General features: G+C 44.9%; 3 protein-coding genes across 5 annotated transcripts; 2 read left to right on the top strand and 1 right to left on the bottom strand.

Moving 5' to 3' along the window:
• The first annotated feature begins 17,565 nt into the window (after positions 1–17,565).
• Positions 17,566–24,079, top strand: npas4a (neuronal PAS domain protein 4a). The gene is made up of 8 exons (XM_018736988.2): positions 17,566–17,792; positions 18,339–18,499; positions 19,043–19,145; positions 19,296–19,596; positions 19,730–19,839; positions 20,108–20,243; positions 20,353–22,142; positions 22,272–24,079. The coding sequence occupies exons 1-8, from the start codon at positions 17,618–17,620 to the stop codon at positions 22,298–22,300; spliced, it is 2,805 nt and encodes a 934-aa protein (XP_018592504.2). The 5' UTR covers positions 17,566–17,617; the 3' UTR covers positions 22,301–24,079.
• A 3,705-nt stretch (positions 24,080–27,784) lies between these two features.
• On the bottom strand, positions 27,785–56,210 carry mrpl11 (mitochondrial ribosomal protein L11). 3 transcript variants are annotated; one of them, XM_018737425.2, is made up of 7 exons: positions 56,116–56,210; positions 55,944–56,011; positions 49,067–49,222; positions 35,931–36,026; positions 31,369–31,462; positions 29,991–30,150; positions 27,788–29,261 (listed from the first exon to the last, which is right to left on the bottom strand). In XM_018737425.2, exons 3-7 carry the CDS (start codon positions 49,187–49,189, stop codon positions 29,156–29,158), a joined length of 579 nt encoding a protein of 192 aa, XP_018592941.1. In that variant the 5' UTR covers positions 49,190–49,222; positions 55,944–56,011; positions 56,116–56,210; the 3' UTR covers positions 27,788–29,155. The 3 variants fall into 3 exon arrangements, with proteins under 3 accessions (XP_018592943.1, XP_018592941.1, XP_018592942.1); XM_018737426.2 differs by having other exon boundaries at positions 55,948–56,011; XM_018737427.2 differs by lacking the exon at positions 35,931–36,026 and having other exon boundaries at positions 27,785–29,261.
• Positions 41,398–48,154, top strand: tmem265 (transmembrane protein 265). Its single transcript, XM_018737424.2, has 2 exons — positions 41,398–43,000; positions 46,134–48,154. Exon 2 carries the CDS (start codon positions 46,136–46,138, stop codon positions 47,174–47,176), a length of 1,041 nt encoding a protein of 346 aa, XP_018592940.1. The 5' UTR covers positions 41,398–43,000; positions 46,134–46,135; the 3' UTR covers positions 47,177–48,154.
• Positions 56,211–65,616: the final 9,406 nt, after the last annotated feature.

Genomic DNA, 65,616 nt, shown 5'->3' with positions numbered 1-65,616 from the left:
AGGAGGACGAGCGCTGCTATTACAGCACCGACACATCTCGCACAACACATGTCGTGTAGGACAACAAATCGCCGAACGCCAGAAATAGAATTTCTGGCAGGGAAGATGCTCCAGCACAAAGTCGTACTGTACGTGCGACAGCGTTCCGCTTCTGTCACTGTTTGTCCCAAACGGTCACTGAGTCACGCTATCCTTGGACACACGAGGTTCTTGAACCGGTCGCTTCTGTCCTTGACGCGCAGCCTCCGGATCACACCGTCCGGGTCTATAGCAGGAGGCTCCGGTGGAGAAAAGTCAGCTAGGTGGCCCACGGTGTGAGAGCTGGAGGAGAGATGTGGGGGTGGGACAGGCAGGAACACGGTGGGGTAAAAGCGCGGGCATTTCCCGCTTCCGGCCACATGAGGTATGACCTCATCACGTGGCTAGTGGGACCAGGACATGCCATGTGGACACAGCAGGTAGGTTGCAGTCAATATGCTGCGTGTTTGTTCGTGTGTGGGTGTGGGGGATGAAAGCAAAGGTGGGGCCGGCAACCTGAACCCTGAGCATCTCTCTGGCTCTGATGGCCAGAAATGGGTGCGCTGGTGAGCAAGTGCTGTTTGTGGGGGGGTCCTGCTTCACAGAGCTCACAAGTACTGTGTGGTGGGCAGCGAAGGTCTGCGAAGTGCAAACGCAGACGGGGACTTGGGCGGCGACTGAAAATACCAAAGGGGCTGGAAAAAGAACGTGGTAGAAACACTCCGGTCATCGATACCGCGTTCGCGTTCTCACCGAAAGGTGCCGTCCGGCACAAGTCACACCTGGTATTTTAAGCACCGCTCAGTTTGACAGCAGATCTGCGGCTCATCGGCCCCTTCCGATCAGAAGAACACTTACTCACCACTCTACCACGCTGTCGCTAAGCATAACATGGTACAGGAGGTATACGCTACCAAGACCTTTCGAGCGTTCTTCTTGATGAGCCCGTCCGAGATTTCCTGGAGGGCATCTCGACAATTCGTCTTCTGCGGTTTTTCGCAACGGCAAAGTGGTCCATTCAGAAGGAACTTATGTATTTGATGAACTTCTCCGCTACGACCGGGACTACAAACCCGAACGCCACAGTAAGGTGCTCTCAGTAACATCCCTGCCCTATGATCAGGTTTGCACAACCATCCATACACCCCTTCGCACACTCAGCTCCTATCCAAAGTCTCAAGCTCGTGACACCTCAGTCATACGGCTCCCGTTTAGCCGATAACCGTTTCGAAACAATCACTGCGTTTACCTTAATCGCCATGGGTATTTTTATACGCCCTGGAGGAGAGGATGTGAAGTCCATTGATACAGGTGAAGTGCTGTTTCTCTCCACCCCCTCTTTTGCCTGTTGAATTGAGTCCATTCATAAAAAAGTAATGGAATGAATGAACAATATCAGTAACGTGACACAAATAGGGGGAGTGGGAAACATTTAAACTTTCTATATTCGGACGGGGGGTCCTCGGCCCTAGGCATCCGCGACAACCTCGTTAGCAAACGACGAAAACGAACCATGTCGTCACAAAATCGAGACGTGACGCTCGGCCGCTAAAATTAAAAGCAATTCGCTGAACTGGATAGTAAAGGAACTCGAGCAAAAGACACGCAAAGCGAATTTGCGCGATATTTTAAAAGCATACTAAAGACACGCGAGAAGTTATTTTTTTTTGACATTATTTTCAAGCTCTAATATGCAGAGGTGCGTCAGGCCAAGCAGAACTCTCTGAAGCGCGTTCGTTCTTACTGCCGATCTCCTGGATTCGTCCTTCTCGCTGAGACTGCGTCTCATTCAAGGGGCGATGTCCTTCAAAAGCCGTTTTACTCGGCCCCTTGAGCCAGGACTGTTGTCTCATGTCGGGATACTCTTAAAATGCAGCCCAGAAAGAGGTTCGCCTTTCGAGGCAATGCAAAGGAGTCGTCAGGCGTATCCCCTCCTTTCCTAATTGTCCCGCGCCTCTTTGTATTTATACTGCCTGGAGAAAAAAAAAACGGAGGAAATGACAAGGGTCCCCAGGACAGGTGAAGGAGGAATTTAATTTAGTTAGTTTAGTTCAGTTTAGTTTTTAATTTTAGCCCCTGAAGGGGGTCTAGAAAATGTAATTTGTGTGATGTCCTTCCAATGCATGTTTTTATTAATCAGAACAGTAGACAGTGATGGTTTTTAGTGTAAATAGTTGCCTACACGGGTCCTGCTCTCTGGTGGGTCTGGGGTTCGAGTCCCGTTTGGGGTGCCTTGTGATGGACTGGCGTCCCGCCCTGGGTGTGTCCCCTCCCCTTCCAGCCTTACACCCTGTGTTGCCGGGTTAAGCTCCAGCTCGCTGTGTCCCCGCTTGGGAGAAGCGGCTTTAGCAAATGTGTGTGTGAGATGTGTCTAGTTGCCTACAAAAGGTCATCTGATCAATTTTAGCAATGTTATTGTGTCAACAATACTACTGCGGATTTGAAAGACAAAGGCTGTAAAGCTCTTAGAAATCATGCTAAATGTAATACCTTTGCAGACCATTTCTGATGATCTCTCTGGAAATTTGCTCCTTTTTGAGGTGCAAACAGAAAAAAAAAATAATTACAATGTCTTTATATAGCACACACACAGTCCAAAACCGCTCGTCCCAAGAGGGGGTTGCGGCAAACCAGAGCCTAACCCAGCAACACAGGGCGCAAGGGGACACACCCAGGATGGGACGTCGGTCCATCACAAGGCAACTCAAGCAGGACTTGAACCCCAGACCCACCAGAGAGCAGGACCTGGTCAAACCCGCTGCACCCCCGCACCCCCTCTTTATGTAGCACCTTTCATACAACTTTAACAGCTTAAAGTGCTTTACAGAAAGAGCGAATGAACTATAAGGAAAAACTAAAAAAACGAGTAAATACAACTGGAAGTAGCACTGAGATAAATAAACAAATAACATGAAAATGTTACTTTAAAAATATATCTTCGGCAACTTTCATTTTGAGCAGGTATCCACAGATCCCCCTTCTCTCATACGCACCAGGGTTTTGCTCCATCATTTCGGCACAAAGCAGCAAGAAACTACCTCTCCGCCCATCTTATGTGTAACTTTTAGGATATGCGATAGGTTTGCTCCTGCAGATCCGGGAGGACGGCTTGGCGTACACTCCGAAAGGTATTTATGGTGCACTCTGGTGCCGATCTATTGAGGGCTTTGTAAATGAACAGAAGAACCTTTAGATGAATTCCAAAGCTCATAGGGAACCAATGCAATGTAGTCAGCAGAGGTGTTGAGCCTTTTTTAGTCAACGCTCTGTCTGTGGCACGTACCCCAACGGTGCTGTATTCGTTAGCCTTTTCGGCAGCCCGCGGTGAAGGGTGTTACAGCAATCAACATTGCTAGTGACAAATGCGTGGCTCAACATCTCAGCATCGCGCAGCGACAAGGAAAAAAGGTCTCGCGTACCAGTGGCTCCTTAAAATAAGACATGGCCTCACACTCTACTTGTCATCTCACACCTCTGAGTCTCTGACTGGTGGACGTTCGAACCCTGCTACCGTTCCTCATAAATCGCCCTTGGCGTTGACCGTTGGGCCGAGGGCGTCCTGCAGCCGTGAGCGTAGAAGACGGATTTCAAGACGGACGTAAAAAGTCACGTAACCAACGGAAATTCTGAACCAAACGCCCGTTTTGCGAAACGTAGGGAGACCAGCCGCGATTTTACCTTCGTTTGCCGAGCCTTGCGGTTATGCAAATCCGTACGCATGCTGGCATTTGCAATAAATCTCGAACACAACTCGCAACGCTGCTTCGAGTGTCACAGAGCTACAGTGTCATAGCAACGGCATGATAATGAGCTTGCGGCTACTTTCAGTGGTCAAGGTGCTGCTTTTCAGCACTTTCCCGCTCCAGCCAGTGCTCTCGCCCTCCTCCCCGTCGCTTAGATTAAAAGGTTTCATAACTGATTCTCGCGGCCCCCTCCGCTTAATGAAAAGAACGCCGCTAATATTTTGGCTCCCTTTTCTTGTTGAATGGCAGCCCCCCGCTTCCCGCCCATTCCTCCCTCTGTGCGTAAATATGGTTACTAGGATACGGCGATGTTGTTGCTATGGACGCGTGGGTGGAGTGAAGCGGGGCCTATTCTGAAAGAATGTTCGCGCCACGGAGGGAAGAGAAAGAAAGAGTGTTTTTTGAAATAGAAGGGGTGCGAGAGGCACGCGCCGAAGGTTATGCGAGCCTTGTTTATGCGCCGCCCCACGGACGATGCCTCGCAGGGGGGTTAAAACGCGAGCCGCCCGTCATCGCTTCCAAGGCAGGACTCACTTTCACCTGGCGACGGGGGACACGTTTCAATTTTTTGGCTAAGTATGGTAAAGATGTGCCTGATTATCGTTTACACGCGCAGGCATTTCCATATCTTATGACCAATCCCTTCGCGAATTCTCTAACGTTCACCGAAAGCCCCGCTGAGCATATGGAGGAGCAATATGTGCTTACGGGAGACAGCACTGCCGTGAAATATCTGCGCTTTTAATCGGGTGACAGCGTCTTCATTTATTCAGCTGCTGTCCAGCAAATGAAGGCTAAGGCGACGTTATCTGTTGCACAAAATGGTTAATGGAACAGCTTCTTCAGCAACATTAAGCTGTTGCTCAGAGTACATACCGCTCATCGGTCCTGCATAGAGCACGTGGTTCAACGTTTATTCGATGCTTTTCTCCAAAGCAACCATTATTTACCCATTTATAGAGTTGGGTAATTTTACTGGAGCAATTTAGGGTAAGTACCTTGCTCAAGGGTACTGCAGCTGGAAGTGGAGTTTGAACCTGCAACCTTGGGGGGAGAAGGCAGCGCCTCTACGCACTAGAGTACCCGCTCTTCCGATGAAGGCGCATGTGGTTAAACGCTCACGTGAACTCATCCTACAGACCTACATGGAGCTGGATCTTCAAGTGTGCCCTGTGGATGTTCAGGTGTTGGGAGCAGAAGCCTGATCTTTGCAGGGGCAATCTCAGATCACTGGTTGAGCACAGATGGTTAAAGGCAAGATCGTTTGAGTCGTGTGACGTGTCTACACGTACTGGCAGATGGGTACTGAGCTGGGGCCTTTGGGGATGGTCACCCTTGCTCGAGACAGATCTTGCATCACTCCTGGCATTCAGCAAGGTGACAAAGTGCTGCGATTCCAAAGCGGCATCGCAGCATCGCCGCCCTGCTATCAACGCCCCCAAAACCTCACCAGACGGCGACATCACCTGAATCCAGAAGGCCGTTGAAGCAGGAGCTCCTGTGAAGTCTTGAGACCTCACGGGTTGGCACCTGCACCGCGTGGGAAGTCTCCTGTGTTGCTTAACACTCAGGGGAACAACATTTTCATTACTATTTATTGCAGTTTTAGATTCCATCACTAGAGAAAATACACACATACACCGTCTCTTTCGATGTTCATGAATATGCGAAAAGGTTGAAACCTCGCCACAGAATGATGCTGGCTGAATGCACTGTATGTGCCATTATTTTGCTGAAGTCATGTTAAAAACAGAAAAAATATTAAAAAAATCAAAGAAAAAAATCGCCACTATTACACTGTCATAAAAAATGTGAACACACATGCAGCACTTTATATAACCTACCGGCACCGTTTGTTTATTTCCCATAAGACACATGTATGTTTTTAATGAAATGTCCAAAGTTTAAAGTCATTTTTAAAAATTATGTTTCAAAACAGACAATTTTTCCAATAAAAACAAAAAAAGCTAGTGACTGGAAAGAGGCCCTAAGAGAAAATGACTAACAACTGCAGAAGCCACGTAATTTTATTCTTGGTGAAAACACACACACACGCACACACAACCATCTGAACCGCTTGTCCCATAGGGGGTCGCGGGGAACCAGAGCCTAACCCGACAACACAGGGCATAAGGCTGGAGGGGGAGGAGACACACCCAGGACGGGACGCCAGTCCATCGCAAGGCACCCCAAGCGGGACTCGAACCCCAGACCCACCAGAAAGCAGGACAAGATCCAACCCACTGTGTCACTGCATCACTGCGCCCCCTTTGGTGAAAACAATGACTGCAATTAATCATCTGCTGGGACACGAAGAAAACCCGTAGACGGCTCGACTGCCCAACCCATGTTCGCTGATGATATCTGTGCGTCTGTGGACGAGAGAAAATAAATAATAAATAAATACAATGTGTGAGGTTTTGTTTACGTGAAAAACAACGTAACTGCAGTTTGCTGCATCTGTGACATCCTGTAACAACAGTTAATCAACAGAGCAAGAAGAAACCTGCAAATCACATTTAGGCCCAGCTTTACCAGAGCTTAAAGGAATCAGTGACATTTGATTGGAGACAAGTTTATATGATGCACGACGACTTGGAACCGAATGGGTGGTGCGAGAGAACGTGGGTTCGATCCCTGCTCGGTTTGTGCGGAGTTTGCATGTTCTCCCCGTGTCTGCGTGGGTTTCCTCCAGGTGCTCTGGTTTCCTCCCACAGTCTAAAGACCTACTGTTCAGGTTCACCCATAGTGTGTGTGACACAGAGTGTGTTCCACTGATGTATGGATGAGTGACCCAGTGTAAGTAGTGTATCTAACAGTGTAAGTCACTGCGATGAATAAGGTGTGTGGTCTGATGGTAACACTACATAGAGTTCAGTGGAAGTTGCTTTGGAGAAAAGCATCTGCTAAGTGAATGAATGTAAATGACTTGATGATTACTGTTAAAAGAGGGCCCCCGTGTAGGATCGTTCACAATGTATGTGTAACCCCTGCCAGCGATGGGCTTCACTTTTGGTCATTTGTATTGTCGCTTCGGAAGTGATGCTTTACCTGGTACAGTTACTGAAGAGCACTGCTTATTACCCATAATTGTGGTGCGCTTATTATTCATGATGAATTTTACAGGAGGTGAATCTGGGTTAGGGTTAGGAGGTGTGGCCTACTCATTGACTTCAGCATCAGATGTGGCCCCTGCAAGATCGCTGTAGGTCGACCTTCAGAGCTCAAGGACACACGAAAGCAGTGTGTGATGATTTTTGTGCTCTGCCTCTTAGACTAGTTGAAAACACTCAGACTCTGCTCTAAATAAAATGGTATTTCACAGAATTTCTCCCTTTCTGTTATTTTGCCTATTATGTTGTTTATTTATCATTTGTGAGGGTCTGATATGTAGCTCTGGTTTATGTATTTTCTCCGAAACTTGACATTTTCATTGCATTCATTTAAAACCCAAAACTGTAAAAAAAAGTTGGTGCCCAGAAAACACAATTTTTATTTTCCTTATCCATCACATTGCCACCCATCCAGAGTGTACCCTGCCTCTTGATTCTGGCACAGGCTCCAGACCACTGTAATCTTAAACTGGACCAATGAAATGAATGGATGGATGGATGGATGGATGGATGGATGGATGGATGGATATGTTTGTGATACACCTTAATATTTTGACATTTCTTTTGAAATGAATCATTTCCTCCCAAGACCCATTACCATTATAACCTTTCTCAGTGGATTATGACTGTGACTCATAAAATTACATATGAGAAGGATATTGTTTACCTGAATGCTCTTTGGTCAGTGCACAGCCATGTCCAAACCAAGAGGGGCTGACGGAGAATGTGTTGAGCAGCGCTCTGCTAAGTGTGGATATCAAATTTCTGATGTTTTTGACATTCTTAGGGTATATTTCTGTTACAGCATAAAACACTGTCGGTTGCCTCTCGGTTTCCATTTTGAAAAAGCACTTCAGATAAATCACAATCTTGATAAATCTGTCTGTTTCACTTGTAAATAGTTTAGGGGGAGACAAGAAGTCCTATCCAACGAGACCCCAGAGGCTGCCTCCAGCCAGAGCGTACCGAGGCTATAGGCAGCGTGAAGGCAACATACTGTAGAGGCTACCTCCAGCCAAACAGCTCACTGACTTATCCAAGGAGACACCTTACAGGACACATCCACGTATACACAGCGCGTTTACATCCTGTCGATTGCTACATCTCTACACACTTCACTCGCCCTTCTTGGAGTGGCCTTGAAATTCCCGCCGGGCTCGGCTGAGCAATGTCCTCCAACAGTTTTCCCCACTTTGACACTAAGAGACTGTCCCCTTTCCTCTCAGCAGCTCCCGAGGGAACAGTTAATCGCTGGCTCAGTGGTGACGGCAGGAATGGACCATTTCTCCCTTGCTACGTCTTGTTCTCGTTCCCTCTCTCTATCCTCCTCTGTTGACTTTCGCTCGCCCTCTGCCCATTGCACAACATTCCATGGAGCGTCTGCCTGGCCCTGCTCTGTCCCGTTCGCTTAGTTCGCCAGTCTCACTCCCATTATCTCAGAACTCCTTTCGCTGGCAGGAGAGGTGCGAGCATTGACGCTCACACAAAAGGCTGAAACGTGTTGCCATGATAACTGCAACAGTGTCCTGCTTGAGACAATGAATATGATTATAGTTGCAAGTAATAGTCATAATTACAGTGAGATATATGCAAATAGTGTACATGCAGTTTCACTCTCACTCACTCACTATTCTTAACTGCTTGTCCAAGTCAGGATAGCGGCAGTCTGGAGCTTATCCTGGAAGCACAGGGCATCACATTAAGGAGGGTAAACCCTGGATGGGACTCCACTGAGCATATGAACAAGAACTTTATGTATTTTGCGTATCCAGGGAAACTGATCAACAGTTTCACAAGCAGCTGGTAGTGTAGAGGTTAGAACGACTGCTGTTGGACCCAAAGGTCACAGGTTCCAATTCCTCCAGCAGCTCTAGTACCCCCAAGCAATGCACTTACCTTCATTTCCTCCTGTAAAATTATTCAGCTATATGAATGCGGCAAGGGTGCAGGGGCGTGGTAGTGCAGCCAGTTTGCCTGGGGCCCGCTGTGTGATGGGTCTGGGGTTCGAGTCCTGGTTGGGGTGCCTTGCGGCGGACTGGTGTCCCGTCTGGGGTGTGTCCCCTTCCCCTCCAGCCTTGTGCCCTGTGTTGCTGGGTTAGGTTATGGTTTGCTGAGACCTGCTTGGGACAAGTGGTTGTAGACCTTGTGTGTGTGTGTGTGTGTGTGTGTGTGTGTGTGTGTGTGTGTGTGTGTGTGTGTGTGTATGAATGGGTAAATAATTGTAAGTTGCTTTGGAGAAAAGAGTCAGCTGATTTCATTCATTCACTAAATGCCAGCCAGACTGCTATGCTCTTCCTCATCTGCCTGCTTGGTGGTCCCATGTACAGAGGTTCTTGGTTCTGGCTCTGCTGTGGTGGAACGACCTCCCCCTCTCACTCAGAACTGCTGAATCTTTGTCCACATTAAAAAAGGGTCTTAAAACTCATCTCTTCCAGACTCACTTCGCCCATGATCTCTTAAGTTCACATAAGGTATAAATGATCACGATCATGCTCAGATCAGTTGTTTACAGAGCCACTCCTGCAATGCAACATAAAAAAAGCATAAAACTCTAGGAAGGTGATTAGGAATCAGTAATATTCGGGTGAAGTTTTATGCAGCTACTTGTGTGATGAGCGTCAGTGCATATGGTGAAGGAAACAAACTAACTGCACTTAAGAGTCATACATCTGCAGCTATATCTCTTTCTCCTAACGTGATGTACACATTGTATTTCCTATAAGGTGTATGTCGCTTTGGAGAAAAGCATCTGCTAAATGAATAAATATAAATGTACAAAGACACCAAGACCCAGTATTGTAACCACAAGGGATGTACAGACATGTCTAAACTTCAGAAACTGGTGACTGAGATTTATTATAGTTATATAAATATTATTAATGTGGGAAAAGAAGAACTGGGTCAAAGAAGGTACCATGTATATTAGGCATTTCCTCTGATGCTTTCCTCCAAAGTGACTTACAATGTTGAACTACTTACAATTATTTACCTATTTATACAGCTGGGTTATTTTGCTGGAGCAATTTAGGATAAAGTACCTTGCTCGAGGCTACTAGAGCCAAAGGTAAGGATTAAACCCGCGATCTTTAGATCCGCAGGCAGTAGCTCTAACCACTACACTACCAGCTGTCCTCATCTATGTACATATATGTATATGATCAGAAGGTGGTTTTATACAATAAAGAGGGAAAAATGAAGCTTGTGGAAATGCACCATTCAGTCACTGTGAAAATTTGAGATCTCCTGCAGTACTGTGCTTCTGGCCATGAAGATAACAGAGTAAAAAGACTGAGAGAGGAAAAAAAAAATGCTGCTAGGAGTTCTGTAATGATGTCACACAACCACATCATATCACCATAGCAACCCTGCATCAGCACCAACTTACAACTGGGTAAGAGAAAGAAATTGAAGTGAGGAGAAACGGAGTGAAATTGAGATGGAAAGAAGAGTGAGAATGTTCTGGTTGTGCGGTTACATGGAGTACTAGAATGAAGTTGAAGATCCATTAAGATATCGTGGTAAATGTAACATATTTCATTTTCAACATGTCGTACTTTTACATATAGCACAATAACCTGATGTCACGACACATCTTAAAATGCCAAAAAGGGAACTTGCCAAAAACATTTATGTTGCGGCGAGACCAAACGTTCTTAATCGCAACGTAATGAACCATGACCGTCATTGTGTGTTTTGCGTACCCCGAACCGTGTGTCTGTTTGCACAGAAGGAAATGGAAAGAAAAGGAAATGTAAAACATATTTGCATATCATAGACAGCTACGCTCGTAGATTAAACTCCGGATCCTCAACTTTTACAGCGACGCAACGGGCAGAGAACCGTGATCTCCGAGTAGGAAGACAGTCAGAAAGTGTGGGGATACCAGCACCTATTACTCCCCATCTCCAGCCCCAAGTTCTAAAAATAAACTGCAGGGAAAAAAAGAAACAAAAAAAGGTACAAGGCCACAAGCTTTGGAAGCGTCACTCACAGAAGGAGGGAGGGGATGAGGGAGGGGAGGAGAGGAGAGGAGAGGGCTGGGTTCGGGTGGTGTGCGTGGGCGTTTGTTCCGTTCTCTCGGAAACACTGGCCCTGTTTATGCACCGGGCTGAACGCAGAACGCTCGGGCACGGACACACGCTCACAAACTCCTGCACGCACGCGTGTGTCAATTTGCTGCATTTACCTATTGGCGCACAAATAGATTACCTGACTGATGAGCGCTGAAAAGCGTGCTCCATCTATGGGCGCAACTCAACAGCCACATACTCGTTTCTGATTTACCGCATTTCTGCCCGCTGGCCCTCGGTTTTACTCGGCTCAAACACCTTGCTTTATGTGTGCGGGTCTCCGTTTTATTCCCGTCGCGGATCTTCCGCTCCATACCTCCCGTTTTGTACCAGTCCATCACTAATACCTCTGCGGTTCTCCTCCATCTTCCCTCTCTCCTGGTCTTCTCTCCCATTCTCTGGTGCAGGAGTAGGAGGTGTTGCTAGGCAACAGATTAGATCCTTTCTTTCAAGAAGCTGAGTGAAGACCTTGATTCTTTCAGTGTAAAAATAAACACCAGCAGAAAGAAAGGGAGACTTGAGAAAAAGGACGAGCATCCTTGAACTGATACAGAAGGAGACGCGGTGGTTTTGTTTAAAAAAAAAATAAATAAGGGAAAAAATTGTTTCGCAACTCTCTCGCTCCCATTCTCCCGGTGTTCCCATTTGCCTCCTTCTGTCCGTTCCTTTTCTCCTCTCTCGTTTAGAGAGAGCTATTTATGAGCAGAAATGTTCTGAGACACACGGAGCAAACAAGAGCGCACAAATTGTTCCAACTCAGTTCAGGGCTGTTACTGCTTATTAAATGTACCAGAACTCTAATGAGAACGTGGTGCACGTTTCTTTATGTTTCAGGTTACGAAAAGAGTTTACGGTCTGTCTGCGTCCGCATGCACTGATCGCTGTTCGAACTGTGGGAACAGAAGAGCCAGAAAAGTCATTTGCTCGAGAAATGAGACTTGATTGCGGTAATACAGGCAGGTTTGGAAGGGGAGATGCTAAATGTGCACTTTAGAATCTCTTCCAACACTTGATGCATTGTCACATTTCGGCAAAGAAAGGATGATAACTAATGTCGGAATTACAAAGCAGCGACCTGACACTTGGCATTAATATTAAAAACGAATGCGCTTCGTCCAGCTCCAGGAAGCTGATAAATCTCAGCTCTGACACTAATCAAGTGCAACTTTTGCTTCTACGTGAACAAACTGCGTTTTGGACATGTAACTATTCACCCACAAAAGTCAACGCACGCTTCATTTTCAGCCGTAACCCTAACCCAACCCGTACTCTCTTTCACAATTTACTGCTGTGAGCTTCACGTACACTGCAATTCACGCGCAGTTTAAGCACGGAGTCCATCCAGTGCCGTGGCTGAGGGGTGATCGTGAACATCCCGCTTCCTAAATGGATCTTTGCGGAAACAGCGAGGAGCAGAAACCACACGAAAAAAAGAGACAAGATCCGCAAGAACATTCGGTTTAAGGCTGATTGAAGGCATTGCTCATCCTTCATCCTCTCACTTGCACCCGCCTCCTTAACTGTATCCACATTTTCGACAAAATGCCTACACAGTGATCATAACAACAATGGCTACATCCTTTTATTTCATGGGAGGGTAAAGATATAATATAATGTGTGTGACACATACACAAATACTGTTGCACACATATAGGGAGGAAAAAAAAAACTACTTGAAGTTCCACGCTTGCTTATCTACGAGAACTTTTCCCCCGCTGGCGAAAATGGCGACCAAACAAGGTATTCTTATTGCAATATATTCAAGATTGGACACGAAAAGGTGTTTAACAAATGGGGAATTGAGCGGTGTTACATTTACCCGGGGAGAAGAAATGGTGAGCTGTGGAGGACTTCATCACAACCCTGGAGAGTGAAGGTGAATGCAAACATCACAAACCAATCAATCCATCCACCCACCCATCCATGCATCCGTTCATTTTCAGTAGCTGCTTGTCCTGAGCAGGGTTGGGGTGAATTGGAGCCTACCCCAGAAGCACTGGGTGAAAGGCGGAAGAGGGGCACCCCTGGATGGGACACCAGTCCATCGCAGGACCAGATGCGTTTAATGGCAGCATATGTTTAAAGACAAGTGTAGACTAAGTGTAAATCAAACTGTTGTGGTCAATTCCGCATGGATTAATGGACGCTGAGCAGAAAACCTGCGTACTGTACATCTACCACCTCTCATGGCTGTAGAAGATGAACTTCTCATACTTCTCCACACAGGCATTGATTAAAGCTAGTAAATTTGTATTTGGATATCATCATGATGTTCTGGAGCTGATACCAGGAATCACAGCTCCCAAAGCGGAGTGCAACATGTAACTGACTTCACTCACGTTTCATCGCTGTGGGACATTCAGATTTTGAGTTTCAGCAGTTGCGATGTAAACTGGTTTTCAACAGATGTGTTTTGGGGTGAGACCTAAGGGAAAAACTCACCCAAGAGGCCTTAATCCAGTGCAAAACAGTGTGGTTACCGACCTAAAGCAATATTACTGACTATTATTTAGCTGGATCCTTTTGTCCAAGATCACTTACAATGTTAGATAATCAATTTTACAATGATCTGCCCATTTAAACAGCAGGGTATTCTTACTGTATGAGTTCAGAGCACTCATCTTCATGAAGGTACTTCAGTGTACTGTGGGCAAAAGGTAGGACTCAGATTCAACTTTGACCTCGTGCTCTAGTCTCCATGAGCAAAGATCCTTGAAGGAATTGCTTCAAGAGAAACTAACCAGATATATAAATGGGTAAACCACTGTAAATAGATTAATGCTGGAAGTCCCTACCGCGGTGCCAGGGACAGTCATAATCACTACGCCACCTACAGTCCAACGGTCATTTATAGTTTGACTTTTCATCCCGCGCAGGCTGCGTGTCTTTACTCCTGTGTATAACGGAAGTTCTGAGTTAAGTGACATCCTGTCTCTTTGGAATCTTAAAAATACAATCATAAATCAATTTTCTGCACATTATTACTGTCTCTCGCCACCCTTAAGACTCCACCGGAGCTGCGACTTTCCCCACCACTAGTTTATTTCTATATTACAAAGTTTATTTAAAATTTTATTTGATTATACATGGGGGGCGTAGTGATGGAGCGGGTTTGGCTGGGTCCTGCTCTCTGGTGGGTCTGGGGTTTGAGTCCCGCTTGGGGTGCCTTGTGATGGACTGGCGTCCCGTCCTGGGTGTGTCCCTTATGCCCTGTGTTGCTGGATTAAGCTCCACTTTGCAGCGACCCTACTTGGGACGAGCGGCTTCAGCCAGTGTGTGTGTGTGTGTGTGTGTGTGTGTGTGTGTGTGTGTGTGTGTTTTGATTATACATAATGCATAGTAAGTACTACTGTTGCTTCTCCGAAACCAATAACAAACGCATAAGGCACATTTCAGAAAGTCTCTTCATAAGATTAGTCTAATCAGGAATGTCTTTGCTTCATTCGTTCACATCGGCAGATATGTTAAGAAAAGAAAATGTTTCCTAAGAAATTTCTTTGATACATTACAAGAAAATTGATGACATTTTAGTGCCAGACATTCCTAAAAGGACAGATGAAAGGAGCCAAATGGCTAAATGTACAGTATGCGATGCGTATCACCGAGACTGAACTTACCTGTCCCCTCCCAAAAGACCAGCTTGCGTCTAATGGAGACAGCACTGTTGTCGCATTCTAAACACAAACGCCTTCTAAAAATAGGAGTTGTGAGCGAGGGTGGGATTGTGTCATTGTCACAGGTGAACGCAGGCATTTATGAAAGCAGTGCTAAAACACCCTTTTCTGGACATATTAGTACTCGACCCCCCCCCCAAGAACCTTAATGGACTAAGATTGTTCAACCCAGCAAGCAGAATGTGTTTAGAACAAATGAAGTCCGATCAGATCATCAGTATTCACATTTATTCGTCAAACAGCTCTGCCGCTTACACACAACGTCAGACAATGAACTTTACAAGCTCTTTCTCATTTATGCAGCAGCCTATTTTTACTGTATCAATTTGGGGAAGAAGCCCTGAAGAAGGGGGGGCCATGGGGGTACGATGGTGTGGTGGCGCAGTGGGTTGGACCAGGTCCTGCTTACCGTAGGTCTGGGGTTCAAGCCCTGCTTGGGGTGCCTTGTGACAGACTGGCATCCTGTCCTGGGTGTGTCCCCTTACACCCTGAGCTGCCAAGTTAGGCTCCGCCTCCCCATGACCCCGTATGGGACAGGCAGTTCAGGAAGGGTGTGTGTGCCTTGAAGAAGGGTACTACAGGAAGGTGGACTCAAACCAAGGACCTTCCGATGGCGGAACAGCAGCTGTAACCACTTCGCCCCCTGCTGTCCTTTTGCGTGTCAGCGCCCGCGGTTCTGGACAACTTCCAGCAACTATTGAAAACTGTGAAAGGCTTACAAGCACGTGATAAAAAATATTTTCCAAGATAGTACAGTATGATGATGGATGCGTGTGACTGAAAACATACTGAATACATCACACAGGGATAAAAATAGCATCTGTCGCTAAGTATGAGTTTGCTGCCCTTGTGATTCCAGTTAAGTGACAGGATGCCTTTGCCCTGGGGCATTCGCTACACAGCTGACAGCGAGAGACTGTCCGAGCACCGCTTCTACACCGCGTTACTGCGCCAAGGGAACGGGGAGACGCGAACCGTTTGCTTCCCTCCTCTGTCTCGGATGATGATTCCTGTTGAGGATGATTCCTCTTCTGATCGGTGACTTACTGTCAATGAGAGCCTGTCTGAGGGTTACCTCCAACTACCATATCGGTCGCTCCACAAGCCCTGCTAGATCGATCGATCTGCCTCTGAGCTCTGTGGTTGCTAAGAATTGATTGAAGAGGGCAGTTATGTTTACATTCACCACTCATAATACAGTACTTAGCTGGTACATTTTACATTAAGTCACTGAGACGGACTTCACAGTCTAAAGGTCCCTGGTGCAAAACCCCCCTGTCCAACCCTTGCTCAAAGTACTCTCCCTCATGGATTCAGTGGAAGACCTCGTATAAATCACTGCAATGCTGACTACCTAAAACTGTACGTCTCCTGGTTCCAGGTGTATAAGGGTTAGTGGATAAAAAGGTGTGACTGCAGCAACTGCACCAGGCTGAGGGTAATATGGTGCGATGAGAGTGAGGACGGACCCCCCGCCATGCACTCGCAGTCTTTCATAGTCACTAGTGTCTACCTGCTTTTCCTTATATGGATATCGCGGGTTATGTAAAGAGGAGACGCGCGTAAATAGTTGTCGCTTTAGGATTTAAAGAGCCCCCCCATCGACCCACCCACCGCTCCGTGTGCCGCCGAGCCCCGGGGCTTTGGGAGACAGAACTCAATTAAATAAGACGCAGAGATCGAGGGAGCGAAGCCGGTGTGGCGGTGTGGCGCTGTGACGCTCCCCTAACCCAGGCTGCCTCGTCGCATCCACCTGTGCCCACGGACAGGTTCGAACCCCTGGCGATGTGAACGCGAGCGAGCGAGCGCTCCAAGAGAGGAGGGCTGCTGCTGCTGCTGCTGCTGCCCCGCACCGCTGTCTCCGCACCAGCGATTCCTTTTCGTCTCATCGCTTGGCTACAGTGTTAGCAAAGCGGTGCGTTTCGCTGGAAAAGTGCACTGAGGTGACAAGGACGATATGTAAAGAGAGAGCAAAAGAGCGAGTGCGATGAGCAGACGAATCTATTACAGTTACTACAATTTTATATGCTATATATATAATATAAGAGAGCCCCTCTCTCTCTTTCTCTCTCTCTCTCCCTATATCGAACACATATATAATGAGTATATATATCATATATGTATATATATATATATCTCATTAACTGGTTTCTTAATTCTGGCTGTAATGAGCCCGAGGATTTTTGCAGAGAAATGAGGGAAATGATGCGAACGGGAGAGGTGTCTATTTCGTATGCGTCTCAGTTTCAGCTCGGTGATGCTGAGCCACCCCTCCTCCGCCTGATCACATCGGGGGGGGGGGGGGGGGGGACCGGTGACTCCGGCTCCCTTTGACTCCGCCCCTCTCTCAGTTTTGTCCAAATCGGGCTTTTTGCGTCGTCGGAGCTCCCGACATTCAGCCGACGTCATCGCCTGGGAGAGCTAGCGGCTGACGTCACGGAGAGAGAGGGAGGGGGCGCATAGAGAGAGTGAGAGAGATTCAGCATTTACTAGCGTTGATGCGAGACATACCCCCCCCCTCCCCCTCCCCCTCCCCCTCCCTCTCCCTCTTACGTTGGTGGGAGCGTGTCGGGGGCCCCCCTATGCCGGCGAACTCCCAGCCTATATAAGTTGCCGGCGTGCAGAGGCGCTCCACCAGATACACGGGTTCCCGGCATCTGGGCGAGAGACTGAGGAGCGACACGCCGAGCGGGGAGAGACACAGCGACCACACAGCGCGCCGGGCGACCCAGCCGGGCGCGGGGCGGAACCGAACAGAGAGCCGAGAAGCCGAAGCGAGGAGTCCGAGCAACGCACACCTCGAGAAAGAGCGCTTCAGATCGCCACTCGTCCGAACTTCAGTCGCTCGCTGACCGCTCGTCTGTGACACTTTAACTCCAGCAAGAGTTAGGAGAGAGAGAGAGAGAGAGAGAGAGAGACAGAGAGACAGGCACACAGATCCGATCGCGGTGCAGAGAAGAGCTCCGACGCCACTCGTTCTCCAGGCCACCCCGGCTGCAATGTATCGGTCCACAAAAGGAGCGTCCAAGGCCAGGAGGGACCAGATCAATGCCGAGATTCGGAACCTCAAGGAGCTGCTGCCCATCTCGGAGGCGGACAAAGCCAGACTCTCCTACCTGCACATCATGTCCCTGGCCTGCATGTACACCAGGAAGTCCGTCTTCTTCTCTCAAGGTAACGGGGACAATGCAGTCCAACTTCACATGCACTTTTCTTGTCTTTCTTTGTCCTTCGTCGTCCGCTGTATCCAGCACGGTGGGTTGCGGGAAGCCCGTTAGCAGTGCGCTGCGAGTGGGGCTCTGGGGGAAGGTGTCGGGTACGGGGTTCCATCAACAGGTGGATGCTCTCACAGTTCCGCCGAGGGGCTCGAAGACCTCGTGATAATCCAGGGAACATGTAAACGCACGCGTGTACGAGTCGCGGGGTCCCTGTCGCTGTCCAGGGTGCTGAAGGGCAGCCGCTGTCCGAGGTCCTGAAGCGCTCGCCGACAGGACGGAAGGGCATCAACTAGAGTTCTTAGTTAATGTCGGAAAAAATGGAACAGCCTGATGTAATGAGAATATCTGAGAGCCACAGCTGTTCAACAGGTTAGCTGGGGGAGGAGGGGTACAAGCGACTGCAAGTGAACTACAGCTTCGCGGAAATGCATCTTACCGTGGCGTCGACTCGGTCGCCCGTCGGTGTTAATGTTAACGTTAATGTACCTTCGTCACTCTCCAGAACCCGGACCAACTTGCGACGAGGAGAGCGCGACGTTTCTGTCCTTCCGCGAGCTGCTGGAAATGCTGGATGCCGTACCAGGTTTCTTACTCCTCCTCACCGGGGAGGGGAAGCTACTCTACCTGTCGGACGGCGTTGCCGAGCATCTCGGACACTCCATGGTGAGTCTTAGATAAAATAACAAATATTCGAGCTTGCATCCATGTGCTCCGTGTTGTCGGCGTGACTGTTTGTTACAGTAGAGTAGTTTTACCAGTGGGCTGCTCATTTTACCAGTGTTGTGATAGGGTGCTCCTGGTGGAGAAGCTCTCCTCTCTGCCTGTGTAGTTTGGGTGACTCACTGCCATCAGCACTAATCATGAAGCAGCAGGCACTTCAGAGCTCAGTGGTGCGAGGCGAGTAGGAAGGGGAGGGTGCGAGGCCCGTGCCTCATGCAAGCACGATCATTTGTTTCGGATTGGACTATAATTACCGGAACTGGAACACGCACTGGAGAGAGTGCAGCGCTGGGCACGCAAGTGGGATTCATGACTCACTCGCACTGGGGGATGAGTGGAGCCGCTTCACCAGACACAGATAGCGAGAGAGACGCCTTCCAGAAAGGGCGCTGATAACACAGCCTAGCTCGGTTGTTGCGGTGACGCGAACCCGAAGCGCCCGCGCGCAAGGTTGGTAACCGAAAGGGTTGTGTTCATATCTTCCAGGTGGACCTGGTTGCCCAGGGTGACAGTGTGTACGACATCATCGATCCTGCTGACCACTTCATAATGAGGAGCAACCTTGTGTCTAGCACTTTACCTGACACAGGTAAGGTTGTTCCGTTCGTCCCAGCGTCCGTTGCTAACGCTGTATACCGGTGTATTCAAAGTAGAGTGAACCCTTAAAGGGTCTGAAACACACTCAAGTCTTCGTTTGACTTCGCCGGTAAAAATAAGCCACTCCTTCCTCCTTTTCCAGACCGCCTGTTCCGCTGCCGCTTCAATACTTCAAAGTCTGTCCGCAGACAGAGCGCCGGGAATAAGCTGGTGCTGGTCCGGGCTCGCTGTTTATCATTCCCGAGCCCTGGATCCTTGCCCAGCTCCTACTGGACCACTAACCCGGTGTGGGTGTGCTTTTGCGCTCCGCTGGAGCCCCGCCCACCGTGCGCCGCTCCTGCCAGGGAACCTGCGCCGAGCCCGTCGGCCGACCACACCTTCTTTCTGGCCTGTTTCCAGTCCCAGCACAACCGGGATATGAGACTGCAGGATGCACAGGACAGGTGAGGGACACCTGGATCCTCTTTATGGTCTCATCTGCTTTCTTCTGCCTTCATTTTCACACTGAATGCGATTGTGACAGTGCAGGGTGGACGAATGTCGTTTAACCCGTTTCATCTCAAATTCTCCCTTTAGTGTGAATGTCTATCTGGGATTTGACGTGGCAACACTACGCTCCCGCTCTTGGTACAGCCTTCTGCACCCGGAGGACCTCTCACACGCCTCTGCGCAGCACTGCCACCTGTGTGAGTATCCCAGCTGCGCAACCGCACTGCCACACAGGTGCTGGACCAGCTATGTGACAGAGCGCTGCAAGCGAGCGAGCACACAACACCCACACACCCCACGCAGAGCAAGAAAAATATCCTCACGACAACCCATGCCTAGCAGTCACTGACTTTGGGATTCAGCACCACACACCTGTGACTCACCGGCTCTTCAACTCTCTGCTGTTTCCACAGTATCAAAGTGCTCCTGCTCACGCTCTCCCTCCTTGCCGTTCTCTTTGTGCAGTGAGCGAGGGAGGTGAAGGGCGGGTGGAGATGGTGGTCCGGGTCGAGGCGGCTGATCGGTCGTGGGTCTGGCTTTACATGGTGCTGCAGCTCGAAGCCGGAGAGAATCTCATCAGCTCCTACAACTACATCATCAGGTAATCTTGCCTTTGGTACATTCCCAGCCGTCGTCAGTGGCCAAAGGTAACTCGGTGTTGGTAACGTTGGTGAGTGAACGCTACTAACTTGCACTGTTTTTCTTGGCAGCGAGTCGGAGGCGTGGTCAGTGCGACAACAGCTGTCCACAGAGCAGAGCCAACTCAGCCTCGTGCTGAGCTCCAGCACCTCCTACCAAGACAGCCTGAGCCTGCAGTCCCCCGACACGCTGTCCAGCCCAGACCAGGTCTTCACGCCCGGCAGCAGTGGCCTCTCTGTCCAATCCTTCGACTTCAGTGCCACTGTGTGCGGCACGGGTTCTTCGGAAGAGTTAGGGGGCGCTGCTGCTGCCACCGTGGAGCCCATGCAGCTTGAGAGTGGTCCACGCTCAAGCATTTCTTCGCTCGAGGAGGAGAGCTTCTTTCAACAGCAGCAGCAGCACCAATCCGCTGCCCCAGCTGCCAGCCCTGCCTCGACATCTTCTCCCACTCCAGTGACTGTTGCCACGGTGTCCGACTTGGACTTTCTCACCCAGAACATCTTCCTGCCCCCGTCCTTCCCCCTTGAACCTCCGCTGCCTGCCCTTCCCCTGCCTCTTCCTCCTGTCCCGCAGGCCCAGTCCCAACAAGGGAAGGAGTTTGTGTGCACGCCCCCGTACACCCCACAGCTTGCGGGGGGCAGCTTCCTGTTCGGAGAGTCTCTCCTGAGTTTCGATCCAACTGGGCCCGCCACCCCTTCACCACCAGCCCCCATGACCACCCCCCCTTCTTCCGCTGCTCCAGCCCTCTCCCCTTCAGCTCCTGCCACTACGGCCAGCAGCCCCTCTGCTCCCACACCTCAGCCGCCCCTTGTCCCCCTGGCCCTGCCACCCCCCTCCTCTGAGCTACTCTTCCCTTCGGAGCCCTGTAGCGGGTCCCTCTATGAGAAACTCCCCCCCACCCCGGACAGCCCCGGAGATGGCGACTGCACCATTATGACCCTGCCGGAGGTGCACGGGCCCCTTTACGTTGATGTGCCGCTCGGGCCTCTCCACTACCTACCCGATGGCCTCCTCACGCCAGAGGCGTCTCCAGGAAAGCAGCCCTGTCTGTCCTTTTTCTCCACAGACAGAGAGAAGGACAAGGAGAGAACCGAGATATCGCTGTTAGCCCAGCACATTAGCTCTATAGCGGAAGGGTTCTACCCTGACCCCACTATCTCAAAACACACACCCTCATCCTGCTCTTCTTCCCCTTCCTCCCCCTCTCTTTCCCCAACTCATTCGCAGAGCCCCTCTACTCCCTTTCCTGATGAGCTCAACCCCATCAAGTCCTGGAAAAGCCTTGATTTTCCTCTCTTTCCAGACGACATCTCTCTGTTTGAAGAGAGTGTCTTAGACACCTTGCTCCAGGATCTCTCCTCCTCTTCCTCCCCCTGTCCTTCCTCCCCTGCTTCCTCTCGCGCCCCATCTTCTCCCCCTACCCCAGTGTGCTGGCGCCCATCCCCTCACGTTGAAGGGGGCTCTGCTGTGGGTGTTGGCCCCGTCTGTAGCGTCCAATCGGCGCACTGTAACTGCCTGGCCGGGAGTGGGGTGACGGGCTCTGCCGATGCAGGGGTGGCAGGAGACGGGGAGCTGCAGGCAGGAGACAGGATGGACATAGAGGTCACACCGTCACCGCTCTCATCCTCCTCTCCTGTCCCAGCATCCCCACCCTCGCGATTAACCGCCTCCCCTGCCTCCGCCCCCGGCACACCTGTTGCCCCCACCACCCCCGGCCTGCCTTGCGCCCAGTCCCTCCTGGAGGAGCTGGCCGCCCTGGAACCCATGTTTGGGGCAGGTGCCTCGATCGCCCCTGGCCCGGGGCAACAACCTGAGTTGTATCAACTCCAGTGTCGCCCGCCGCTGCAGCGCTTCCCAGAAGGTGAGGGTCCTTTAACCACCGACACATAACCGAACTAAGCGAGACTCTGACACAAGACGCATGAATGTGTAACTCTGCGAAAGGGTGAAACACTAACTCTTCTTTTCCTTTCTCTGCTTTCCTCTCCAGATGGAAGTGGAAGTGATCCTCAGTTCTAAATAAGTCTGTGACTTACTTCATTAAGTATGGCATATTGTCATATTTTGTGGAGCTACCACTTTTGGTGAAAAAGTTAATATTTGCTGTATAAATATATAGATAATGTATATAAACTGACATTTACGTTTGTGTCTGAGAGGAACAAATTTCATCGACTCGTTAATTTATTTATCAATGTATTTTTATTGCAACGACGGTGCGACAACGTGTTGGTGAGGTGATCCCATCTTGGGCCGGTCATCGGCTCGGTTTGCGTCACGCTCCTTTCCTGGACTCGATGAGACAGAGACTTGGCCTTGTAAGGGCAATTCAACTTACAGATGTATTTGTATTCACTCGTAGTGAGGAACTTTTATTGTGGACTTTTTAGGGAAAAAAAAAAAGATTGTCCTTGCTGCCCTTGCAAATAAGAAAACAGTCGCCTTGTTTCCCGATAAGGCCTGTAACGCAGCGACACAAACACAAAAGACAATCGAAAATATGACACAGACGTCAATGTAGGCCTGACCGAGAGCAGCTAAACTCAGTTTTTTTCGGGACTCCGTGACGGCAATGTCGGATCGCACAAGAACCACATTTAACTGAATTTCCAAAATGCAAAACCAAAGTTAGTTTTACGGTTTCGGGCACATTGAGCTTTGTGTTTGTGGCTGCGGTCGTTCGGCATCTCAGTTATTTATTGATTTAATACTTGTGTCTCAATGTGGTGTACAAATGTTTCTGAAAATACCAGTGTGTATTCCGGGAAGGGGGAGGTGCACCATGTTTTTCCTTTAACATGTCATTAATATGCCAAGTGTAAACTGATGGGCACCTCCCTCTTTTTTTCATCTGCATTTCTCGTGCCATATATGAAACGATGCTTCCTGGTGAGCGTGATGTTGTTCGACACACGCGGTGCCGGGCTAACATGTTGTACAGTCGTTTCTGCCGGGCGGCGTTTGAAAGGCCAGGTTCACGGCCTCTCGGGCGCTGCCTTCCACAGGACTAGGTCCCAGTGGCCATCACAGGTTATTGCTGCATCAGTATTTGCAATGCTGGCAACGTCCAGCGCTTGCGATTCGCACCTGTGACCCACTGAACTCTGGTCACCAGCAGTAGAGCCATCTGTGAAACAAGCAGCCGTGTGACTCCGTGCTGGTGAGCGAAAGCCTTAGCTACACTGAGGGAGTCTCACTCTGGTTGGAGTCATGGTCTGATGACAGGTGTTTGTATGAATGGGCAATTCTTCTATTTTGAGGGGAACAATTGAAAGTTACTTGAAGTTTTTTGTTCTAAAAAATGAACTGGAAAATAGGGATGGGTACTATTTCTATTTAGTTATTAAACGACACGGGTGGAGAATGGTTCTATTCCCATGGTGTCGACTCGCTAACGTAGAGTTGTCTACGGTAAAGTAAAGGATTGATTCCTACGTTCTAACTATTTAAGTGCTAAGTTTAAAAAAAAAAAAAAAACAATCTCTAAGTATAATCTTGTATGCGTGAAGACTAAAAAATGAATGTTGTTCAACCTACATGCATATTTCTATGGACATATGTACAGCATATCCTGTATAGAGATTTACAGGTAGTGGTGCGAAAAAGGCTGTAAAAATTTGTACATTTCTATAAATATATATGCATATATCAGAATTTTTTATTACATGAAGAAAATATACTAGAAGCATATCTATGAAGAATGGACATTGTGGATCAGTGTTCTTTTTGTGTTGCTAATAAGTGTATTTGGCTGTCAAACAAATGCATTTATATTAAAGTGCACTTAAAGCAGCATGACGCTGGTGTCCTCTTGGCCTCTTTTAGCTTCCACCGCTGCGAGCGTCCCCTCTGTTTCTCCTTCCGCCGTCTCCCAGATGCCCCGCTCTGAGCGCTTGGCGATAGCGCTGACGCACGCACGCCATGAGACGCGCTGTGACACTATCTGACTCAGACTGACGCACACACTCGACACAGAGGCACTCACATAGACACAATCGGCTTCCCACTTATTGGCCCCGGCGGATGCGCGCGCGCATGCCGAGCTGCACGCCGACAAATCCGAGCTCTCCGTCTCTGTCTCTCTCTCCGCCTCCCTACAGCCCACGTTTACTCAATGTACCTGCTACGATGACAGCGATGAAGTGTTGAAGACCATATATGGGCTTTCCTGCTCCAGATCATCAGTCCCCCTCCTTCTCCCACTCTTCCGGATAGGCAGGAAGGAGCGGACAGAAGTAGCGCTGTGTTGCTGTGCAGATGAGCTCTCCAGTGAAGCAACCTCTCCTATCCTCTCTCACCATTCATCAGAACGACAGCCTCCCATTCGCTACGACCATCCTTTCATTCAGCAACGCAAAGCCCAAACCGGCAAATCTGGTTCAACATCATATTCCTCACCCCACCCCCGACACACTTATCCCCCACAAGATCTTCCCAATCCCCCACGTCCTATAAAAATAACACCTACCCTCATCGTACAAATATCCAGACAAAAATAACATCTGAATCCCTCTTTTTTGTTGGCTTCTCTGAAATACTCAACCCCCCCCACCCCCCGCTCTCTCCCCCTCCTCCCAGAAGTGACGCAAAAATATTCAACAGCAAAAGAATGAGAGCAGTGAGAGACACAGAATACGCAACGGCAGGGAGGGTGCCGGATGAGGCAGGTTGTTCTCTCCTGCGCTTCTCCGCAAGCCGACACGTTCTCTCCACATCCCTTCCCACCTCTGACAGCCACCCCTCTTTGCATCTCTGTCCTCAGTGCCCTCGGTCTCACCTTCTCGAATCCACTCTCCCATAGCCTTCTTGTTTGGGTCTGGTTGAAAAAGACACGTTACACCGCTTCATAAAACTATCTTGTTCATGAAACTGTACTGAACAGCTGAGACCTCCTGCGTTTTCCACCTCAGATCATTCATTCCTGAAAAGAAAGACAGAACCAAAGTGTGAAAAATTTCTTATAATTTTCTGTCTTCTTTAGGTGCTGTAAAGCTGCACAATGCTGCCCCAAGAGGACACTATGGAAATTGCACTCTGCTCAGAAGAAACGACTGATGCATCGCAGTGCCTCAGAGTGGTCAAACACAGGCACTACATCTCCGGCTCTGGTCATTAATTGTTTCCAACACCAATAAACGCATCCTCACTTTGGGGGAAACAGGTGAAATGATGAAACTTGAAACTGCATTGTGCATTAATTTCAATGCCAGATTTCATTAATTATTCCAATGCATCAAAGAGGAAAATATAGTACTTCAGTAATAATTCCTGGTGGGAGTCGTGGTAAGAAATAAAAACTGCTGTGTATGTCTCATGAAAAAGTCAAGCTATGTTTTGCACAATATAAATATAAAATCAGGAGAAGTTTTTTCACCCCTCAGAGCATGTAATCTAAAATGACAGTTTAAACCAACACTGAAAAAAAAATCCTTAATGTTCAGCTATTGCAATATGATTTATTATCAGTGTAGCTTAAAAATCCAGATATTAATGTATAGTCATTCATTCTGTCACTTAATTTAATATTTTGACAATTTACTTAAAGCAGCTTCATGTTTTTCATTGACTAGAAGAAATGCTACTGCTGTTTGACAGGTCAGAATAGAACTCATGCATTTCAGATGCAGTCATCTTTACTGAGTATGGATGGCGTTCAGATAATTTAGAATATAAAAGCCATGGGGCACTTCGAATTTTAACCTGAATCACCTTCTGTTGTTTAGTGTATCAGCAGTTATGAGGTAATAAAATTAAGTTGTGACTAGCAGGTTGTAGATTTCTGTTCCAAGAGGACCCCTGATGCTTTAATCAGAAACATGTTTTAATTTTTTAAACCATTGGCTATGGATGCTACTTTGGAGAAAACTACTTAGTAAAAATAATGTTTAGTATTATCTAGTTCATGGTGTGAAATGACCCCATTATTGTGAAGGAAGGTGTGAAAGGCACCAATTTCAGGGTAACAGTAACAGGGTTACTTATTCCATAAAATCACACCGAAATCACACCAAATTCCTACTGTTAGACTGTCAAATTGTAATTATTTCCTATGAATATATAGATGTTCTATTCTTATTTTATGGTAAAGTGTATTGTGTACTTTCTGTATTTCACATCAAGGACAAAGGAAAGAAATCTTTACACACTGTAAAGAAATATTGTGTCACGTTGGGTTTTGGGAGTGACCAGCTGTGAGGTGGTATGGAGTGGACTTATGGAGTATATTATTTTAACGAAAGAAACCTAATTCAGTTGAAAAACAAACATATGAATGAAAGAAACAATATTATCCCAGAAGGAAATTGCCCAATAATCGTGTGGTGAGCAGACAAATTTCTTGCAACATTCTGGCGCCTAACCCTAAAGTTAACTGGGCAATGACTGTGCTTCTTGTGGAAATTCAACGATTGTGCAACTTGCCAAACATATTGTTGTAATAGGCCTGTTGTGTAAAAAGGAATGTATCTTCATAAACCATTGTAGCATTTTTTGTTGTACAGGACCTTGTTAGATGAGGGCCGAGTGTACAATTTCAGATTTACAACTGCAAATTCATTATTAATAACCACTTGTCCTAAAGGAGGGTCGCAGTGGTCTGGAGCCTATCCCAGAATCACAGGATTTGAGACAGGGTACAACCTGGATGGGATGCCTGTCCAACACAGGGCAGATTTCTACTGATACCCAATCTTTAAGACTTTTATTGGATGTCTTATTTAAAGTAAATGAGCTGGACCTTGACATTGTACAATTACATGTGTTAAGGCTGGAAGGTTGCTTTAACTATGTTATTACTTTCTCCTTTCCAATTAAGGATGAACGAGGGTCATATGTACAAAGAAAATGTTTCTAACCGGCCCTGGCACATTCTCACATTTTTCTCCCAAAAAGAATCAGTGTTAGAAATCAACTTCACTTTCTAGCATTATCATGTGTTTTTATTTAATAACAGCAAACTAAGAACTAAAGCATGGTATTAGTAGTACCAAATACATTTATGTGATGCTTTTCTCCAAAGCAACTTACAATGTTAGTTATTTACCCATTTATACAGTTGGAAAATTTTACTGGAGCAATGCAAGCATAAACACCTTGCTCAAGGGTACTACAGCAGGAGGGGGGGATCAAACCTCCAATGTCTGGGTCCAAAGCCAGGAGCACTAACCATTACACTACCAGCTGTCCCGTAGACCCTGAACACCAACATAGAAAACTGCATTATTGCAAAAAACGTGATCAACTACCACTGCCTAGAAGTCCAGTATCAACAGGGATCTCCAACATTCATGTGAATTATCATACAGATGAATTAATCTTCCTAGCAAAATAAAATTCATCCATTGGGTCAACCGCATACTGTTTAAACAATCCAGTATAGAAAACAACAAAGCAAAACTCTTTCATTTAGCTTTTTTAACTCATTAAAGATAATGACCCAATAAGTTTAAGATGCATCATTTAGCTGCCAGAACTTCGATTTACTTGGAGTATTTAAACAAATTGAATTCCTCCTACTTTTTGATTTTGAAAACCCAGATAGTTGTATTTCCATTTAAAATCACTAATTTGACCATGAAACATTAAAGCGAGAATGAAACCTTTTTAGTACAGCCTTGTCATATTATTAAAAGATTTAAAACACGTGACTCAATGAAGAAGCAGAAAAAGAGAAAAGATAAGAGAGGCTAGAGAAATATCCGTGTCAGAGAGTCCATCAACCACCGCTTTATTTACGGGAGCCAGGCAGGGAACGCAGCTCCTTAACTTCTGACTGACTACACCTCCCCCCACCCCAGAGCTCACCATAGATTATGACTAAACCACCTCCCAGTGTTTTCTTCCAAACCAGAAAAATCACACTAGAACAGCAGACACCAGAAAGGAAACATGACAGAAATATAGCAGAAAGAAACCCTACTAGCGTGAACCAGTCTCAGCCTTGTAGTTTCCAGAATCGCCGTGGCGAACCTTCAGGTCATTGAACTGAAGGATCTTCCCTTTGTGCAGACATCTGAGTCGAACTTGGACAGACGGACCACGGTAGATCTTCTGCTGCAGAAAAACCGGCGATGTCATCAAATTTTTGTCTTCTCCACGTCAGTCGGCAGATGCAGACGAGTATGTTTAAAGATCATACCGTGCTTTTTGAGTGCGACTTGTTCGGGGAAACCAGGTTAGAATATTCCTCAAACGGGTGTTTGACAATGGTAATCACATGATCGGTAAAGCTGGTGAAATTTTAGTTCCACCGCTGCAGTAGAGGAGGAGAGTTCAATTCAGCATTGACACCGTCCAGCTTTTCGAGATTGGCTTCCATATGGCTCCTTTGGTCAGACAGGTCTTACGTAGCACGTGCATGGCTCTCTTAACCAGACCATTTGACCATTTAACTCTTTCATCACATCACTTTCATCCAAGTTGCCACATCTGCCTCCAGTGGTGAACTAGTATGGCTCTCAATGGAGAGAGCGACCAGAGGACCAATCACTCTTCATCAGATGGTTGAAATCTGTCCATAACAACCCTTGATTGTTTATCAGTCCCTTCTCAGCAGAGAGTGAATTGGGGGAACCAATAATCCTCACCTTCCTTGGAAGAACAAAATCAATATGGGGGGGAAATATCAAAGTTGTGGGTCTCTGGAGTGGAGCCAAAATTTAAGCATCCCACCTTATGAACTAGCCACAACTGATATCACCATTAGTGTTAACAGAAATAATTTTGCCAGTATCTACCTAAATAAACAGCAAAAAGAAACATAAGAAAGGGGAAATAACACATCAGCAACACATAATTATGTTTATTAGCAATAATAAAATACAAAAACTATGGGTGCATATATAAATCAGTACATATATACATGTGCCTGAACTGTCACTTTGTCTTTGCTTGTGCAGCTTCTGCTGCTGCTAGTTCTTGCTCCTCTCTCAGCTTCTCTTCCCTCTTCTGCAGGAACTCCTTGTAGTCCTCTGCAGACAGGCTGTGGGGGTAGGGGGCGAAAATGTGAACGGAGTGCAAACCAAGAAGTTCGCAAGCAGGATCGGGACAGCATCACGGGGTAAAAGGGACTGAATGCCCGAAGAGCTCTCTGGAGTTTCAAATGCAGGTTTTGATAGAGGGAATGTGTGTAACACATGCTGTTCGGTGGTGACAAACTGTGGCATGAAATTGTTACAGCGTTGGCTATAGGAACATGCTAGTTTAAAATCCTTCCAGGTGACCATTGTGAGCCATGATGATGCAAGGCTTTGCGTCTTATGTAACAGCAGAACGGGTAGAACGGCGAGTACTGCTGCTGTTTCACAGCGCCTGGGTGGTGCGAAAGGACATGGGTTCGATCCCCGCTCAGTCTGTGTGGAGTTCGCATGCTCTGCATGGGTTTCCTCCCATACTCCGAAGACATGCTGATCAGGTTCTCCCGTAGTGTGTGAGTGACAGAGAGAGTGTGTTCCAGTGATGTATGGATGAGTGACCCAGTGTAAGTAGTGTATCTAGCAGTGTAAGTCACCACGGTGAATAAGGGGTGTAGGGCTGATAACACTACATAGAGTTCAGTGGAAGATGCTTTGGACGAAAATGTCTGATGACACAAAGTGGCTCACATGTGTGAGTGTGTATGTGCATACATTATACAGTGTATTTAAGAGTAAGTCCACAGCTGGAGGGGTGTGCGTTGCGCAGTACTTGTGAGTGTTGACGGGCATCTTACTCATTGACTACTTTGATGCCCATTGAGCGAGCAGAGCCGATGATGGTCTTGACTATCGTCTCCATGGAGGCATCTTGCAAAACAAAACACTCATCCTTGCCTTTGACCCGGGCAATCTCATACACCGTTCTCACGGACACCATGCCTGCAACCTCATGTCCTGGGGAAGAGAGTCAGAAAGGAAGAGGTGGGCAAAGACAAACAAATAAGCAGGGTGGGGGATAATACATGGAGATAATAGGTTTGGGTGGGCAAAAGGAAGAAAAATTGGTGAAGGAGCAGCAAAAAAAAGGAAAAAAGCAGCAAAGAAGGGTGGAGGAACGAAGAAATAAGTTTATCTTTTATTTTACACTTTAACCAAATCCTCGATTAACTTCAATTACAAGATCTGCAGCAAAGCATAACGGCTACTGAAATGTAATATAAATCATAAAATCCATTTCCCCCCCCCCCATTATGGCCTTGTGGGAAAATGATCATGTTACTCTTTAAAATTACATTTTGCACTTTAACAGATGAAAAAATATAAAAGGGCATTTATTTCAATATTCACCATGTACCCACTCTTATCCACTTCCACGCATTAAATTACTCAGTGTGTGCAACCTCAAAGAACTGTACATAAACCATAACATCAAGGTTTCATAACCTGAGTCCAGGAAGGTCTATGTGGAGGTAATTAAATTTCATTGCAATTAACTGAGTACAGTATTTTTTTTTTTTTTTTTTTTTTTTTTTTTACAAAGTTATTTAGATGAGGGGGGTGTGGTGGCACAGTGGGTTTGACTGGGTCCTGCTCTCCGGTGGGTCTGGGGTTCGAGTCCTGCTTGGGGTGCCTTGTGATGGACTGGCGTCCCGTCCTGGGTGTGTCCCCTCCCCCTCCAGCCCTGCGCTCTGTGCCAATGGGTTAGGCTCCGGCTTGCTGCGACCTCGCTTGGGACAAGTGGTTTCAGACTCTGTATGTGTGTGTGTGTGTGTGTGTGTATTTATAAGCTATTCTAAGAAAGGGTCCTTAACTTTCATCAAGGTTCTGTGGCCTAGAAAAAGTTACGAAGGTCTGACTTAGACCAAAGGCACAACAAATACTTGTTCGCTTGCTGTTATTTGAATTGCTCGAACATTTTCATTAAGCAGAACAGCTCTTTATAATCAACCGGCTTATACAGCTTTACAAATTTTCTACAGCGTTTCAGGCCAAGCGCCGTTTCAAAGGTAGAACAGCAGTGATCCTCCTTGAACTTCTAATACTGTTTTCATAAATCCAGGTCCTTCATAGCTCTGCCTTCGGTCCGCAAAGTCCGTCATATTCGCGCGATATTAAATTAGCAGAGTCGTCCTTGAGGTCCCACGACCACTCGGACGCCTGTTCTGACCTCACCTGTTTTGCCGGCTCCTTTCTCGATGCCCGCGGCTGCTTTGAGGAAGTAGGACACCGTGGGCTGGCCGATCTTTATGTCATACGTCCTGTCAGGCTGAGCGGGCACAACAAGAGCATGACGGTTAATCGACTGCTGACACTTAGGGAAGAGAAGTCAATCATGATTAGTACTTGATCGTAATACAACAATCAAACCGGTGATTTCTTTTTAAAATCACAGCATTTCAAAGGAACTGCAGCCGGCTGCGTAAAATTTCAGGAGGTTACTGCTTACGTCCTTCACGCTGAGCCCTTGTGTGCTTTTATTCTGAGTTGACAGACAGGACAGAAGGCTGGGAAATGATATTAAGAGGCGAGCTGGGTCCTTACAGGGTGCGTGATGCTAGCTGCTGGAATGTTTGTCAATAATCCAAACGCAGTATGACTGGCTTGACGGTTTCTTTATATTCAGACAACAGGAGCTAAACGCTGGGCTTACAGCAATGCATCAGAATGAGTTCTCATGATGCTCAGCAATGAGCTTGTTAGGACTACTGGGAAAGCACATCTGAGAGAGTGAAAGCCTGTGGACATTCTGCTGCTGACCTGCAATGAGTAGGGCTATATGTCTGTATCAGGAACCCCCCCCCCCTTCCTCCCCCCGCCTCACCCCACCCCCCAGGCCTTTTACACTAACAGCTACTTCAATGGCAGCACCACCTGGGACCTCTGGGCTCTCACTGGGTCTAAATGAGTATTTCAACATGCTGCCACTCCAAAACCTTTTTGTCTTTCCATTGATTTTTTTTACCATTGATCTTTGCCTCAATTAATGTGCTCTCACATAAGGGAATAATAAAAAAAAAAAAAAAAAAAACTAAGTGGCCACACTGCCAATTGTGTCGCAGAATAACCCCGAACACCCCATGTAGTGAGAGAGAAAATAGAGCGATATAGATGGGACTGTGATGTCTTACCCTTGAGAGAGGTGCTCTACTGCGCACATCGCCCTGTATAAATAGGCTACAGATGCGCCTCTGTGTCAGCATAGCTGGGAGCACGGTCAGGTACCCTGCGCCCGGGATTCTCCGAGCCGCTTTATCACCCATGTAACATGAGGAGAGGCAAAGGGCCGAGGTGGACGTGGAGCAGTTTTGGACGTGATAGAGCGTGCTGGGCAAGGAGAGACGGTATCAGCACAGGGGGGACGCACACGCGCACACGCGACACAGCAGAACAGGGCAACAGCGCACTGCAGCCGTTCATCACGCGAGTGGGGGGGAAAAAACCCTGCGTGTCGCACACAGCACCGAAACACCGTTTTCACCGAAGAACGAAAGTTCCATCAACAAACATTTGCGAAAATACCCAAAAAGGCGTGCGGTAAGGTTGCTTGTGGATGTAGAGGAGCACTTTTTGCACAGGCGACTGCTAAGGTAAGAAGGTTCTGCTCGGGTGATGGATCCAACTGTCAGACGCTGGACACCGGCGCTGAGATGCACCCTCCACCGAACGCGTCTCCTCCTCGTCTCCAATACAATGGGTTCGCTTTCCCACCGAAGCCTGCTTCCCGCGGTGCTGAGACTTGGGATGCGGGTTCGGGCCCACGACACGGGTTGGGCCGAGGCGCTCGCCTGGAAACCCCATTTCAGTTATTTACATGAAGGACTTTGCTGTGCTGCCCCTTGCCCTGCCTGCTCATTTGTACCTGACAGACAGTCTTTGCCTTCCTTTGCGGTTGCGGTCCACCCTCAGCCGAACCACAGCTCATTATGGATGATGCCATAATGTTTTTTTTTTGTTTTTTTTTTTTTTTTGTTTTAAAAAACAGTGATTTATGATTTACATTTTAAACAAAGGGGAAACTGGCTTCCAGTACATGAAACAGACTTTAAAGATTAGGGATATGCTGTTAAAAGCATCGGTACAAATACACAAAGGATAAATAAGTCAGAATCCAATAGCTGGATGGGTTTAGTATTTCGGCATAAAACTGAGGAAGATAAGAGGCCCAGAGAAGTGTTATACATGGGTGGTGCTTTAAACATTTATTCTGGAAGCGTGTATCTTAGGGTTATATACCTTTCAAACAATCAGGTGTTTCAAAGCATTTGATAAAACCAGAGTGACAGATTTTGCGGTGGAAAGAATCATCTGCCAGAATGCTGCTCCGAATCAACGCCAGTCATATCTGTTCAAAAAATCTGTTCGGTTCACTCAATAAACCTCGACACTAAATATTAATACTACAGCAGTAAGAGACGAGCAGCAACCTCCCGATGGCAAAGCGCTCTAGTCAGAACATGAAGACCCTCTGTGTTGTTCCATTGTTCAGCTGCTGATTTTGGGATACGCCTGAGGCCAGGATTTTTACGGACAGCCAAAAACGCCGGATGGAAAAACGGCGTTTTTGACGAAACCGACAGCGCAATTCGGCGAGCTCTCCGCTCAAATGTGTCAACTCAATAACGGCTCGTGAAGGTGTACGCCCATGGTCTACTTTGACACAATAGGCACAGATGTGTCGGAGAATTTGTTTTATTTTCATCTTCTCTTCTTTCCTTCCCTGGAGCGAGCAAAGTGGGGAGAGGAACGCCGCAGCTGCTCCGACTGAAGGGCGCAACTCTGGCATCTTTCAATAGCACCTGTCAGAAAGCGGTTCCCAAAGAGACCATAAACTGTACGCTGGCAGCACCTCCTGCCTCAAAGCATGTTTGTGTTCTCGACAGCAAAGTATTTATGCTGCGGAAATGCTCACAATTAATTGCAAATGCCAACGCAATTACCGAACAAAGTGACAGCGTGGTGCACGACTCGAAATCTGAGAACATTTAGAGCAGCCAGAGCGGTATGTGATGGAGCCTTGAGGAAAAGCGACCCCTCGCTCTAACTCTCACACGCACACACATCCCGCATCCACATGGCCCTCCCACGCGTCGCCGTTCCATCGACGGTTTCCGAATGGCACCTTGGACAGCCGTATCAGACACTTGCTCGAGCTGCCTGAGCGTCCTCAGACATAATCGCTGCCTTTGGGACAGCCGCATGTATCATTGAGTTCATGGCAAACAAAATTAGCTTCGCTTTAAACTAACCCCTACACACCTACTTGCCTTTGCTCAGATGACACTTTCATGGGTTTGCATCCAGTCCCCATCCAGACAACACTGAGATACATGGCGCTCAAAACTTGCAGGATCACAAATTCATCTGGGGGAAAACTGATCTGGTGAAGTCCTAAAAGATTTTTTTTTTTTTTTTTTTTTATTTAATTTTATTTTTTCATAATGAATCAAGGCACCTTTGATCTATGAATCATCCTATGCCCTCTAGTGGGTACAACATAAAATGCAATGCTGGGTACAGAAGGCAGAGATGTCCAATTAACTCCAGAAATAGATAAGCCTCTTGCAGATGAAAAGTTGCACAATGCGCTGCTAGGAATCATGCGAAAGCTCAGAGAGCACTGCATGAATAAATAAGCAGTAGGGAACATCTCTGTGGATAATCCAAAAATGTGACAGTGCTGAAGTGATGAACACACCCAAACTGATCTTATGTTTGATGCCTCAAAATCCAGCTGTGTTTTTACACTTAACGCGGCAAATCTGAAGACAAGGCACCTTCTTAAAGATTTCAAGAGTCGAGATTATAGTGTCTAATCGGGAACCAGTCAAAGGAGCCACACTCTGCTTGTTATCAGGTGGAAAAATTGAGGAACGATTATTGAACAATATGACGCTTGACATTTCTGAGCTTGGCTTTAACTAAAGAAGGGGTAAGGCTGCTCAAAAATGGAAACAGATTTAAATTCCCATGTTTATCCACCACTAAAATAAGAGGGATGATAATTATTTCAAGGCTTCCATTTTTAATAATTAAATGTAATCAGTTGCTTCGGTAGGTGTGATGCGTACTACGCGAGTTGCTGGAATCTTCACGTTTCGTGCCAGTTACCATATCCTGCAGGTTTTAAGAAATTCATCTGGAATGGAATGGTTCTGATTTGCATTTCAGTACAATTCCAGAAAGAGCTGAAACCAAATGCTATACTGGCTTATGAACATTCATGAATAAACACTGGCATAAATATGAGCCATAGCTTGTCCTCTAACAAGAAACCTTTATTAGTCTTCTGCATCTACTGCTGACATGAATATAAGAATTCATAACCAAGTCCTTGTTGACTTCATGAAGAAATGTTCATAATTTCGGCCTTGTATCAACACTATGTATTACATAAAGTACATCCTTCTGTTACTTAGCAAAACCTTTTAAGCAAATTGCCTGAAAAAGCTTAAAATGTGTTAACATCTGTACCTGTTTATACAGAAGGATATTATATTAAAACAATTAAGTTAAGTACCTTTATCAAAAGTGCAGGTGTCTGACCATTACGCTACCAGTGCCTCTGAAAAATGCCCAGCTGTCACTTCCGTTGAAATGATTATAATGCACAAAATTGTTATATTTCACAAAAAGAAAGCAGGGAAGTGGAAAATAGGGAAAAAAAAAAACACATAAAAAGGGGCTACTTGAAAGACAGAGGGCGTCAAAGAAGGGGAGGAAAATGTGACGCAGACCTTCACGTGGACCTTGATGGGGAGGGGAATGCCGTCCTTGATGTCCTTTGTTTTCTCATTGAAGTCCTTACAGAACTGACCGATGGGGATGCCCCGCTGGCCGCCGTCACGGGAGAGGACAAGAAACAGAGCACATGCGGTTAAGGACACGCAAATGCCCACAGGGAAGACACCTTCAACGATACACAAAGCAACAGCCACGCGCTGCACAGTCAAAACGCACGTTACTCTTCCAGAGAATTGGGTGCGGATTACAAGACGTAAGAGATGTGATGAGTGCATTCAGTTTTCGAGAAAGAGAGGTCTGCGTGCGAGGGAATGCATGCACGCGTGCCCAGGGCAGGGCAGGGGAGCGCACATCCAAATGAGTTTCTCCATTCCCCTGGCAGATGCACCGGGGAGGAAGCCAATTGACGGGTGAGATGAAGTCGGCGCTGCACACAATCTTTCTGCGCTCCTTCAAGGGGGAACACAAATTCATTTCTCTGAACCGGGCTGAACTGGGGAGGCGCCGGCTAATCGGCACCGTAATTACACGGAATCTTTCCAGAAAGGTTCAATGTTGATCGAAAGGCTTCGCTCCGCACCTCAGGATCGAAGGGATTTATTAAAGTAAATGTGGTGTGAAACAAGCCTTTTTTTTTTTTTTTTTTTTTAAAAATGGGGTGTACAAAAGTGTGGCAAAACGTGGTCTTAAGGGACTTGTTTTTAAGAGTGCAGTAATATGCTTGCAAAAGTATTCTTTTCATAAGATAGGGACCAGTCAACGAAATCTAAGACAGAAGGGTAAATATTAGACCTAGAACCATTGCAGGCATTTACATGCATGCACATACACAAACACACTTTGATTATATACTTATGTATACAGAATGGGTGTTCAGTAAACAAAGTTTTCTTTTTTTAAATAATAAACTGACTTTACACTGAGAGACACCTGTAGCTCTGAGGCCTGGACACCCCTTCACTTACCCTGTTTGTGAGCTGAACACTGCTATGTCCTTTGTCTTAACGCAGCCTCCTTACAATGGCCAGAGAATTTCAGCTGACCGCAGCATACGTGCTGAATGCCACTGTTGTTGAGTGCCCTTGAGCTGAGTTGAGAATTGTGCCAATGCGCTGCTTTGCGCTTTAATTTTATGCCAAGGTGGTGTGTGCTACGGGAGTGTGTATTCTTTGTGTGCAGTACATTACAGAAAAAAACCCACAAAAACAATACAAGTATAAAAACAAACAGCTCTGTCTGAAAAACCACACGGATCTGAGGTGACGGAGAACGGCAAACCAAGCGTACAGGTTACCGTGCAAACCTTGGATTACAGCTGTGCAGCACCAGCTCTAATAAAGCAGGAGTCGTCTGCATGTCTGTAGGAAAGGGAAGGATTGCGGTGGGGGGCAGGAGGTATCGTATAACCACCGTGCCATTGTCAGAGTCAAAGCGACCACTCAAAAATTCACAAACCCACTCCCTCTTTCCTCGCCTTCATCTCCCAACAGAAAGAGCCTTTTGTACGACTCTCGGAGGGAGCGCAGTCTTCACAAAGGAGTGGCGCAGACAGGCTGATGGTCTGTCACACAGACCGACGGGCAGAAAGTAAAACAGACAAGGCATCGACAGCAGCAAGCAGACCTCGAAGAGACAGGCTGAGACCAGACTCATCTGAAGGAGAGGAATGAGTACCGGGTGCAGCAGAAAGAACGGGGTGGGCGGACCTAAAGCTGACAGGGGGCGGAGCAAGAATACGGGAAAACTCGGACGAAGGCTCCCACCTGGCACACAACTCCGCACATTCTTCTAATGTCTCCTTACGAACCAAAAAGGTTAATTTTACTCATCTTCTGGGAGGATCGAAGATAAAGGACAGACAAGACCTCGAAACGTGACATCGGCGCTGCAGTCCAAAGACGGCAAAGTATAAATGGGCAATTAAGCTTTCACAGTGCATACAACTTAATGAACGATGATCTCAGCCATTTCGCCCTTATAAGTCAGCCTTTCATTTCTCTCTCCTTCTCCTTGATTCCCCAGCTTCCCCCTCTCTTCTCGTCACTCCAAACATTAGTGTCTCTTTGGATTGGCCTTTCGGCTCCAGTAACTTCTTTAGCAAGAGTTAGCACCAGCGTGGGCCGGAGCGCTCTTGTGCGAGTAAGTGGAAAAAGGCGCATTCTCAAGAGTGCGGCGTGTTTGTGAGGACAGGCCCACCTATCAATAATTTAAAAGACACGGATTTACTTGGAAAAAGGGAGGGTGGATGAATGACAAAACACTTAAGTAAATGTAAATTGTAAATGTAATTAAATGTAAATTAGTGAATTCTAGAACATGTGTGGCTCTATATATGCATGTTTCTAGAAGGATATTTTACAGAAGGAACAAAATACAACCAGTCTCCGTGCAGTTAATGTGAATCTCATCGCACAAGCATGAATACTAATTCAGTATTTAATACTTACATACTCAAATGTGTGGGTGTGTTGAAGCGCAAAAAAAAAAAAAAAACCGAGGTAGAAGGTGAACTAGTGCATATATTTTGGAGGTGACAGGTATGGCCATCAATATTTAAATAACAAGCTTCTCTGGGCCAAGAAAGAGCACGTCGGTTGCGTGTTTGTGTGTGATGTTTGTGACATGAAGCTTTAGGCCAGGAGGTAGGATTAATTGCCCCTGGCATGCAAGGACAAGGGATTAATTGCCCTGGCAGGCGACTGCGAGTGGGGGCACAGGAGGGAAGGACACAGGGTTAATTAAACTCTCCTGTGTGAAACACTCTCATTAATTACCTTCATTACCTTCTTAATTTAATCGTCTTTGGTGACGGCGTTTTATCACACTCTTCCCTATCATGGTGTCACACAGCTGATTAACTCCCCTCTCATGCCCCTCCACTGCACTGTACAAATGCAGGGGGGTGGGGGGGCTGCCTGGCATACACTATACCCTGTACTGTATGACAAGGCCAATCCATGGCACTTCTCAAAGGGCACTAACCTCGACTAGAACAGCAGTAACATGTTACCTTTTCCTGACTCTACAGAGCTACTCAGCAACGGTACTGGGGGCGGCAGGGTCCACAGAGCTACAGAACCCAGTACCTGGAAGCACAGAGAGTTTCTCAGCCCCAACCCTGCAGAGCCACGGCATAAGCTAGATCACTCTCGTCCAGGAGGGTCACAGCATCCTTCTTTCCTCTTTGGGCTACAATTAGTTCTGGGGATTATGTAAGGAGGCATGAGAATAATTATAAGGTGTTATCATTCATCATTTGAGAAATGGTTATACATACCAAAGAGGTAACGCCATACCCAACTGAACCCACCAACGTGTGGATATACATTAAACAAAAGAACACATTCGGTAATGTGCATTTTAAAATGCTGAAAATTTATAGTCGTATCTCTTTCACAAAAGGGATTTTTTTTCCTCTGAATTTAATAAAAACCAATTATGTAATTCTTTTGTCTGCCCCCTTGAAGCACGACGCTCATACTAAGTTGGGAGGGTTGATCTCAGGCACGCATCTCATTCAATGTGCATGCTTTGAGCACCCGCTTCTTTGACTGTAAATGTCAGAGAGCCCAGCCGTCTGACCGAGACAAAGAAAAAGGAATATAGGCCAATTCGTGCTCTTTTGGCCTCCTCACCACAGATGGCAAGTGTACAATGGCAGAAGGTCTAACCTGGGCCCCTGACACAGGACACACTGAGTGAATCCCTGTATTTTTAGCCTGTAAATCACAGTAATACCAATTGAGGCATATACCTTAGAAAAACTAAAATAACTAATAAGTTCTGATTAAGAAATCAACAAGTCACTGTACTCTGGGATCAACTGAATACCAAGGTTTGCAGTATATAAACAAAGATCACAGTTCTTACTATCAAATTAGTGGCTGATAAGGGCAACTGTATATAAATTCTTACAACTTTGTCTTTAAAATGGTATGAAACATTCACTAAAAAATAACCAGACACAAATCACAAGGGTAAAGACAAATTCTGACAAATGAAAAACCTAACACCTTTACACAGGCTATGAAAGATCTTTAACCTGACAGAGTTGGCTTTCTCTGACTCACCAGCGGTATAATTAATATAAAATGCAGCCAGGCAATGTAGTCTATGTAACAGTGGTGAAAGGAAAGGAAAAAGCAGCCTAATGGCACAGAGCAGAAATGCGCAGAGTAACGGATTAGCAAAAATAAGCCTATAGATTCAGACACCTAACAATCGTGTCGGCATGTCGAGAGAAAGCAGGTGCGCAATCGGTTCACAGTGAAGCTGCTGGCGGCAAACACTCTGTGCAGTCCGAGACGACGCAGCCCTCAGCACCATCTTCTTATTTTGTTACATCAGGTATCACTGATTGAGAGCAGTGCAGTAACAGTGAACATCTCAATTAAAAATGTTAAAAACACAAAACAATGGAATCTATGATAGCTTGATTTACTGATTAAACTGAGAATGAATTAACTGATGAATTATGTACATCCCTAGTTTGCAGTGGAAAACACCCACCTGAAACAGGTCAGCCCTTGTAGCTAGAGTTTGTTCAACAAACAATTGCCTCTCCTTCAGTCCAATATACTTTGTCCTTGTGCTTTTAGTTATTTTAAACACACATTTCAAACATTACAAACAACAAAACCAACTTTTCAGCCTTTAAGAAAGCTTAAGACATTTAGGATGGATCAATACAAACTTAAAAAATTAAAGCATGTTTCCATCTTTTCATTGTATTTTTTTATTTTTTAATTTAAAGTTTCAATACTTTTTAGAGAAGGATTTCATTTTATACAGAATATATTAATTTTTGAAAGCCAATTAAAATCTTAACTGCCCGTGTCAATAACAGCTTCATGCAGCCCTTAAAGCAAGGAAAAAAATCCAATATTTCCACTGGTAACTCTGCACAATCAGGTGTATATTTCCACACGCAATAAATCAAACATTTACTGTTTCTTGGAAACACTTAGTTATGTTCCTCCACAACTTTCTTATACAGTACTTAAGTGTACAAAGCTGCTGGCTCATTTATACCAAATTACACAAAAAGTTCACAAAGGCCAGTTTCTTCCAGGTTTCTCTCCAGCTTTTAACCATCTCACCAAAGAAACCTTGAGAATACACTTAACCCATTCCACATCACATCCTAGTTCCTCTGTTAGGCTTTCCAGTTTATAACATTCAAGACTCAAATCCAGATGTTTGTGGCACTCCAGGAACTCCAGAACTATTTAGCTCTTGCTGGTGGAACGGGGAACAAGCCTCTCGGTGTCCTTCTCCGTGGTAACTGGTCTCACTCTGACCATCCTGTCCTGATCATATCTCCATTGCCTACAGAAAAGTGATGACTGCGTATTCCTCTGGACTCTCTCCCTCCTCCTCTGTCTCACTCTCCCTTCTTCGCTGTAGTCAGAGTGAGCAAGTGCTGAGTGACCTTCAACCACACCCCACTGTGGCTGAGAAAGAGAAAGAGAGAGAGGAGAAAATCTCTTGGCGAGTTAGTGGAGCATAGAACCGACTGTCTAAAGTAGTATGACCGAGTGTCCAATTCTCTCTTGCCTCTGTGCTCCCCGGATTTCCATACGATCGGAACTCCAACTGGTGCTTCTGCTAGTGCTTGACAGATAAGAAAACAAACCACAGTGGATCTAAACTCCACGCTGGCAGGTGTCTGCAGAAACACGAGCTCCCTCTGAACTTGACAGCAAAACACACACTCTCTGCTTTTAAACATTGCCCCCACGGGTCCTAGTGAATTATTATAACAACGTCACTCATCTCTCTTCCGCACGCAAACTCCCGGTGTCTCCCTCTCCTTCACACACTCCGCACAAATGATCGGTACCAGAACCACTCTGAATTCACCATGGCACAAAAGCAGTCAAAATGTACAATCGGATAGCAACGTTGAATTCGGGAATCTACACATTTTTAACAGCACAGAGAGAGAAGAGCTGCGCGGTAATTGTACAGTAAAACACGAGTCCCTCCCCTGTCAAATGCATTTCTCCGCCAAGTGACAGGAAAGAGGGGGAAGCAGCGTTTTCACATGATGAAGTGATGACTAATTAAGGCAGGAACATCTGGGCTGCCGAAGGCACCTGCAGACGCCGCCAGTCCGCTGCACAACAACCGTGATGACCAGCCCGCCTCGCCCTCTTACTATATTATCACCATTATTATTAAGATTATTATTAGAGGGAAGCCCGGTGAATACGGGGAATGTGGAACGGGCTCCGAATGCGCCTCGAAGAAGTTGGAGAGCGAGAGCGAGAGCGGGAACGGCGGGAGGGGGAGCGCGAGGGACAAGGAGAGAGGGACGGAAAGAGGAATAAAGAAAGAAAAGAGCGAAGGAGGACGGAGGGAACGAGTGAGCGCGAAGGCACGTATCCTGCCTACAAATTAACGCCGCAATCATAAAGTGTGGCTGCCGACGCCTTTCCTTTCTTTCGCTCGCCCCTCGGTGACCGGCGGCCCCGGGCTCCGGCGGGGAGCTCCGCCGCGTAAATCCACTCTTGTTAATTATTCAGGGGCAGGAATCGGCTCACTGGCCCTCACCGCCGCCCCGTTTCGACACCTCGGCGGCCGCAGCGCCGAGCGGGGCTGTTCGCGGGCAGAGAGGGGCTCTACGGAGCGCAGAAACGCAGCCAGTGTGACACGGAATTGAATCCGTCAACGTTTCCTGTCAGACTCGCCGAGGAGGCGACGGGAGACACGGACGGAGAGACCAACTACATCTCGTCGCGCCCTTTCCCGTCGCCTCAACATTTCTCCTCTCGAAAGGAAGCAATACGGAGCTTCTGCGTTTGCCGGAATACCTGTTTCGGAGTAGGCAGATTTTTTTTTTTTTTTTAAACCCCCTTTAAAAAAGGGAAAGTGGTACAGCAGTTAGCCAAGAGACCGTTGAGTGAACACTAAAAATCCTCCGCACGTCCGTTAGTGGGTTACGCGGGAGCGGGAGCGCGAGCGCGAGTGTGCGCGCGCTGGAAGGGAGCCACGCGCCGCGCGAATCCGAAGGTGTCAGTGAACCCGCCGGAGGAGACAGGACACGAAACGCATGTTTCTGGTAACTATCCCTCTACTTCTGGAACACTAAATAGAACATGCAGAGGAAAAGTTGCGGGTAAACTGTTGCCTCCATTGGTACTTTATATATGGTGGAAATAGTCTATATTTTCATAGTGGTTCGGACGTAGCGGGTTTCGAGAGAGGTAAGTAACTCGGATTCCTCTTATGCTCGGTCGAGATGTTGTTCCCCACCATGCGCTTCAGCTCACTGCCACACAGCATGGACACTCAGTGTCAAGTCTGTGTATGAAATAATTGTCCCCCATCTGAAATTTGCCTTGAGCTCCATGGCGCACATCCCTGCACCTGTACTCCCCTGGTTACCAGCAAACAGCCCATCAGTCATCGCCTTCACCCCTCCATCCATCCTTTTCCACATACATCGCCAGGGCACCTCTCTCCAGCCATGTCTGCTGGACACTACCGTGTGTGTTCTCTCTTGAGTCTTCACTTAGGGTAAAGAAAAACTTATTTGTTAAGGGGAGAATGTTTACAGAGGAATTACTGTCCAGGGTAATTAATCTTACTCGCTTCTGCAGAATGCTGGCTTCACTCCAGTACTGAAAGACACAGAGGTGACAGGGATTGCATTGTGTTTTTAGCAGCCCTGTGTGTGTGTGTGTGTGTGTGTGTCTGAAAATCTGACAAGAGTATGCCCTTGAGTGCTACATTTCACTTACATTTTTCCAGCTTTATTTTCTCAGCAGCTGCCAACCTAATGAAGGACACCTTACAGTGCTCTTTGTTTTGTTAAATCTTCAAGATTATACTACACGTTTATTATTGAGAAGGCAAAACAGCTTCCTCCTGGGATCAATATAAGTAAGGGCCAACATGCTCTCTGCTCGTTGCCCTACACATCTGTCATCTTGCTCCCCAACAAACCCTGTTATCCTCAACTTGACACCATCCTCGGGTCTCTCATTTTCACTCTCGCTCTGGATCCACATCTTCACCTCCCCCCCACCAGACGTGTTTTGTATTTACATGCTTGTCGAATGAAACATTCAAACACAATACAATGTAGAGCGACTGCACTGGCAGACATTTACAAGCAATTACTCAAATCAGTACAGAAACAATCTGTGCTGGTAGTTAGCGGCTGTTTTGTTTCCCCATTCAGTTCATGATTTTGATTATTATTAATGTGCACAAAGGAACTCTGTTTTCATCCAGCTGATTTCCTTCCTAATGGTACAAATTACATGGGCTGATCACACAGCCAAAAACCCAAATAGAGGGCTAATTAATTAAATATATATAGGGCTGCAATGTAAGAAGCAAAAGAAATTAAAAAGCATAAAAGAGCAATTAAAAAGTGAATCCTCTCTATTTGCACTGCAGCAGGAGGACAGATGAAGCGTTACTTTCCAATTCCAATTCTCCCAGTCAGCGAATCGTGCAACTCGTTTAATTTCCAAACTGAGGCCACTGCAGTGAGAACAGTAACTTTATCAATACATTATGTGAGTCTGTTAATTATGAGAAATTGCAATAATTGGGTGTGATGGCAGCAGACTCTTTAAACTTGTTATTGTGAAGAAATTAGGTTTTTTTGCTTTGGGACAGCTGGTAATGTAGTGGTTAGGGCTGCAGCCTTTAGATCCTCAGGTTGCAGGTTCAAATCCTACCTCCAGCTGTAATACTCTTGAGCAAGGTACTTACCCTAAATTGCTCTAGTAAAATGATCCAGCTGTATAAATGGGTGAGTAGCTGTAGGTACCTCAACACTAAGTTACTTTGGAGAAAAGCACCAGATACATTTATACGAGCGCTTGTGAAAACATACCAGTAAAACAAATGTAAATACAGTGCTGCTTTCCCCGTACTTTACACTTGTGCTTTTGTCATTTTTCCTGCTGCAACCTCATTCTTCTGATTCTTCCCTCCATCCTCATAACTTGTGAACTACTGCCATCATTCTTTAACACTTTCTTAGGTTTGTAAAAATTCAACTGTTAATCACTCTTACTCACTTAGCTGGGGAACACGAACAACCGGGGTTTAGACTTTCTCTGCAAAAACACTGTCAAATATTCCTTGGAATAACATGCATACATGTACATGCAAATATGTGTACATTGGAATCTTTTTCAGAGGATGTTCTCCCACACCTGTAAAGATAGCATTAACTTGCATAATTTAATATGTCTGGCCTAATGTTTTTTTTAACCACTAATTATTGGTGGTCTGTATGCGCACCCTGGTGTTGGGACAATACCAGACACAGTGGTGCCAATAAAAAAGACCTCTGATTTCAAAGAGATAATGGGGAGCATGCTCAATTTTGCCATCAAGGCAGTGATCATTCTCTGTGCCGATCAATGGAGAGGTTTTGAATTGTGTGCTGCTGAAACACAGCCCAGAGGTAGCACACTGAAATTAATAAAATATTATCCAGCCGGCAGAAAGGTGATTTCTCTCCTTTGAATTTAAATCGTATGCAGATACAGGGACACACACACATACAATTGGGGGGGAAATAATTCCTGAAACCAGCTGCAATTGCCAGGCAAATATGTTGTCAGGGGAAAGAAAAAAAAAAAAAAAAAAAAAACTGGCTATGACAGGTTCCTAAACTGCCCTTATTCATTGTAAATTGTTAAATATGGATGTAATGCATATTTACAGAAGATACCTTGAGAAAACTTTACAGTTTAATAGATTTTAAAAAAATGTGGCTACAGACTCAAACGACAAATCCATTTAAATCTGGCTTTTTGTAGAAACTTCAGATTAATAAAATGAACCAACTCAGACTTGGAAACAAATGTTTTTACATTAAATATGCAGATAATACTCACTGGCATCAAAGGACATTTAGCTGAGCTACTAAGTAAGTTTGCATGTAATTCCACCACACCAGCTAATGTGTGGGACTGTGCTATAAAAACACTATTGCAACAGCTGGAGTGATGACCGAAGGCCTTGCTGTCTTGCTCTCCTGCTGTACTACTGTACTCAACCTGAATTGCACTGAGAAAAGATCCTGCTGTATGCTGATAAAACTGAAGACTCTCATCAAGTGTTATCAGAGTAACAAATATTATACAACAGTATTACTACTTATGTTATAATAAGAATGACAATTCTGCTGTTTGGCTTACAAAGTCTCCCTTCTTGTCTACTAGGCATGGTGCCCCCGCCCCAGGTGTGCGTCTCAACCCTGGTGACGGTGAGCACAATGATGGTGGTGGACCTCTACTTACTAGAGCAGAGCATGATGGGGGCTAAGTGGAAGGCAGGCCCAGCAGTGTGGCCCTCAGTAGCTGTGCTCCTGGGCGACCTGTGCTTCTTGCTAGCGCTCCGCTTTGTCTCAGCTGGCGTGGCATCAGAGGCACGGTCGCCTCGCCGTGGCTTTGCCAATGCCCTCTGGTTCCTCTTCCTTTCTCTTCTCCAGCTGAAACTCTTCTTCATCTGCCAGAACTACCGGCAAGAGCGCCGGCCCCCTGACCCCCTTGCGCGAAAGACTCTCACCCTCCTCCTCTCCGTGTGCCTGCCGTCCCTCTTCTTGGTCCTGACTGGTGCCGACCACATGACTCCTCTGCGCAGGAAGCAAGAGGCACGCAGCCGGCTACTGTGGGTGGTGGTGGACCTGCTAGATGTGTTGGACTTACAGGCAGGACTATGGGAGACCCATGGTGATGTGAAGGGGCCCCTCTGGTTGGAAGGCCTAATGTTCTTCTACTGCTATGTCCTGTTACTGCTGTTGCCCTGCGTCTCGCTAACGGAGCTGGGAAGCACCGCGGCACCAGGGGCTGAGCATGGCACCCGCAGGGGGGCAGTCTATCCCTGGCTGAGCCTCATCACCGTCAACATCCTTACGCTGTTCCTGCGGGGTGCAGGTGTCCTGTGGTACCGGGATCCCCGTGTCTCCACAGTCTTCCTAGGCAAAAACCTCCTAGCAATGGCTGTCAAGCTGAGCTCAGTATGGGAGAAACGCAAGCAAAGGTCAGCAGGAGAGGCAGCTGGACCTGGCTACAGGAGCACACATCTGGGGGCAGGACCTGAGCGGCTGGAGTGCCGTGGCCATGTGCATGCCCACTTGGCCCCAACGTCCACACAGTGCAACACCCTCTCCCGGGCACACAGCCATACAGCCTCTCTGTCTTGCTCACATGCAGAGCCTACAGACGCGAGTCTGGGAACATCTTTTATCTCACATGAGCTGTAAACTGCCTCCTGGCCCTGACCTGGGTCTCACCTATAAAGGTCAGTCACCAGCACCCTCCAGGTTTGGAACTGGACCATTACAGCAGTACCTCCTTCAATTTGCTCACTCATTGTTCTAAAGGCTGATTTATTAACTCTGGAACAAAGATGACATTTTCAAGCCAGGGTCTATTCCCGGTTGGCGTGGCGATTGGCTGGGAAGTAGGGGCAAACACCAGGGTTTCGCCTATGAGCAGGAAAGCTGTACCCTGCCATTCAGTCCCTACTGAGAAATGAACCCATACTGTTGTGTACTGTGAAGCGTGAACACTGCCGCTCTGTCACAGATATTCATATCTCGAGTTGTATTGCTTCATTTTAATAAAATACTGGTTACTGACCCACTTGCACACACTACTTCCTAGAAGCAGTGGCCACCTCAAACCGCAACATCTGACCTTAGACCAAACGATCATGTGGCCGGCTTCCATGGAGCCAAAGTGGCCACAGAATTGAGAACACGGAGCTCAAACAAACTGAACGAATTTGTCTTAATCAAAAACTAAAAGACTGGAGGGAATATATAAGGACATAAGCAGACTGCGTAATAAAGTTTTAACACATGTTTGAGGCCTCTTTTTTCCCCCCCTTCTTCAGGGAATCCACAAGTCACTGGTAAACATGCAGAATTAGTGCTGAGCTGTGAAAACTAATCACAATTACAGTAAAAACAACAGCTGTTAAGCTCCTATGGTTTCCCTGGCAGTAAAGCACTTCCCCTTGGCCTGACCACATGCTACGGTGGGGGTGACCGTGGACTCAGGCAGAATCTTTGTCCTGATTTGGATGGCAGAAGGGGGTCTATTTAATCTCCATCAAGTCACCACTAATGCACTCCGCACACCCTTCCCCTCTCCCATGAACCATTAATACTTGGATTAATTGATATTGGACCCATTTGTCAAAATACTAAGAGCTCATATCAGTGATTTACAGTAAATATTTTCAGGATAAAAAAAAAAAAAAAAAAAAAAACCTCACACACACACTTTTAACCTGTACTCACAAACACTATCTATAAAGTAAGGAATGGAGAAATCTACCCGGGAACATCTCTCAGCTTCCATCCAGAGGGATTTTCATTGTGGTAAACGCAGGGGAAAAACTGGTGGCGGAAACCACTGCTCTTTCATCTTTTTTTTGCTACCTCAGTTTAAATTTCGGAAACATGAAATGATGCTCCCTACCCCCACTGGTAGACTTTCCACAAAGCTAACAAACAGCTGCAGAGTCAAACGTGTTTCTTTCTACTCCAGTGAGTTAGTAACCTGTAAGTTGGTTTTGACGCAGATGCTATTATCTTCTTCCTCCTTGGCTGTACCGCAGTGAAAACAGTGTGAGCAGGCTTTCTATTTCTTCCGTTTTCTTCAAGCCAGCTGTGCTAATTTCACTTCGGAAGGTAATTATTCTCTGGTACCAAAGCTGTCAGCTCCCCTCTTTCGTCTCTGGCTCCCCGTTTTATTTCTCTCATTTGTTTAAATTTGCCCCCCGGCCGACAGCCAACCTCCCTCTCCGTGCTTACCCTGTCAGGGGTGGTTAGATGGAGGAGGGGGAAAAAGTGGGTGAGCAGAAGAGAGGGAAGATTAAAGAGCAGATGCCTAAAGCAGAGTGGCTGCTGTCTGTGATTTATTTACGCCGTTTTCCACAGATGGGGCCTGACAGGGGGCGGGTAGCAGTATAACAGTGAATGCTAGACCTGTTATGTGCAACTCAAATGCCTGCCCCTATACTGGTGGGACATGCCCCCATCGACCACTGTACCACACTTTCTCAGTACCCACAACAGTATTCACTTCTGAACATCACTTGTTCAACGAAGATGTGTTTTGAGCTTCAGAATGCATTGGCCTACCTGTCCCAGGACAGGACCCAGAGGGGGCCCAGGTGCTGCCTGCCCTGCCCGAACAATCATCCGAATCACATTCCCCACTTCCACCTTTTTTACGGTCTTTGCTGCCCTGGAGATCTTCGACATGCTTGCGGTACGTTCTGAGTTTCGTGTGCTGACCTGCAAGAACAAATGAAGAGCAGACGGTCATGGTACATGGTGGCCAACTTTTAGTTACTGTGAGGCATTTGTAACTAACCACAGTCAAACAGTCAAATACTTTCCCTGTGCTCCTGTGTGCCATTATTGGAATTAAGATACTGTACTTGCTAACCACAATAATCAGCAGTCAGAGAACAAGGACACCTGGTAGATATCAATGCAGTAGCACCGTTAACTGGGGCTGCATTATAACCGCAAGTTTTCTGGTTTTCAATTATTCCTCAAGCCTTAATTAAGAAAACGGAGATGTCCTCGTTCTTTAAACTTCAAACATCGTTCCGGAAACAAAAAACTAAGGTAGAAAAAAGAACGTAGCAAAGGTTTTTCCTCTGCAATATGGATTCAGAGTATAATATATCCTAGTGCATTCATTATTAGTGACCACTACAGGGTTGTGGTGATCTAGAGCTTACCGCAGAAACATAGGGTGTGAGGCAGGGTACACCTCGGGCGAGATGGCAGCGCATCACAAGACAATCAAACATTCCCTCGCTCACAAATACTACAGAGAATTCATCAGAAAAATGTCTTTGGAGGAATGTGTGAGGAAACACACTTGAAAATGGGGAAAACATGCAAATTCTGCAAAGAGAGAACTGGATTCAAACCTATGTCTGAACCCACATCCCAAGCACTGTGAGGTACCAGTACTATCTGCTGTGCCACAGTGACCAGTCATCCTTGTACATTTACACTGAATCATTACCTGACACTTTTCTCCAAAGTGACTTACAATGTTAAGCTATCTACAGCAATTTACCCACTTATAGAGCTGGATAACTTTTACAGGAGCAATTCAGGGTAAATACCTTGCTCAAGGGTACTACAACAGTAAGTGAGCGATGAACCTTCGGATACAAAGGCAGCCGTTCCACACACCATGCTATCAGCTGCCCCATTAGTGTAAAAATTAAATGTACATCTATATATTTGCCTGGAAATTCCTCACACCAGAAGAGGTGAAAACACTGTGCTCTTTTATAGTGAACAGAATATTTAAACAATAAGGCTTCTAAATATGACTTACCCAAGACACAATGCATACACACAGACATACATCTATAAATGGCTAACTGTCATGTTGCTGACTTTGTTTAATTGTAAAAATATTCTAGGTTCACTCCTGCAGAGATTTCTAATTGTGAATTTAATTAACACATAACTTATCATTTGGTTACTTAGCTGGGTCCGTTTTGAATTTTAGTGTGGTCGATCTAACCCTTATAATAAGGGGCAGTGGAAAAAACCTGCATATATGCAGAGATGTAACACCAAGCTGCATTTTACATTGACAGACACACAGCTGGTACCTTTCTGGAATAACTTTTAAGTCTGTTTTTTTTTTGTATGTTGCAAGTACTGTCCTTAAAACTTCTATACAGTACTGATGTTAGGTTAATTATAAAGTGTATTTACAAGAGGAAATTAAATTTGGTTTAATGCCCTTTATTATAATCTTTTTGTATCAAATCTTGCTGGGTACAGTCTGACTGGGCATTTAATGTGTGATTAGTTTACAAAACAGAAGAAGTGTTCAACTCCTAGTTGGACATGTTAAAAGTTTAAAACAGAATTAAACACTTCCAGATACAGTCCATAAAATATTACCTTTTACTAAGGTTCCCATTTCATAATTACAGTACATGTACCTTTTCCCAGGAGTTCAGCCACTGCCAAAAAATTAAAGATAAACAAATGAAATACATCTGGGGTTTGTTTCATACATTTTTAATATGCCTACATTTTAAAAATGAATTTTTAATGTGTCTTAAAATATGGCCACAGGGAAGTAGACATAGACATATAAACATAATTATCAATGCAAAACAAAGTGATACCTCATAATAAAATTACAAATTGAGCTATTCATTATATGAAGATGTATATGTAAAAATAATTTAATTTTTGTTTTACACATGATTTTACCATTAGGCCTTAAAGTTACCTCCAGCAGGTACATACTTCCACCTTATCAGCTATTAGACAGAGCAGGCTTTCCACAAAGCTATTAAATTTCCTCCTTCCCCCAATATTTACAGCTCATCTGCTACTGTACAGCAATAATGATTCCGCAATAACTTATCTTTCATTATTTAACCAACTGCATACACCCCTCTCCCGGTATACTTATTACGTCTGTAAATTGTCAACAAAATTTTCAGTTATCCTCCATTACTTGATCTCTCAATATCTGTTTTCCCACATATCTTTCACACAACGGTCTGAAACCGCTTGTCCCAAGCAGGGTCGTGGCGAACCGGAGCCTAACCTGGCACACAGGGCGCAAGGCTGAAGGGGGAGGGGACACACCCAGGATGGGACGCCAGTCCATCGCAAGGCACCCCAAGCAGGACTCAAATCTTTCATACAGCTACACTTTGTACAATCCCATTTATAATTAAAAGGTCCATATTGTCCATATATCAGATATGTCACAGTGGGTCTGGGTTGTGACATGTGGCCCACTGCAAAAAACCAGCACCACTTGTGAAAATTTACCCAAGTGACTGTGCAAGAGACACCGTGAGACGCACTGCATTGTGGGAACTGCGTCCCTACGTTCTTAGTTGTGTACTCTTGTATACAATAAATTAGGAAAAGTTAATGTGGGACAAGTGTACGTGATCAAGGCCATAGCTTAGTGACTACAATGGAAGTGTGTGTGTGTGTGTGTGTGTGTGTGTGTGTGTGTGCGCGGATGTTTTTGATTGTTGGACTTGCAGTGTAATATCTCCTGAGAAATTACTTGATAGGAACAGATAACTTTTTTAAAGCACAGATTACTCTACACAGAGACAAATCAATAGTTTTTTTGCAGCAAGATACTTTTGTTTACTGCTTTTGACTCAAGTTGCCTGGTCTTAAGAATTACCAAGATGGATAAAAGAAATACAAATAAAAAAAATATTAAAATAATGCCATGTGTACAGTTTTTGGCAAATATTCTTCAGAATCCCCATATCTGTATAATTATGGAAACAGCAAATTATCAACTGGCAATTTTAACATACAGTGAGTCCCCTTCTTACAAACCTTTGAGTAACAAACTTTTTGCAATTATGGAATTTTAGAAGTATTTACATAAAATTTTTTTTCCATAAACACATTTAAATTCTAATTCTGATATACATGCCAAAGCTTCACACAATGTGTTGACAGGTAGCAATTGTGAACTGCTGTAGCTCTCTGGAGGGTTCTTTATTGTGTTTTCTCATTTACAACAGGCCATAAACACCCACCCAGAGGACCGAGAACGTGCTGATACATGTTGGGGTTGTCTGCCAGCCTGGTCTCCACAAACTGCTCATTGGGAGAGAGAAGAATCCGCTCCTCTGTTCCTGACTGAAATGCGGAGCTGTAATGTTGCTGACATTTACATTTATTAATTTAGCAGACACTTTTCTCCAAAGAGACTATTAACTCAGAGTAAATAAAAGTGCTTTTCATCAATAGACACATACAGACACGCAATTTTTGAAGTAGTCACTTGGGCCATTATTGTCATTTTTTTCCCCAGCACATATTAAATGAGTACCTGCATATGAAATTAGAATAGAATAAAATTACAGATTTGATGATGAGCCCCTGGCCCACTCCGTGTTACATTTGATTAATGAAATTTGAATAATGAACCAAGTCTCAGGCTTAGTTACATTTATAAGCAGGGGATCCGCTGTACTAATACAGTCATCCTGCAACACCCTTGGCTTGTATATGATATTAGTATTCTACCATTCTAAGATTATAACCCTCAAGCACCCTATTGATCCTGTACATTATGATACTTCTGTCAGGCTGCCGAATAATTTTAAAAAGCAAGTCTATATAGAAATGGCTATAGACAAAAGAAAAACACCGATAATGCTAAGGGCAGAAAATGCACCAGCAATCAATATAAAGGTGGCAATAAATGAAAATTTATTGTTCTTATTTGATACAGCTTTCTTCATCCCTCTAGAAGAATCATGCTTGGAATGCTTCACTTGACTGCCAGACAGTCCACATACAGACCAGTCTGTCTGATTGCAGAAAGTCTGGATGTAGCACTGATTTTTGCAATGACTCTTAAAGTAGAGACCAGTGAGGAATATCCAAGAACGTGGCATTAATTTCAGCGGAGGTAGAGCTTGAGGTGTAATCATGGCTTCTGTGGTTACCTGCGACAGTACTGCAAATATTTCACTTGTTCCATCACAAGAGTGGGACAGGTGTTATAGCCTGTTTTAGACTACTTATGCTGACGTACGACGACGGGAAAAAATAGTTTTGGCTGTAGAAAATGTACACTGCCTACATATGATTAAACAGAAAAACAGAACATTAACAGTTTACCTGTCGGCTGTTTAAAGCACTTATTTATGCAGTAGAGATTATATAAATGGTAAGTGGAAATGCAAAAGAGTGCACTGGGCCAGAGTGAGTGCTTTGACTACAATGAACTGTGTTAGAAAGGAAGTTCGTAAGGCAAGCAGGTTCTGCAACGTGTGTCCTGTTCATTATAGATATTGTGATAACTACGCTCATCTAACTGCACTGAAAATGCTTCACTATTTCAAGATTACACTTAAATTATCAACATTTCTCTTTCTTTTAAATTTCAGCCCGTAGTTTAAACTAGTTTACTTATTTTGGGCCCATGCTGAATAAAGACACATACAACAAAATCAATGACAATAATGATGTGCACATGAAAACACTATTCAGCACTGTAATGTAAACAGAAAGAGATGGAGTCTATTTCCAGCATCCTCAGCCTATATGCACAAGTCTTTGTGTTAATCTGTTGGGACGAGCTACCAATGTGAACAGTATGCACAGAAATATGAGCTCTAGAGTGGCAGTGTGGTGCAGCGGGACCTTCAGAGCTCCCGAGCTATGTCTTCTAACATGGGTTTGAATGTGGCACAATCTTTGTGGAGTGTGCAGGTTCTGCTGGTTTCCCCCAACAATTTATGAATACGCTTAAGATGAACTGATGGCTCTAAACTGCTTACTGTGCACTTGTGAGAGAATGTGTGAGTCTGTGGCGACCCAGTGACGCACTGATGTACACCCTGGACAGCACATCACCTCACACTCTATGATTGGGAAAGCTGGTAGAAAAATGGTTAGAGTTACTGCCTTTGAACCAGAGGTTGCAGGTTTGAATCCCACCTCTGGCTGTAGTACCCTTGAGCAAGGCACTTACCCTACATTGCTACAGTAAAATAACCCAGCTGTATAAATTTGTAAATAATTCTAAGTAGCTTAACACTGCAAGTTGCTTTGGAGAAAAGCATTGCATATGAGTAGGTGTAATGATTTAGAATAGACTTCCTGCACTGCACAAGGAGTTGTGGAAAATTTCCAGAGGAATTCTGTTATTTTATTTTTGTGGTTTGTTAAATGCTGATATTTATTGTAAATTGCTTTAGAGTCGCAAACTACATCTTTTTTCCCTTTAATGCAAAGTGCCCCGAGACACTGTTTTCAACGTGCTTTATAATAATAACACTACCTAATGAGGCAGTTCTCACAATGCACTTTAAATTTACATTTATTCATTTAGTTGACACCTTTCTCCACAGCAACATATAAGGTTACTTGCAATTATTTACCCATTTATACAGCAGGGTAATTTTAATTTAAGCAATTTAGGGTAAGTACCTTGCTCAAGGGTACTACAGCAAGAGGTCCAAAGGCAGCAGCTCATTATTCAAGGGCAGAGCGAGTAGCGCTGCTGTCTCACAGCACCTGGGTGGTGTGAGAGGACATGGGTTCGATACCCACTCAGTCTAGGTAGTTTGCATATTCTTCCCGTGCCTGCATAGGTGTCCTCCCACAGTCCAAACACATGCTGTTCAAGTTCACCCATAGTGTGAGAGTGACAGAGAGTGTGTGTGTTCCACTGATGTATGGATGAGTGACCCAGTTTAAGTAGTGTGTCTAGCAGTGTAAGTCTTTGGGTGCTCTGGTTTCCTCCCACAGTCAGACATGCCGTTCAGGTTCCCTCACAGTGTGTGTGTGACAGAGAGAGTGTGTGTTCCACTGATGTATGGATGAGCGACCCAGTGTGAGTAGTGTATCTAGCAGTGTAAGTCACCGCGGTGAATAAGGTGCATGGGCTGATAATACTACATAGTTTGTTGGATGTTGCTTTGGAGAAAAGTGTCAATTAAATGTATACATTAAAGTCCACAAAAGTTAAGCCATAGGCTGTATGAAGAATGAATGAATGAATGAATATCCAAAGAATAACACACGTCTGTATGAGAAGAGATGGGTGTACTTGTTGTAACAGGGTGCAAGAGCTTTTGTCTTCAGGCAATTCAGCAATGTGAAATCAAGGGCAACTTTATTATTTTTGCTATTTATAGTGCCACACACTGTTAATACTGCAGCGCACCTATGTGCCTGGTCTTCAGACAGTTACTTAAAAGTTAAAGCAAAAGTTCGAAGACCAACGGATATCTGTCGTCAGTGTCACAATCGTGAAGATCCTTTAGTGCAAACAGTATGTGTATCTTTAAGGACTGCAGCTTCAATTTGCTGGTTTTAAGACACCACTGCAAGGGTGGAGCCCCATCCCCCCCGCAGCCTAAGCTCACTCCCACTCCGCTTTTTTTGAGGGTCATGAAACGAACAGCGTTTGTGAAAAATGCCATGAATTCGCTTCAACGTGACGAGGTGAAGGACTTACGCACGTAGACTGCTTGTTTTGTAGAACTCCCCCGGCGTCACCTTCCCTCCTGCTCGTAATCACACCGGCTATGACATAACAAAACATTTATTTTGAAACAACGGTATTAATATTGCCCACATTTAGTCCAACAAACGTGAACCGAAATTGTCCATCGGAAAAGCCCCCTTACCGGTGTTATGCAGAGATTCTCGTCCAAAGCACGTAATCACCTTCACGCCGCAGTCGCGCACATGGGCGCAGACATATTTGTTGGTCGGCGCGGCGCTTCCACAAAATGGCAGGAAAAGCGATTCGCACACTTCCGGTGCAGGAGCTGCGCTTTGAGCTGCGTTCGCGCCATTATCTCCCTCTGGTAGCTGTTACAGCCCTCCCCCTCTCCGCCGTACATGTATAGTAGATATTATTCTGGAAAAGTGAACGCTTAGCGGGTGATATACTACGACGAATAGTAGTCACGGTACTTTGAAACACAGCTTCCAGAGTGCGTGTCAGACACACATTTCAGCAGTATTTCAGCATAAAAGCCCGATGCTGAGTTGTAATTGACAGTCAGGAGCACCTAAACACACATCTATCTATCTATCTATCTATCTATCTATCTATCTATCTATCTATCTATTTTTATTTGTTTGTAAAATAAATCAATAATATAACTTCTTAACGATTATCATAATTCTTTCAGGTATAAAGCAATGTTCTCTTTTTATACTGTAGCTTCCCACGCTACCCAAGGCACCCCTAGGAGTGGGAGTGGATCCAGAACTGTAAATTATTATTTGCATATGACAATGGTGTAATTTCGATATTGAGTTGTGTTCAATCGTTGGCAGAACTGTGTGGGTCTTGTGCCCGGCAATGAAACAAAAATACTTCATATTTAAAAGCTGTTTTTTTTTTATCTGTGCTATAATCATATATGGGTGTTTCAGATTGTATAGTTTTCATATGCAATGTTTTGAACAGAGGTTACATATTATTTCCCACCTAAGCAATGTCTAAATTCAGGGGAGGTCAAAATGAGGTGTAAAGATTAAATGTCATGGAATGGTCAGAAATGGTTATTTTAGATCTAAGGTTGCTATTGACATGTATGTTTTCTGTATTTATTTCTGTAATAATTTCCCTTGTGGTAATAATTTCCCTTGTGGGATCTATCTGTCTATCTATCTATCTATCTATTTTCTCTCTGATACAAAAGATTCCACTGTAAAAACGGTTCATGAGTCGTGACGCTGCCTGCGCTTCAATAAATAATCTGGAAGTCACGTCTCTTTTTCCCACTTCTCCCATCCACACCCACGGCTATACCCTACATTATTATAATAATTTTACATTTTGCTTGTGAATGATTTACGAATCAGAGAACATTATCACTTATTTGCTTGATGTTTACTCACATTGTTGACACTTGCAATAAGCTGTGATGGATAGCTAACTTAAAGCATATGATTTTAAACCAACAGTATTTACAGTATATTAGCTAGAGTTATAACAAAAAAAACACTAACTTTAGAACAATTTTTTTTCATAATTAAGGGAAACTGAATTTCATCAGTGATATATAGATTCTTCCCATTTTTCATTCATTCCTCTTCTAAAGAAAGCTTTGATAAAAGTCCCTTTCAGTTAGTGCTCATTGCATTATGATTCTATATCTTCATGATTTCATCATTTTTGCCCAATTCATACTTTGTGCAAGCAAATGAAGCAGCCTAGTAAAAAAAAATTCAGTGTTACTGCATCTTCATATAAAATATTCATGTAAAATATTAATGCCTGGTACTGTTTCAGACCATGAATTATGGCCGTTGGGTTGGGTTGTAAGCCTTCGTGCTTAAAAGCCTTAAAGTAAGTTCAACAATGAATATAGTGAAATTAAAAATACTTTCACACTAAAACATAAAATATTCCTTTGTGTTGGCATTTAGAAATAACTGAAAATTAACTACCACTACCTCTAATCTTTTTAAGAACTTGTTTATTTAGAGGGACAAGCGGTTCTGAAAATGTGTGTGTGTGTGTGTGTGTGTGTTTATTTAGATTTATTTATGTAGCAGACGATATTTGGTTTACATGCTGAGTTCCTTATAATAATGCACTCACTTACACAACATGGCATTTTTACAAGAGTGCTTTAGGAGGGATATTCAAACTTGGGACATTTTGTTTGCAAGGTGACACGGGGAACCAGAATGGACTATCCACTGTTCATACATATAGTCTTATATATTAAAATATCTTGATTTTTTTGCCCTACCTGTACACCTCAGTAACGATTGTGGAGCACAGCTAGAGCAAATGTAATCCAGGTCCTGTTGGTAAAAGAGCTTCTCACTGTTATGCAGTTTGTGCTCTGTTAACTGACTATTGATCCCCGATGCTGTAATTTGGAAGTAGTAGAAACAGTCAATATAGAAATAAACAGATTCACATGAATAGACTGAAATGATACTAAAATTAATTCTCAGTTGCATACATACAACAAATTTTAAAAACTTTTACACTGTTGTAACAATGTCTAGCAGACATGGAAATAAAACAGTGAATTATAAGCAAATAATATTATTTAACTTATTATTTCAATACAACGCTTTTTGCATTATAACACTAATGTTAAGTACAATTAAGGAAAACTATCTTTACAATAATGATCCATTTACTAATGAATTTTAAGTTTAAAGTAAAGAATAAGCACCTCTTTAAGAACAAATTTCTTTTTTTAATAACTTTCTTTGCCTAAGATCTTAAGATTAAATCTTAGATTGTAATTTTAAATAGATTTTTATTATTTTACTCTTTTTGAATCACTCTGTGATCTTGAATGTCCTCAGCTTGTAGACAATAAAGTTTGTTATATTCTATTGTATTCTATTCTATTCAAAATACATGACTATTATGAGTTATTGTACCACAAATATTATACTTCATATGATAGTTGAAGGTAAATCTACCTAGATGTTTATTCACAGAGGACAACCAAAGTAGGTCAATAATTAATTGCATCTTTCATTTCCAAATTCTAACCCAAGACATGGGAAAATTCCTATAGGAATACTACTTTCATCATATATTTTTAGTTCAACACATTGTTTTCATAGTCTGTTATGGTTACATTTTCACGTAAAATCTGGTTCTTTAAGAACATACCGATAGACGGTACACTTGTAATGTTACAGTCCCCTAGAATGTTTTAAAATATATAAAACAAAATCTGCACTATTTTCTAAAATGTTTAATGATACTAAAATAGCATTCATCTTATACATGCACACATCTAAATATGTGGTCTGCCTTGTGTCGTTTATGTCACAGAGTCACAGTGAGTCTTGTCTCACAGAGTCTGTAAAACTAAAGGCATTTCCAGTTTGTTAAAATTTACATGACTGCCTTGTTCCCCATAAAACTCAAAGATTTAATAGTCTTTCTTCACTGCAGGAAGGCAATGTGTTCCTGAAAAACCCTTTGCAACACAAACTCTCGAAAATCAAAGCTGTAACTGCTATTACTTTTAATGTTAAACATTTTTATGCACTGAGCCCCAAATGTGACTCAAAATCATGCTAAAATATTGCCAAATTTTATTAAAATGCACACAGTAACTTCAGAGGTTTCAGCATAATTTTTCATAACACAACATAACAAGGCAGTTTCTTTTCATTAATTTCTATATACTAAAGCTGTCTGGCTTTCCGCTTGCACTTGTTCAGCTCTTTCCTTGTTGGGCTTACCTCATACCTTTATCCAAGTTACCTTGGACAAAGGCATCAGCCCAGTACTACTTAATAATCGTTGTATGTTACTTTGGAAAAAAGCATGGGCTAGATGTAAATCTTGTGCTGCTCAGCTGTGAGGAGATGCTTGACATCGAACCTTGGCCTTCACAAATGCGAAGGAATGGCACATAAATTCAAGCAGGTGTATTAAACAAAACTTCTCATGAATTCAGATTCTCATAACCTGAATGGGCGTATTGTGGAGCATGACTAAATAGCGTTATAATTAGAACGCTTTTGGAGATTGTACAGTCAAAAGAATATTGTCGGTCAGAATTTGATTTGAAAGGAGCAGTAGAAAGTAAAATTGAACATTTTATGAGCTGAAGTAACCTCCACTTCAGTCTTAAAATTATGCACAACATGCAAGTGGAACTAAATTAAAAACAAAGGTTTAGATAATTGAGCCTATTCGTGTCATATACTTTTCATTGCTGTCTCTGGGGTGTGAAACCATGACAAACATTTATTGCATAACCAGTACAATTTAGAGATGTCAGGACATTTCATCCAGCTCCTGTTGACAGATGGACATGTTTTGACTGCACTGCAACTGACAGCTCATAAAACGCAATGTGTCTGTGGTTATAACTAAGCAACAAATATACTGTTTTCTATAATTACTATATACAGACTCTATTTTACTCTACGGTTGTTCTGTATAATCAACTCATGCCTTTTCCACACTTTGAATTCACAAAAAGATACACACACACACACACACACACACACACACACACACACACACACTGAAACTGCTTGCCCGAAGTGGGGTTGCAGCAAACCAGAGCCTTACCCGGCAACACAGGGAGCAAGGTTGGAGAGGACACACTCAGAACGGGATGCCAGTCCATCGCAAGGTACCCCAAGAAGGACTCAAACCCTAGACCCACCAGAGAGCAGGGCCTGGTCAAACCCACTGCACCACTGTGCAACTGCACCCCCTTCTTCACAAAGAGAGACTTGCATTTTATATTTTATAAATTTAAATTATATAAATGTGAATTTTATTGTATTTTCAATAATACTCTCCTGAATGTCCAATCTTTATTTGTCAGTGCGTAAAGAGAACTTTACAATGTCGATATCATGTAAAAAAAAGTCTCAGCAGCCCATCCCAGACTTTGTTATGCTTTCAAAGCAACAATACCACAGTCTAAATTTAAGATCACTGTGATCACAATCCAAGAAAACTGTGAATGCAATTTGAATTAGAAGTTGTTACTTAAGAAGCTGAATCGTTTGCTGCATGATCTGGACAGTGAAGACTCATTATTTACCCTTTCATATGTATATGTGCCAGTAGGGGACAGGGCTCTTGAAATTTTGCTTTTTTGCCTGTGTATAATATACCATTCTGGGAATGTACTGTAAACCATGCCTACATTTATTAATAAAACAGTTGTCTAAATACATTTGTATTTGAACTTGTCAAAAATTATCATGTGCACTTTTTATAACTTACTTAACTGACATAAGGCAATAACCAGTTGTGAGGTGGTACATTGTAGACTTATGGAGTTTTGCTGTAAACATAATAAAAAACCATAGGTTAAACACAAAAATGTAACCCACAAAGAACTCTGAATTCACTCATGATTCTACAATTGCTACTCCTTTTCTCCTTCGGTTCATTTCAATACTTTGGCTGCTCCCGAGCTTCATCTCCTACTTAGGTGTGGCTCTAAATCTAGGAGGTGTGTGTGGCCTGTGATCCTGTGTACTACAATCATAAGAACTGGCAAGATCTGATTTAATAATAATAAGAATATATTCATGCTGCTAACTTTCTGCTATATGTTTTTATATTTGTTTTCCCCTCCAGACTGGCCATGCTTGACTAACAGAAGATTTACTTGAATGTAAATAAATCCAGGTGAGTAGGAGAAGCATGAAGTCCTCAGAGAGAGGAGATAAATGCAGAACTCTGTTCAATACCTTTACCATAAGTTTTCTTAGAAAAGTGCACAGATGTGTCTCTATATTGTTCTCTTGTGTGTAATGGTAAGCTCTGCAGAGTCATGTATCACTGACATCTTCCATGCTTTTCTTTGGACTGTTGGAGGAAATTCACACAAACATGGTAAGATCATGGAAACTTCAAACAGGCAGAGTGTGATTTCAACTCAGAGCTATAACCAAATCCCAGTTACTGAGATACACCGCTGTGCCATTGTGCTGCCTTGAGTTGTACATACATGGGCAAAAGTGTAAATGTCAGCAACGACAAAAGTACAGTATTTTTGGTATGTGCTTAAATGAAAACAAATTGAAATATTCCACTCAATAGTGTATTCATTAAACTTTACATGATTATTCCAAGACTATAAATAAATGTTTACACTTTCCCATACTAGGCCACAGTTGTTTGCGAATGCAGACACACCACGTTACCCCTAGAGGACAGCAGGAACATTTTCAGAATTTTAGCTATTTATTGGAATTCTTGGAGGTTTTTAGACCTTTTGCAGCAATTTGTGATTCTGGAATTCTTTGTTTTGAAAGCAAAAATGAAGATGCAAGAGAAACATGTCTCAGGAGTGACTCAAGAAGGCCATTGAGTAGGACCACACTGGGACATGGAGGATTTGGAATTTGGATGGCCAGTCCAAACCAGCCCGAAAGAGAAAGGCTGATGTGGTGGCACAAGGCTAGAAAAGGGACACCTAACAGCAAGGGAAAAGCTGCTGTGACTGTGAAATCCTTGCATCCGGCAGGCTGGGGAGGTGTGGGACACAACACAAATGACAAACAAACGTAGGATGAGTAGGAGATGCTTAAAAGTTGGGGGGGTCACCGCTTGATGCTAGGTGGGCCCCCTGCCTATTTTGTATTTCCCATCTTGTCTTGTTGGAAGAGAGTCCAGTTCAGGGAATGTGTCTCTAACTCCACCACAACAGAAAAAGTGCTGGTTGGAGGCATAGGAGCAGCTGCCCAAAGACTAGACCATGTGCCTGGCATCTGGCCCAACATTTTTGCTGGACAAGCAGTCAGATGGTGTCCCAGTGCCCAGTGTGCTTTGCGAAGTAGATTGTTGGTTGTGGTCTCTAAAGACCCTAACAGGAGACGTGTTATGTACACAGCATTCAGAGGCACTGGAAGTGACCACTGCTCAGACAGGTGCCTCCTAACTGACCCTGGGGCTAGATGCTGAGTACAACCACCAATCACTGATATAGAAACAACATCTGTTGTTGCCATTTCCTATTAACTATGCCAGAGGTTGGACCTTCAATTCAGGGAGTGACATCATAAGGATCTCCCACCAGTGCTGTGTTTTTTGCTTTGGGCCCAAGTGGGTCTGGAGCTTAGTAGTAGAATCTGCAAAGTGGTGGTTGGCACAGCCATGGCAGGAGCTGGGATTTGCCATGATGACGACTTCCCACTGTCTACCCCGGCCTTCATCGGGCAGTAAGAAAAACCAGCTGATGCCTACTGGGAATAAATCAACCAGGACTTTTTAAGAAGCTGGTCTAGACTGATGATACATAAAGAATATTGTTCATTCATTATCATGGAATTTGTTCCAAATTTATTGCACAATACTTATGCTCAACTGAACTGGAAAGGTTAGACTTAATTATTCTCTCTGGCAAAAGATGCTTCAGGGCTCTAAATGCAGGCAGTAAATACAATCATTGCCTGATTTAACATCCTGTGTGGTCAGTAGCTATACCAGTTTTGGGTCTTGTCCACTAATGCACACTTTGGTGACCACGCTGACAAATAATCACGTGGTACACTACAAGTTTTCACATTAAAACTCGGGTTCTTGAAAAAAACTGTGAAAAATATCCATAACGTGTGTCTCTGTGCAGGCAGTGCATCTCGTGCGTGTGCAGTGCTTATACGGAACGCTTTATTAAAAACACAAAACCAGCAGTACACAAGTGTGACGCACAGAAGAAAACACAGAGCAGGAGCTTTTGGCAGCAACCACATGAACATCAGCCAAGTTCTGCATTGTTATGACTCCTGTCCTCTGTCAGCTCATTATAAACTGTGGTTGTAGCTGCAAGCAATAGTCCAGGTGGGGTGCATGGCTGCATTTCTGTGTTTCACAAATATTTTTGTTTTTTAAAATTCATTTTGCAGCTGTGGCGTTTATTTTTATTCTGTAATGTGTTATTTCAACACATTTATGCTAAAGTAATTGTATATGGCTTTTCCCCAACTGTTTAACCAGAATAGTACAAGTCATAGGGCCTCATAACACAGTTGCAGGATTAGTGGACAGCTGTGGTAACTGGCCCGGCTTTGCTCTCTAACCCTGACAATAACCTAATGATGAATATATTTTTTTTCTAACAACCAACCAATGTCAGCAACTGCTTGACCTGGCAACACATGGAGGGGGAGGGAACACACCTAGGATGGGAAGCCAGTCTGTCACAAGGCACCCCAAGCAAGACTCGAACCCCAGACCCACCAGAGAGCAGGCACAGGCCAAACCTGCTGCACCACCATGCCCCCTTTTCCCTAACAATTATTTTTTTAATAAATTACAATTGATACTGTTCAGGGGGTGCGGTGGTGCAGTGGGTTGGACCACAGTCCTGCTCTCCGGTGGGTCTGGGGTTCGAGTCCCGCTTGGGGTGCCTTGCGACGGACTGGCGTCCCGTCCTGGGTGTGTCCCCTCCCCCTCCGGCCTTACGCCCTGTGTTACCGGGTTGGCTCCGGTTCCCCGTGACCCCGTATGGGACAAGCGGTTCTGAAAATGTGTGTGTGTGTGTGTGATACTGTTCAGTGTGCTCTTTTTTTTCAGACAATTAGATGTTCTTTGGTCACTGTAAAGCTTAAAAAAGGTTTCCGGCATGTCTTTTACATCTTTTAATACAGCCTGAAACTTACTGATCATGGTGTTCTTAAAACCTGCATGTTTCTAAAGACATGCTGTTCCGGTGGATTGGTGAGTCACCCATAGTGAGTATGAGTGTGAGTGACATCTTGGTGTCTGGAAAATATCCAAGTTGTATAGGCATTCTGTATTCTAGAACTCTCTGTAGCATGAAGTTCTCAGCGATAAGTAAAAGAAAAGAATACAAGAGATCCGATGAATAATATAATGAAGACTAGAAAACAATAAAGTTAAATAAAAATAAAGTAGGTGCACTCTAATAGCTCCCCCTTTGATTTTAAGCAAACACTTTGAATCATCATTTGAGAGTAAGGTGACATGGTGGTGCTGTGGGCAGTGCTGTCACCTTACAGTATCTGGGTTGTTTTGGCGTATGTTTGAATCCAGCTCAGTTTGTGTGGATTTTGCATTTTTCTCTGTGTCTGCAGAGATTTACTCTACATGCTCTGGTTTCCCTCCACAGCCAAAGGCATGCAGTTCAGGTGACTTGTACACTCTAAATTGCCTGTATTGTAAGATAGGGCATGTGTGGCTACTCTGCGATGGACTAGAATTCTGTCCAAGGGTCCCTACCCCAGCTTGCACCCAGTGATTCTGGGATAGGCTCTGCACTGCTGTGACCCTGAGCAGGACAAGTGGTTACTGTGAGTGAGTGAAAAACCAAAAAAAAAAGCAAATCACACATTTAAATATTCAGGTTTAGGATTTGATTTTTAAAATACAACTTTATTTTAATACATGCATTACTTTGTTAAGTTCACACACACACACACACACACACACACATTTTCAGAACCGCTTGTCCCATACGGGGTCACGGGGAACCGGAGCCTACCCGGCAACACAGGGCGTAAGGCTGGAGGGGGAGGGGACACACCCAGGACGGGACGCCAGTCCGTCGCAAGGCACCCCAAGCGGGACTCGAACCCCAGACCCACTGGAGAGCAGGACTGTGGTCCATTATAAAAATTATTTTTGAATGGCAGAATAGTTCATTTTTTAATGATTACTATAATTTGGTAAACTATTGACTTTATGG

Source organism: Scleropages formosus, chromosome 13 (assembly GCF_900964775.1).
Source record: "Scleropages formosus chromosome 13, fSclFor1.1, whole genome shotgun sequence".
Taxonomy (NCBI): Eukaryota; Metazoa; Chordata; class Actinopteri; order Osteoglossiformes; family Osteoglossidae; genus Scleropages; species Scleropages formosus.
Note: the sequence above shows the minus strand (reverse complement) of the source record. Positions and strands in the feature narration are given on the sequence as shown.

Bases quoted from the DNA above. Each gene is read 5' to 3' on its own strand.
- npas4a (XM_018736988.2), top strand. From the start codon at position 17,618: ATGTATCGGTCCACAAAAGGAGCGTCCAAGGCCAGGAGGGACCAGATC. The intron at 19,146-19,295 runs GTAAGGTTGTTC...CTCCTTTTCCAG, and splicing joins TAGCACTTTACCTGACACAG to ACCGCCTGTTCCGCTGCCGC. The intron at 19,597-19,729 runs GTGAGGGACACC...TTCTCCCTTTAG, and splicing joins CTGCAGGATGCACAGGACAG to TGTGAATGTCTATCTGGGAT.
- tmem265 (XM_018737424.2), top strand. From the start codon at position 46,136: ATGGTGCCCCCGCCCCAGGTGTGCGTCTCAACCCTGGTGACGGTGAGC.
- mrpl11 (XM_018737425.2), bottom strand. From the start codon at position 49,189: ATGTCGAAGATCTCCAGGGCAGCAAAGACCGTAAAAAAGGTGGAAGTG. The intron at 36,027-49,066 runs GTAGGCCAATGC...GACGGCGGCCAG, and splicing joins TGGGTCCTGTCCTGGGACAG to CGGGGCATCCCCATCGGTCA. The intron at 30,151-31,368 runs GTGAGGTCAGAA...TCTCTTCCCCAG, and splicing joins GAAAGGAGCCGGCAAAACAG to GACATGAGGTTGCAGGCATG.